Genomic DNA, 60,948 nt, shown 5'->3' with positions numbered 1-60,948 from the left:
TCCACAACAGGCACTTCATGAGGTAGATGGGGCTGAGAGAGTTCTGACAGAACTGTGACTGGCCTAAGGTCACCAGTAGGCTTCATATGGAGGAGTGGGGAATCAAACCTGATCACTCTTAACCACTACACCATGCTGGCTCTCAGTGCCTAGTTCCTTTTGGACAAAGCTTCACAAGGTAGACTTTGTGACAGATTAACAGCAAGCTTCTAATGAAGAGCACGTGCACCTCTTTCCCTTTTGCTGATTTGTTTTCTCTCTCTCTCGCTCTCTCTCCCTCACACACATTTGATTCTTTGATATTAGACCAATTCTGTATTAAACTGACTTTTCAGTTTGTAGCTCAAGTTTTTTACAAGAAGCCTCCATGGAGTAGGTAACAAATCCAATTCATATTCTCTCCCCTCTCTCCTCACCAACAATTCAAGGCAGTGCTCCAGTGTCTTCATGCCAGGCCTTTGGCTCCAGTGTCTTCATGCCAAGCCTTCTCACACTTGGAGGAAGTATCCCTATGGAACAATGCTCAAACATTTTCTCAATGCTCAGTGACCAGTGGAAGACAAACATGCCAGCGGCACAGAAGATTTATATGCAAGAAGAGACAATAACAAATGGGCCTTAAACCAGAAAGTCTGCAAGAGAAGGACAAGAATCAAGCAAAGAATGAAGGAAACTGTGTTAAAGTTTTCTTCCAGCCCTTGACAGCTCTCTGTTGTACACTGTGGTTCTACTCTGAGTGTCAGGTTATTCCCCTCTCCCGTTGCCTTTTTTTTGCATGTACTTAAGCACAGTAAAGAAGGAATGTAATACTGGGCAAATGTGCAAACACAATGTAGTGGTTGGTTAATTATTGCAAGAGTTTGTCCTGTCCTGTGTCTCAACTCTGCTAGTCTTCGTTCCTGGCAGGGCAGAAGCATATTTATTTCCCCTTTTATTGCAACACTGGGGGTCCCTTAGGTTTCTGGTTGACACTGACCATTTTGGTGTGCATATGGGATGTAATGAAGAGGTGAACAAGAAACGGTCGTGCATCAAATCACAGAGCAACATGCATGCTGGTTTCACCATGCATGCTGACCAAGTTCTGTCAGAACACAGAAAACAGGGGGCCGCACCAAATGGAAAAGTTCTGGCAGGAGCCACGGATGGCTCAGTAGCACTGCTGGCCGCTCTTCTTCCTTTGGGCTTTCCCTTGCTCCCTCATAAAACCTAGTGGTGCCAGCGGGAAATGACTCTGATATGTCAACAACAGGTCTTCTAGCTTGACAAGAACGTCCCCACCTCCCAGGCTGCTAGAATATTTCAAAGTAATGGGGCAAATACAAGAACAAAAAGCAGCTAGACAGTGACCTCAGTCTTGCTGTTGGTGGGAAAGGATCGTTGTTGCTGGCCGTAGTGAGTAGGTGTCTGGCCGAATACCTCGGGCAGCTTCTCAACGCTGAACTGACGCTTGGTGGTGTAGGCCTGTCGCCGATGGTCAGGATGGCTGTGCTCCCAGCCATTTGTGAAGGCTGGGCTGCCTGCGAGAGTGTGGGCATTGGTTTTCATCACTTTGGCCTTGTGCCCTGGTGTTGCCAAGCCAATCATCGCACAGCCGTCTTGGAGAGGCGGGATGTCTTTCTGTCGTAGTGTCAATGGAGGGAAGGACAGAGTGCCTGATGGTGACATGTCCACCATGGGGAAGTGCTTGTAGAATTCTTCAGGAGCACTTTCTAGAAGGAAATATGTGAAACAGCAGAAAATGAAGTCACAACAGGCTTTCTCTCTTTGGGTTCCTTCAACACTTGTCCCAATAGTACTGCTTAGCAGTGCTTTTTTAATAGAAAAAGCCCAGCAGGAGCTCATTTGCATATTAGGCCACACCGCCTGGCCTTGGGAGGACGTGGCTGCCTCATGATGGGTCAGGCCAGTTGGAGCTCTGGCCAGCCCAGGTGGAACTCCGCTCCTGTAGGCTCTGTCAGAAAAAAAGCCCTGCTGCTTAGCATTACTCTTTTGTAACCTGTTAGAAGCTGAATTATAACAATACTTTGACACCAGCCTCAGTATATCATCATGTTCCCATAACAATCCTGTTATGCTTCTCCCAATAGCAAAGGCTAGTAGAACTGCACCCTTAGTCAGATTCTAAGTACATTTATTCAGTAATTAGTCCCAAATTCTTTCAGAGGAGCTGACTCCTTTGAAAGTAGGGTTAGGCTGCAATTCTGTGTTCCAGACTTATCCTGTAAATTTCTTTCATACTCTTGTGCACTAACAAGAATGAATGAAATAATGATTGCCACCTTTTAGCTAAACTCTGGTCACTTAATATTTATTTATTTATTGTTATTTATTTATTTCTATTTATATCCTGCCCTCCCCACCAAAGCAGGCTCAGGGCGGCTGTTTACTATTTATTTAATAGTAAATAGGGGAAGGGTGTGCCCAGATGGTTAAGCCACACAGCTTCTCCCTGTCTGTGTCTAAAGTGAGGTGTCAGCTCCAGATAAAGGGTCTTTTTTTGTGAGGGTTAAAGGCTACTAACAAGTAGATACTTCATCCTGTGCACATAGGTAGCAGAAAGCTAATCTGATCAGAGGAGGGTATCATACAATTTAAATGCAAAAATACATACAAATAAAGCATGCTCGTTATTCACACCAGAAAAAAATGTGTAGAATTAGCTGCTACTGCTTTGAGCAAATTTCATCCTCATTTTAGCTGCTGCTACTATGCATAACGAAACTCAAGCAGTAATTCTTTCCATCCTACCTGCTAACTGGGCACTTAATTTTCTCAATTATGTCAAAGATGCCCAATAAAGGATGATTGCCAAAATTGCTTATATAATTGCTTTTATTGGGCCCTGCCTTCATTTTTTCCAGGGCACAACTTGCATGTTCTGAGCTCTTTCCATGTGGAGATGTATGTGAGTGGACCTCAATGTGGATGAGACACTGAATGCAAAGAGCTCAAGAGCAGTGAACAGGAAAGCAGGGCCAGCAGCGGCATCCCCACCCTTCATCTTCTGTGTACATATTTCTTTACACAGTGAATTATTAAAATGTGAAATTTGCTACCAGTGGATGTCGTGATGGCTGCAAGTATAAATGGTTTTAAGAGGGACTTAGGCAAATTCATGGAGGACAGTTCCATTAGTGGCTACTAGAAAGAATCTCCACATTCAGAGTCAATAAACCTCAATACCAGAGGCAATATCAGGGAAGGCCTCAGCCTCTATGCCGTGTTGCTAGTCATTAGACCCTGGGGTCTTGGCCAACTACCGCTCAGTTTCAAATTTATGTTTCTGGGTAAGGTAGTTGAGAAAGCGGTGGCGGAGCAGTTACAGGTTTTCCTGGATGAGACATCCGCCTTGGATCCATTCCAGTCTGGCTTTTTGCCTAGGCCATGGGACGTAGACTGTCCTAGTCGCTCTCACATTTGACCTAAGATGGCACTTGGATCAAGGTGGGTCAGCGCTGCTGATACTTCTTGATCTGTCAGCAGCAGATTACAACCTTATGACCCACTGCCTCACTGTCGCCAGAGTTCGGGGGGTGTCCTTACAATGGTTTTCCTCCTTTCTCTGGGGACGGGGACAAAGGGTGGTGCTTGGTGAGCAGACTTCCTTGCGGCATCCACTTGTATGTGGAGTGCCACAGGGAGCCATTCTCTCACCAATATTATTTAACATCTATATGCGCCCCCTTACCCAGATTGCCCGAGGTTTTGGGCTGGGTTGCCACCAGTATGCTGATGACACCCAGCTCTATCTGTTGATGAGTGGCTGGCCTGTCGCCACCCCTGACCAGTTGTCCGAGGCATTGGGAGCCATGGCTGGGTGGTTACAACAGAGCTGGCTGAAGCTGAATCCAGCTAAGATGGAGGTCCTGTATCTGAGTCGAGGTGGGGTGGGTATGGGCATCCAGCTCCCAGCTTTGGACGGTGCCACATTGGTGCCAGCCCAACAGGTGAAGAGCTTGGGAGTGACCTTGAATGCCTCCCTTTCCATGGAGGCCCAGATCACAATGGTTGCCAGGTTTGCCTTTTGTTATCTTCGGCAGAACAGGCAGCTAGCACCATATCTATCCCCCCAGGACCTGGCTACAGTGATCCATGCAATGGTTACTTCCAGACTAGACTACTGTAACTTGCTGTATGCTGGCTTACCCTTGAGACTGATCCGGAAACTGCAGCAGGTGCAGAATGAGGCGGCTCACTCGCTGACTGCACCACCTTTAGGGTGGGCATTTGGCCAGTGCTCCGCAGCCTGCACTGGCTGCCCATTGAGTACCGAATCTGCTTCAAGGTTTTGGTTCTAACATTTAAAGCCTTATGCAGCCGGGGACCAACATACCTGTGGGACCATCTCCTTCCATGTATGCCCAGGAGGCCATTACATTTGGCCTCCCATCATCTGTTGGCCTTCCCCAACCCAAGAGACGCCCGCCTTGCCTCAATTAGGGCCAGGACTTTTTTCGGTCCTGGCCCCAACCTGGTGGAATCAGCTCCCTACAGAGATCCAGGCCCTACCTGGCTTATTAGCCTTCTGTAGGGCCTGTAAAACAGAGCTGTTCCACCAGGCCTTTAGTTGAGGCTGCGGGCATCTATTCTTGATCTGGGTGCCCCCCCCTATCGGTAGTGTCATCTGTGTTACAGAATGGATTAACATCTGCCATCTCTATGAGATATCATTATGTGAGATGGCCAGGCTGGGCAATATGTGATACAATAAATTTCTCTGAGTGCTGTTGAGCTGGCTGTTTTTAAAATGTTTTTATTGTATTTTATTGTTTTGTCGTATGTTGTACTCCACCCTGAGACCTACGGGGAATAGGCGGAATAGAAATATACTAAAATAAATAAATAGTTGGCTAATGGCCACTGTGTGAGACAGGATGCTGGACTAGATGAGCCACTGGTGTGATCCAACAAGGGTCTCCTTGTGTTCTTTTGCTGATCTGCACAAGGCTGGGGTGGGGAAAACTATAATGAAAATATTGCCTTGTGACATAACAGAAAACCTTCACAGGTAGCAAAAAGATTTTTTAAAAACCTTTAAGGTTGCTTTAAATGTATACCCCTCTTGATGACCATTAGCCAGATATGGGCTTCTTTCCACAGACACCATAGCCAGCTGTGCTGGCAATCTGTGATTTAAGCAGGGCTTTTTTCAGCAGGAACACACAGGAATGCAATTCCAGCTGGCTTGGCATCAGCGGGTGAGACCTAATATACAAATGAGCTCCTGCTGGGCTTTTTCTACAAAAATCCTTGTGTGAAACAATGGTGACATCAGGGTGTGTGGCCTAATATGCAAATGAGTTCCTGCTGGGCTTTTTCTATGAAAAAAGCCCTGGATTTAAGAAGAAGAATTGGTTTTATACCCCACCCTTCACTACCCAGAGGAGTAGCTTACAATCACCTTTCTCTCCTCACAACAGACACCCTGTGAAGTAGGTGGGTAGGTGAGGCTGAAAGCGCTCTGGGAGAGCTGTGACTTACCCAAGGTCACTTAGCTGGCTTTATTTGGAGGACTGGAGAATGAAACCTAGTTATCCAGATTAGAGTCCACTGCTCTTAGCCATGACACCAAACTGTCTCTCAATTTAATTCTTTTACATTCAAAATGTAATTATCTTTGAAACAGCCATGGAAAAATTCACTCCCATAGTGTGTCAAAGGGTGATTAATATGTTTTAAAGGGCAACATCAATGCAAAAGTTATTTTTATAAACAGTTCTGTATTCAACACCCTGTGGGAAGAGAACTACAGTGCCCTCCGTCTGTGCCTTATTCCTTCCCAAACTGCTGCATGTGCAGCCCTTCTGGCTGGGTCCCCCCACCTTCCTATAATCAGTGCTATCCCATTTCCTACCCACCTCATCCTTACCCCAGTGGGATTCGTGAAATCATTATGCCTGCTGCTCAGCAAAGTGGGATGTTAGCAACAATGTGCCAGAATGGGGTGTGTGGGAGAGGATGGGGAGGGGAGCAGAGAATATGGAGGGAAGCAAGCCTTTGGAGCAGTCCAAGAGCACAGTCCTGTGGCACCTACCTACAGCCTTGAGAGTTGCGTATTTGGCATAGTCAGGTGCCTTGTGCGGCATGGTGCTGGCCATTTGCAACCAGTTGTTGTGTGGATGTGGCAGTCCAATCTGTGGGGCAGTGGCAGGATTAACCACAGCATTGTTCAGATGATTCTTGTCTGAAAGCATAAAGAGGATGCAGGAGATGTTTTAAGAAGGCATAGAAAGAAGGGGGAATTTTAAACTGGCAACCAATCCCACAAAGGAGAAAAAAAAGGTAAAGGAAACAAAAATATTGAAAGAAAAGCTACCTTGCTATTTAGAAACCAATAAGATCAAACCCAAATAAAATATGGCAAAATATCCCAAAAGAATCATAGCATCTGGAACACTCCTACAGTCAGTCAGAATGTGTTTCAACATCACTGCCTAACCAATATACCAAATGATCACAATGCAACTTTCTCTACTTTTGAAGAGATCTATGTTGAAACATGATTGATTTCATCCTATGATTGACAACAGAGATGTTTTGTCTTTTATGATTAGTTGGTTGTATTTATTAAGAGATATTCATTGGGTTTGGATCTTAGTGGTTTCTAAATAGGAGATATGTTTTTCTTCTAGAAAAAAAACATCAGCCACACTTCTTAGGCTCTCTGCAGTGGTTACTCTATCTTCAAGGCACCTGTGCTTCCCAGTGTGTGCCTGCAAGGAAGACTCTCAAGGAGCAACAGTTACAGGCAAGTTTTTTCTGACTAAAGCCTGGATCCATTAAAATATATGCCCCTTCCCTTGACAAATTTGGTTCAAGGGTTAGCTTAGAGCAGTGGTTCTATCTTGCACCCATATCTTGGTCACTGTCAAAGAAGCTGAGTCCCACCATGATAAAACCAGATCCAGGTGGGCAGCTGTGTTGGTCTGAAGCAGCAGAACAAAGTTTGAGTCCAGTGGCACTTTTAAGTTTTATTTAAGGTGATATCTGAGGAAGTATGCATGCACACAAAAGCTCATGCCTTGAAGAAAACTTTGTTGGTCTTAAAGGTGCCACTGGACTCAAACGTTGTTCTATATGATAAAAACAAGTAGTCTGCTTTCCCTAATAAGGACATATATATGTTTATTTATCATTTACCATCTATCATGGTAAGTTTTAAAACTGCAATATTACTGTTGGGAGTAGGGTCAGCAAGCAGTGCCACATTAAAAACAACTGGTGAGCAGAGGGAATGGAGGATGAGGAGAAACTCCCAAGTATCCAAGGTTACTGGTAGCATGCTGAAAGTCACAGAAGGATAAACTGTGGCAAGGTAGGGTTGGCAAGAGATGGAACATCACATATGCAGGTGGCACAGACATTTGGAGAGGACAAATTCTTTTTAATTGTTATGAAAACCCTGCATTCCACCTTAGACTACTACTGCTGGTGGCACAGAATACAAAATGGTTGAATCTGATTGAGTTCAGTAGCAAAAGCATGTCTTTAGGACCAGTTCCTGAAGCTGACCTTGCATCTGTCCTCTGTGAAGGGACAAACTGAGCACCAGGCTTGTGCTGTTGTGCTCAGTGTGTGAGGGAAGAGAGACTAGAGGCATTGCTGGCTGGGAAAGGCAGGCCCTTGAGCAACACTGTTCCTAGCACTGCATGATGGCTTGGATCATTGTGGTGTCCCTCCCAACAGAGAAGATACTGAGTTGTGTATGTGTGTAGGCTAAAGTGTGGTTTTGGCATGTGTTGATTAGGATCTCCACCAGTCTTTGCCACTTGCCTTCTCTTGCAAATCCTTATCCAAGCTCATCCCCAGCATTTCCATTCCTGTAATCCACCATTTCTTTATGTATGTGATGAAGCGTAAGCTCTTTCCTACAAAGACCATGCCCACAGTTAGCAATAAAATAAAAATTAGAATTTCAAAATGTATCATATGCTAAGTGAAATACCAAAGCCTAATTGTTCATACAGAGTGCTTTGAACTGGTCAGAATGGGACAACTGTAAGATAACAGTGGTTTATGGAAAGCCATTAATTACATCTATATCCCCCCTGCATCAGACCAGTACATGGCCATTGCATGGGATAATATGAGGGTGCTGCTGCCACCACCATCTTGGAACCAGACTGCTCAAAAGAAAAAGTGCCCCGACCCCCAATACTGAGCTGGTGGTTGCTGCCCTCTAACATGAGACTCATCCTGTGGGCTCTATAAACTTCATTTGTGACCCCTGTTCTTTTCAAGATCTACATGAAGCTGCTGGAAAAGAATATGTAAAGACTTAAGCTGCTTCCAGATGATGAGGATTCTTTGCACTGCTTTCATAGCTACTGCAAATGCAGAGTCATGCACATTGGCCATGAGCTTCCACACACAAAAGCTTTCTGCACACTTTCATCTTTTTCCTGACTTTTCCCTTCACACCTGCTCATCAGCAACTCTAGAGGTGTGGCTATATGGCTGCTGTGGCAGCTGCTTACACCTTTTTTATTCTTCAGACATGCAATATAGTGCTATAACAGTTCTATAAAGATTCAGAGGAGACATGGCAATAGATGGTTATAGTGCTATAGCAATTAGGGTTTTCTTAAGTCCTGAAAAAGTCCTTAATAAGCTCGTTGGTGGTATGGTAGGGGGGAAATGCTGGGAAAGTGGCACCTGTGAACCACTGATAGCAAGAAAATGGCACTGATATGGGCAGGATCTTCTCAGAAAATATATACCATTCCTTCCCAGTGGTGTATAAATGCACTTGAACAACATTCTTGCCAGAAAGATCAAAGTAGAGCAAGTTTGGAAAACAGTGTACTGAAGATGGGGAAAACCTGGAAATCAGCCAATTACATCATGATGTTTTGAAAGCCTTAAAAAAGGCACTCCAGTTTGGCAATCAAGGTGGAGAAAAAAATTGTGTGGAAGCAGCCTGAGACTATATGCTAGTTTCATGGGAATCAGCTGAGGCAGAAGTCCTTAGCTGGTACTTGAGGATAGTGATAGACAGTTGGGTAAAATAAAGCCTAATCTAGACAAGATGAAGCTGTTAATGATGGGTGACTCTTTAGCTTTATTGCTGTTCTTTTTATTTTTGTTTTGTGATCTGTCCTGAGCATCTGTGTGACCACATGGTGGGAAGGACAGACAGACGCATTTCGGTAGCCTATCCACATAGAAACTTCACATTGCAGTTATAAAAGAGGAGGAAAGCATGCCTAAGAAACTAGTGCCTTACCAAAGTTATGAAGCGCTGTTTTTGAAAACTTCTCTGGACCTGGATGTGGGTTTGCTCTTAATAGAACGCTGTAGTGTTCTGGCAGGGGAGGGAAATAAAGGATGTGTACCCAGATATGGAAATAGCAGCCAGCCTTACAAATGCAAGCAGCTGACTGTATTGGTTTGCTCACTTGTTTAGCTCTCCCCTGCCCCCTTCTGTCAATCTTGCAGTAGACGCTCTAGAGCCAAGGCTTGTGTCTTTGCAAAACGCACACAATAAGATCTCCCAGTCCCAATTAGGAGTTCAGGGTACTGCGTATTAGAAGTAAATAATAATAACAGCGGCACAAGCTGTCATGTGCTTACAGCTTGGATTTCATTTGCCAGGGCCAGGGGCAAGTGACACTCACCAGCTCTCACTTATGTGAAACAATATTTAAAGGTGATGGAGGGGAGGGAGAGAGGAGAGAGAATCTGTATGTAAAGTGGGACAAGTGGCTTTGTGGGCAAACAAGAGAGGAGGAGATAGCATGGACTCTCTCTGCCCAAGGCAGAACTGAGTCACAGCACAAAGGAAATGGGAGAAGCAGCTGCAGATCCCTCTCTGTCTCTCCCCCCCCCCCATCCCCATCCTGCAAAAGATGAACCAGAGCAGAGATGGCCCCTTGCCCACCCCCCTGTTGACTGGCAGGGTGGAAGTTTTGGACGTAAAAGGGTTGGAGTCAGATTCTGTGTATGTGGGTGTAATCTGCCCTTCCCACTGCTACGCTGATATTATGGTCACAGTCTGACCTTGCCAGAGGTCACTCATCAACATGACTTGCTGCATCTCTGCATGGAAGTCCCAGAACCTCCTGCTCAACTGCTGCAAAAATGGAAAAGATGTAGGAAAATATAGCAATTTAAATATGTTTTATTTTAAACATATTTAAAAATATTCCAATTTACCTGAAAAAGTACTCATTGACAAGAATGGCAAAAGAGGGAAAAGCTGCTTACTTGCTTCATTAGCATTTATTAATACCTCCCCCCACCCCTGTGCAATCTTCAGCATGTGCAGCATTTTTTCATCCCTTTCTTTGCTGCCAAGCCCTTGTCCAGGCCAGTACAAAGCTATTACAGCTGCAGGAGCTCTCTGTGAGTTGGGAGCTGGCATCACTGCTATTGACACCTCTCCGAAAATACCAGTCTGCCCCTAGCGGTTATTTCAGATGCTCTCATTTACTTGGGATGGGAACCTCAGCTGCGTCCGTACAGCCCACCCTCCAAATCAGCCATTTCCCCCCTCAGTTTTCTGGAGATCAATGATAACAGCAGGAGATCTTCAGTTGCCACCCAGAGGTTGGCAACCCTTAGAGAGTGGATGGTGGGCAGCCATTAAGTAGCCAAATAACATTACTCCAGTAAGTGAGTTATGAATTGCCTCCAAGACTGAGTCTATTGTCTGCAGCACAGAGGGAAGTGAGGCTCACCTTTGCTATTCCTGGGAGATCCCCGAGAAAGCCCATCACCAATCTGGACCTGCACACTGCCAATGTGGCCATCAGGCAAGAGATCAGATGCACCATGACTTGGCTGCTTCAGCAGATCGGTGAGTGTTCTAGAAAAAGATACGGAGGACAATTAAACAACACCTTGGCAAGGGATGACAGCTGTCTTCTATTAATGTGGTCACTTTCTTTACTGTATCTGCTTACATTTCTAGACATTCAGGTTAAAACACATGTGCAGATGCTGTTCATTTGTTATGTGGACTCGAGGAAGTGCTCAGATGACTTTCTTAGTACTCAGACAACAGTGTCTTGCTGCTAAGCAAATGGGATTTTTTCATGCTCATCAGAATCAATGGAATGGCATAGCAGGTTTTCCAGGGGCATTTATTGGATATGCCTGTGATAAACACTGAAGCCTTATGTTATAACTCCTTGTCTCACAGCCCATGCAGTTGTGACACTAACATTAACGTCTGGCAGGCAAAGACAGGATCTTCAGATTTTTGCCTTGAGCTGGATTTGTTTCTTGGGCAAAACTGGCAAATAGATTTTAACAGAACTTCAAGTGACAATTATATTTCTAGAGGGAGGGGGAAAGTTGGTCCACATTGACAGCGTGGGGACAGGATATCATGCCACTTCTTTTCAATTTACAACTTTTAGGACTATCCGACAAAGTTTAACATAGCAATGAAATGCTTAGATTTCTCATATGTTCCTATATGATAATCACATTCTGGTTTCAAGTGTGTTCTTGTTGGCCAGCTGGGCTGTGATACTACAGATGTGTGACACTGACGTAGTTTTCATCTGCCTTCTGGATTACTGCCATGTGTTGTGTGTGGGGCTGCTTTTTACAATACTGTGCAGCTCATTTACATTTTTTAGTCAGACATTCTTGGCTCAACAAGTCATAATGATGACCTAAATTGTCTAAGCCCAGGATACCTTTTGAACAGCAACTCCTTTGAACTGCCCAGTGGTTAAGAGGCTACCATCCCTTTTGTGAAGGCATCCTCAGGACGAATGTAGCAGAACACTAAGTAGGCAGCAGCTGCCTTGCGCTGAGCCAGTCAGTATTAGTACTGAATTCTGTGATCTGCAGAAGTGCACAATCTTTCAGGCAGAGGCCTTGGCCAGCCTGCTGCTTTAACTGGTGACACCAAAAACAAAGCAGTCGCTTTCTCTTTCTGTTAAAAATTAAAGAAAGGTTAGTTGCAGAATAGCCAAGTGTTAAAATGGGAATGTATAACATTGTGAAGATCATGGGGAATACTGCGCTGGCTGAGGGGGTGGGACAGAGTAAAGTGATCCAACCTAAGTCCAACCATTCTTGGATTTTCCTACCCGTCATCACAATTACTTTGATCCAATTAGCATAGAATGTCAAATATTTTCATGTAAGAAACATCTGGTCTGCATTTAAAGGGCAAAGAGCCCTCTCCATTCATAAGAGCTCCTTGGCCAAGACATTTGCTGCACCAACAGTGCTGTTCCAGGGTTTAGTTATAGCAGATAGCTTGGTCTTCGTATCAGTAAACACAGAAGCAAACTCAGGGAGTGCCAAATGAATGGTGTCAGCTTCTTGGAGTATGATTCCTGAGGGAAATGGACATTGCCAGCCTTGCATTGCTGCTTTCCCTAACACAAGTTGTTATGGTGAGTGAAACAGTCCTAAAAATCAGAACCTTCAATGATGTCTACTACTTTTTTTTTTTTAATGGCAGTGGGTTGAGCTTTCAACCATACTATTTGATGTTTGTTGACCCACAATTTCCTGCTCCTGTTAAAGGTCAATTTGGATGAAGCTGTACCTGTGGGGTCTTCCTAAGGAGGCATAAGCTTTTGCTCATATGAATGTATGGATTGCTCACTAAGCCTATGTGTGTGTTGATGGATTCAAGAGGTGGAATATTGGTTTGCTAGCTCTCAATAACTTGCACATGTTGGCTGAGGTAAGGAATCAACTGAGAGTCTCATCATCACTGTTTATGTCTTGCCTGCAGATCTGCAGTCTAGCAAGAGGACAACATCACACATAGGAAGATTCTACAGTTAGTTCTCAGTTCAGTGCTTAGGTGGAATCAGAAAATAAACACAGTCATAGCTATATTAGCTTCCAGACTATCCACCAACATGAACGGGCAGGCATGTGCACAGACTGGTATAAATCTACATTTCTATTTCTCCTGACCTATTGTGCGTGGAACTGTACATTAGGACACAAAAATGAGACTCTGCACCCTGAGTCCGCCTTATAATATGAATACCTGGGGCAGGGAGAGGGAGAAGTTCAAGGGATGAGAATCAAAGAGGTGGAAGATTGCTTAACTTTTCCCTTGCCCTCAAATTTTGCCCTAAGATGTTCTGGCCTGGTTGCTCAGTTATTCTCAGTGAGGCTTGGGTTGCTAATTCTCCTAGTTGGCTTTATTTCCGGGCAGGAGAAGGCTGTGTGACCCCCATCCCACTCTACATTTATACAGCTTGCTGGTGATTCCCAGCCCTAGAGAGGTCCAGATGTCCTTGATGAGGGCCAGGTCTTTTTTGCTCCTGGCCCTAACCTGATCGAACACTCTGCCAGATGACATCAGGGCCTTGGGGACCTTTTACAATTCCGCAGGCAGGGCCAGCGTATCCATTAAGTGACTGTGGGTGGTTGCCTGTTGTCCTTCCTGCTTGCTAATAAGGGCTCCGTCGATCACATTTTTAAAATTGCACAGGAGGCAGCAAAGGTGGAAGCAGAGGTGTGCATCCAGATCACAATGCCTGCCACCTGGTCGCACCACGCCACTCCGAGATGGGAGCTCCAGTGGCAGCTGATAAGGCAGCAAAGCTGGCTGGTTGCCTGGTGGGGATGGCTGGGGGCAGGAGGCGTACATTGCCAGGGGGCGGGGGTTGCCTTGGCTGGGGTGGTGGGCATGGCAGCGCATCCTAGTGCTGTCCCTGTCCACAGGGCCTGTAAGGCATAGATCAGGGGTGGGGAACCTCTGTCCTGAGGGCTGTATATGGCCCTTGAGGTCACTTGGTGTGGCCCTCAGGGATTGCTGGACCGAACCGAGCCATGTGGCAGCCTCCCTAGGGCCTGGCTGGCCAGCGAGGATCGTGGGGCACAGCTGCACTGTGCAGCAGCCTCCCCAGGGCCAGGCAGGGATCACAGGGCTCAGATGTACTATGTGGCAGCCTCCCTGGGGACTGGCTGGCCAGCCAGAATTGCTGCAGGGCCTGGAAAAGACTGTCACAGTTCAGTTTGCACTTGATTATCCCAGATGGTGTGGCTTAATATGCTAATGAGTGTGTGACCTAATATGCTAATATTAGGGGATGTGGTCTGATATACTACTGAGTTCCTGCTGGACTTTTTCTACAAAAAAGCCCTGGAACTATGCATTTGTCTCGGGCGGCAGGCCAGGTGTGTGTGTGTGCCAGATTAGGCTCTCCCCACATGACTTCAAATAGAAAAACAATTATTTGCATTACTTTTGCCGGCCTGAATCGTTCTTTGTCGGTGGAGCACTGTTTTTAAGTTGATAATTTTTTATGGCCAGTGAATGATGTTATAAATATCCATATGGCCCTTGGCAGAAAAAGGCTTCCCCACCCCTGGCATAGATGTTCCACCAGGCTTTTGATTAAGGACATCATCATCATGGCGAACATGTGTTTGGGAGCTCACATTTCATTGAAGTGACCTGTAACTTTGCCTTCAAAAAGCCCACAACTTGTGCATACAGAGAGAAGGAGAGGACATAACCCCCTCACTATCCCCTCCTGTCTCCTAATGTGAGAATGTTGTCTTTTAAATTGTCACCAACCTTCAAGTGCAGCCTGGAGATTTCTTGGAATTATAACTGATCTCCAGGTGACAGAGATCAGTTCCCCTGGAGAAAATGACAGCTTTCAAAGGTGGACTCTCTGGCATCATACCTTGCTGTGGTTCCTCTTTAAACCTCACTCTGGCCAAACTCTATCCTCAAATTTCCAGGAATTTCTCCAAGCCCCAACTGCGGTTGACATTTCTAACTCCAGTAGGGGTGCAAGCCTCCAGGTGAGTCCTGAACATCTCCTGATATTACAACTGATTTACAGGTGGCAGAGATCAGTCTTTCTGGAGAAAATGGCTGCTCTAGAAAGGTACCCTTCTGAGCTCACTCCCACATCTCCCAGGCTCCACCCCCAAATCTCCAGGAATTTCCCAGCCCAGAATTAGCAACCTTAAATATCAGCAGACTCTTGTTGTAAGGAGTCACCGTACACAGATCAAGCTACTTGTTATGAGCCCAGGACAAATCAACCAGTGAGTACAGGCAAAAGGCCAAACAATCGTCAGCTTCCCTCCAAAAGGAAACAGGTGTGTGCATCTTATGATTATCAAGCATGTGAAAGCAAGCCTGTACATGCATGGCTCAGTGCTCACACAGGGCCTTGAGGTAAAAAAACAAAAACAGCATGTCACAGCTCTGTATCCCCCACCCTCTCCAGGAATAAGCAAACAAAGGGACCTATGATGTTAGTCAGGAAGGTTTATAAGAGAATCCAAAGAGCCAAACTGAAAGCCTGTAATGCTACTACATTTTCAGAGAAGCTGATTTTTCCACATCAGTGTTGCCTCAGCGTAGAATTTTAAAGTGAGGCAGAGAAGTGTCTTTGCTCTGCCTGTGTACATGTTTTTCAAATGTACACAACAATAAGGGTTACCTGCTGACAAATAAAGCCTTTTCTCTGTCTCAGAGATTAATTCCATCACCAAAGCAGTTGGGGCAATTGTTCTTGCCTTCCCTCCAGAACTGAGGGGGAAGGAGAAAATGGAGACGTTCATAAACTAGTTTTTTTTTTATCATAGGGAGGGTATGACCAGTTTCAACAAAAACCTGCTCTAGTAAACTTTACTAGACTTCATTAATATCAATGGGGTGCTGGTTTCTATATTGTGTAGAACATGGGCCCCCAATTTCACTGAGCCTTGGAAATTTCTAGAGTTTTCAGAAAATGTAGTAGGTTTCACAAAATGCCTACTGGAGAGGGGGGCAGAAGAGTGCCAATCACAAAATGGCTGCTAATCACAAAATGGCTGCTGTTGGGATTGGAGATCAGTTGTAAAAGCAGAAGATCTCCAGACCCCACCTGGAGGCTGGCAGCCCTGCTGAGTTGTTTTCCCTCCCCATTATAGCCAAGACCCTCAAAGGTACAAGTAGTAAGTGGGTGCCAAGAAACAGTGGTGGGCATCATGGTGCCCATGAGTGCCATATTGGAGATAAATGTGAAGTGGGTGAGATTCTAAATAACCACTTCAAATGATGTGTGGGAAGGATCATTTTTCTTTTCTTTTCTTTTAGGAAAACAGTGGGGGTACAGAAATGAAAAGAGGTGGTAAATTTGTCAAAGATGATCATATAGTACATAATATATAGGACAGAGAATATTTTCCCATTTAATCTCCTTCATTATAATTTTAAAGGTATTATCTATAAATACAATAATTCTTATTTCTGTTGGGGTACAATTGTATTAATCATTTAAGTAAGTTTCAAACTTCATAACTAATCTATTTTGACTACAACACTGGCTGACTATAAATTTGATATCTTTTTCCCATAGTCATCCCATTGTTGCATAGATACCTATTCTTTAAGATTTTATCTACTTAACCATACATTTTTCACTTGTTCATCTTTTGTTTTGGGGAGGGACGGTGGCTCAGTGGTAGAGCATCTGCTTGGTAAGCAGAAGGTCCCAGGTTCAATCCCCGGCATCTCCAAAAAAGGGTCCAGGCAAATAGGTGTGAAAAACCTCAGCTTGAGACCCTGAAGAGCCGCTGCCAGTCTGAGAAGACAATACTGACTTTGATGGACCAAGGGTCTGATTCATTATAAGGCAGCTTCATATGTTCATATGTTTCTAGCTGGAGTAATATCTTATATATCCATCATAGTAAATACTCTTTTTGTTTTATAACCAGCTGCTCAAATTCAGCGACATCTCTTAGAACTCCACCTTCAATGCTCATGATCTCCTTTCTTGAGACTAATTGGTAATATATCAGACACTGAATGTTTACACTAGGCTTCCCAATCCCCCGCCCCAGGTGGGGACCCTCCAATTTGGAGCCTTCTTCCCTGCTTGCCAAAAATCCAAAAGGGGGAAAAAATGGCAGCCCTTCCCTTCCCACCCAGCCCCATTGCAGCAGCATCTCCTCGCCCCTTCCCTTCCCACCCAGCCCTGATCGCAGCAGCTTCTCCTCACCCTTTCCCTTCCCACCCAGCCCCATCGCAGCAGCTTCTCCTCACCCCTTCCCTTCCCACCCAGCCCCATCGCAGCAGCTTCTCTTTGCCCCTCCCCTTCCCCTTAGGCTTCCCAATCCCCAGGTCCCAGCAGGGGATTCCCGGTTTTACAGGCTTTCCCCAGCCAGCTGGCTGGCTAGATCTTGGGCAGGACCTGCAAATAGGTATAGTTTTAAAATGTGTGTGTGCCTTTAAATTGTAGCAGGAAGTACTTCATGGGGAAGGGTTAGCAACAGCAGACCTCCTGAGAGTGCAGCCCCTCAGTTTGTTTTGCTTTCCTTTCAGACGAGTGAGTGTGTGTGTGCAGAGGCGTCATTAGGGTTGGTTGCACCCTGGGGTGTAACTGATTCAAGTCACCCCCCCCATTGGGCATCACCCCTTTTGGAGGGCTGCGTCACCCCCTCCGCACACAACCCCGCCCACTTCACATGCTCCCTCATCCACCCTCTGGTCACATGACCAGCCCCCTCTGGTCACGTGACCAGCCCCCGTAATCCAACCCCGTTGGAGTTTTGGAAGTCCACCCCCCGCCCATGCACAGAAAGCAAGTAACTCAGCAACACGGCACTGGTTTGGGAAGCCCCTCCGCCCCCCCACCCCCCAGGCACACAGAAAACAGGCAGGACTCACTCAGCAGAGGCACCGTTGGAGTTTTGGAAGCCCAGCCCCCCCCCCCCCCGCATGCACAGAAAACAAGCAACTCGGCGGCAGCGTGAGCTGGGAAGCTCAGCCAGCCCGCCCACTCACCCCCGCTGAACAGAATGCTGATCCCCTTGTGGTAGAGGCAGCAGTGCGGCCCTGGTTTCAGAATCCTGGCCAGCCCACACAGCAGCAGCGTTCTAGTCCCAGGGCCAGCCCCTTCCTGTTGGGGGGGGGGTCATGGGTCAGTGCCTGGGGCCAATGAGAATGCTCTGGGGGAGGGCCGATGGCCCCCTTGGCCCCGCCCTAGTGACACCGCTGTGTGTGTGTAAATGTCTCCTGGCTCCACCCCCAAAGTCCCCAGATATTTCTTGAATTGGACTTGGCAACCCTAGTTTACACTTTCAAATGTAATATCTTGCCAAGACTTTTTTCAAGCATTTTTCACATGCTCCTCATATGTAAATAGCTTTCTGCATGTAATAATCTATATCCAGCACATGAGGTAGAGGAGCAATGCTAAATTTGTCTCTTAAGTGTGCATGTTTATGACACACCGAAGGGTTTTTTTTTTTTTAAAAATGATGGGGAGATAAGGGTGGTACATTCAGTCTCCCTTTATCACCATTTTATCTTTACAACAGTCCTTTGAGGGAGGTTGGACTAAGAACTAATTGGCAACTCAAGCTCTGTGGGTAAGCAGGGCCTGGAAGCCACATCTCCCTGGTTCAAGTCCCAGCCTGCTGCCCACTGTATCTGCTCTTACTGTAATCAAAATAAATAAAATCCCATCTGGGTAATCATTTTGATACCAGCGAGTACAAGCAAAATGCTCAAATAGCCAAATACTGGAGTAGCTAAAATACTAGATTTTGACGATACAGAGCCAGTTCCAAATCCCTTGATCAGCCTTAAAAGTAATTGTGGCTACATTTTGATATCATGACAAACAATGGTTTGTTGAATAAACCACAGATAGTACAGCAGATGGCTGGAACAAAACAGAGTCTTTTGGAAATTTCAAACACACTGTCAAACACACTGTCTAGTGCTTACCTTCCTTCCCTCTGCTAAGCCAAATCTCCACAGGTTATCCCAAATACCCTGGCATTGTTCTTCTCCTGGCAAAGTACTTTTGCATCAGCAGCCCACCCCCACAATTTGTGGGTGCAAAGGGGGCAATGAAACCTAGAGCAAGCTAAGAGGTTTTCAGGCTGCTCTTGACCAAGCCAATCATTAGTTCTCTCCTCCACCCAGCTTCCATTACAATGCATGAGAAGATTGAGTTTATAAGTTGCTTTGTTGGAAGCGTTTGTTATATTTTTGGGAGAAAAAAAGTGGATAGGGTGGGTAGGGAACTGGTTGATAATGATTGCTTTTATCTGTGAAGTTTATTTGGAAGTGATACCTGCAAGATTAACTTTCTCATGGTATGGGTGTAGTTTAGAGCTGCCAAGTCGCTACTGGGGGTGGGGGAATCCCCTGGTTTGGCAGGCCCCAATCCGCTGGCAGGGAGGAGGCTGCTGGAGTGGATCCCCACCCCCCAAAGAGCTCTGTCACTGCACAGTGTGTACAGTGCCTGGAAGTGACATATTGTGCTGGGCACGTCACATGGGGACACTTGGAATTTGCAGGAAACTCTATGGTTTCACATGGGGACACTGTATGGGGGAAAACTCCTGCAGGGAACTTGGCAACCCTAGTGTCGTTTGCCCCTAGTTCTGCCCCCTTTCCCCGGTGTTTTAAGTCTTCATATAGGGATCCACATGCCAAACAAAAAACTGAAGAGGACCCCACACAACAAAGGTGCATGTTTTCTTTTTACCCTATATGAGTTTGTGGAGTGAGTGCCTAGCTATCCCTCTAGTAATTAAGTTACCATCTAGATAGGTGAGGAGCTTTTCTGGCTGTGTGATGGGACTCGATGCATGTACCAATTTCTAAAGGCCACCACAAACTCAATGGCCACATGAACTTTCACTCACACAATCTCTCTGAAGTGGGGAGAAAATTCATCTTGTGAAGATGATGTTGGGTTGGATCCAGATTAATATTTCAGCATCTGGACTGTGATTTTCCTTCCCCCCACCCCAGAATGTTCCCTGAAATCCTGTTCCTGGTAGTCCCCTCTTCCCCAAGAACAGGATTTCAGGGGCCCTCACAGAAATGTCTAGTCTGAATCCAAGCTACCAGGTAGCCCTTTCACCATGAGTAATTCATCCTACTAATATACATACTTGTATACCTCCTCAAGCAGGTTTCCTGGACAGGAAGCATAAAAGTATTTTAGGCAGCATTAAATAATTTAAAATAAACACATATCTACAATATCCATATTTCTGGTCAACCCACTGAATTGGCCCCCATTCCTTTGTTTTTGCCTGTTTGCATCATTAGGGTGTGTACCGATTATGTACAGTGTACAGCATTTAGTGCAATCTGGCCTCTGTTCCTGGAGATTCTAAATACATAATGACATTATTCCCTAGCATGGTGCCTCTCCCACATGCTGTGAACTTCTTCTTAAGCTTGTTGGAGCTTCTCTAATCGACATCGCTCAACTGGCCAATCAGGCCCATTCCCTGGGGCAACTGTTCTGCTGACTTACTCACAACCTGCAATATTAGGACAGATATAAAGAGACAAGAAGGAAATTAACTTTCATTAATGTGATGGAGGCAGAGCACCACCTAGTTCTGTCTTGGTGAGTGCAGGTTCTTTCCTGAGATGGAGAGCTGTTGTCATTACTCACCTGTATGTCCACAGTATGTTTATTAAGGTGGCAGTTCTAACCTTACACAAACTAGTTCAATGGGATATTATTTCCATATAAATATACTTAGACCAATATATGAGTTAATGGGACTGTTGAAAGAATAATAATGGCCCAAGTATGTCCATTTACTTGGACATAAGTCAATCAAAATCAGTAGGGCTTGCTTCCAAGTAAACAGATTTAGGATGCAGGAGTTAAAGAGCTTTCAGGGAATTTTTTTTAAAAATGAAGGAGGTAGAACTAAAGTTTCTCCATCACTATTCTAAGTATTATTTATGTGCCTGGAAACACTGCATTAGGATTTTTGCAGTGATAGTCACAGCTTCTTCACAAGGAATGCTGGGAATTACCAAGCCAGAACCCAGTGGTTTCTAAGGGAAGTCATGAAATTTAAATAGATATTTAACTGGTTATATGAGACCTCATACAGTGACTGTACCACAAGAGTGAGATTTAAGTTCAGTAGCACTTTAGAGACCAACAAGATTTCTGGAGTACAAGTTTTCAAGAGTCAAAACTCCCTTCATCAGATACTAGTGCTGCTTTAAAGCTCATGCCCTGAAAATTTTGTTGATCTGTAAGGTGTTACTGGACTCATAACTAGCTCTTCTACTGTGAACCAACAAGGCTACCCTCTGAAATGGTACCAAAGACTAGCAGTAGACTGAATATCCGGAGCTAAATTGATATCACCTTCTGCTGTACTTTTCTGCCACGCTTCCTATGGGAATGTCTGACCATGTTCTGTAGTATGATTTCATTTTCAGATTTGCCGGTTATGTAGCCAGCCTCAGCCATGACTAGAAATGCCATCATATGTTGACTAAGTCACATGACTATTTTCTTGCACTGCTATGGATTTATTGGAACTCTTCTCATATTGTTATCCATATAGAATTTAGATCTAGTGAATGACTCCCATGCATGCCGGTCCTTTTGGCCACGCACCACAAGACAGCAAGCCTGATCTTTTTCTGAAGACTGATTCCTCACACAGCCCCATCCACAATGTGCTGTTGCCCACTGAACAGATATGCCACAATCTGCCTGAAAGCCCAGGCCATATGTTCAGGGACTGGTTACTCTCCCTGCCACCTTTTGCTGCTGGGCTTCTTGGCATTGCATGAGGAGGCCATCTGGTCTGGTCACAGCTCCCCTGCTCTTATGCAGGCATTGCTGCTAGCCACCCCCCACTTCTGCCTCTGAATACAAGACCCCAGCGCATTGCAAAGCAGGGGGTGCAACAGCTGCTCCCCGACAACAACATATGTAACAGCTTCTTTCCTCGTTCACTTCCGATCAAGGAATCTCAAGGCAGCATCCACTAGGCAGCGCTTAGGTTAATTTCTGAAATGAAAGGTGCATAAGACAAAACTTTTGGGGAAGTTGCTGGTCTAGAAAGGATGTTTTCTTTTTCCATTGCTGAGGGAAATACAGCTCTGAAGGTGCTTATAAGCTCTCCGTTTTGAATGTTTGGTTGAAGCACTGTAAGCTGGTTTTGGGGCTGAGCCCTGAGGCCTGAGTGTATGGAGTTCTATTGGAATCTACACTGGTTGGAATCCGAGCTCTTTACTGTGTGTCATATCAAGCATCCCTTATTTTATTAATCTTTTTTCTCACTACATGGTAGCTTCCTGGAAAATTTCTGAGCATGCTAGCTTTGTAACATTGTTTTCATTTAAAAAAAGGCAACTGCAACCCTAAACTAGCCTTCATACTTGCATCAATGTGACAATGCTGCAAGTATCTCCAGAGACTGTGCAGGTAAAGCACAATATTTGGAAGCCTTTGCATCATAAAAAAGTACTGAGGAGAGCTGTGAAGATTAAGGTGTTTCTAGATATATCTACATTACATCTTCCCTGGCCCCTGCAGAAGCAAGTGCCAAAATCAAGCTTGTGGTCTTCATACTTGAAGCACAGAATTATATCTTGAATGTGTAATGTCAGCTTTCATTATCTGATCGTGCTCTCTCATTGTATTTTCTACCCCCCTTTGGAAATTAATGTGGAAGCTGAGCTTGTGAGTATATTTGTACCTGAAATATACAACTGTTTCATGAACAAGCATGTCAGATTTCATTTTTGACATTTTGGTATTATATTCCAGTCACACAATCCAGTTAAATCAAAGCCTCGGTTCATTGATCGGCAAGGACTCTCACATTGATTTAGATGTTATAAAATCTGAAAACACAACCAACGGTTCAATAGGAGAGCCAGGCTAATGGATTTTGAATATTTGGTGCGAAGAACCCTGTGTTGATTGGAAATTTTCACCATAAATTGGAAGGGGTTTCTATAGCAGACATCTTGAGTAGGACACACATTTTTGTGAGCCAAGACTTCCTCTGCTGAGTCTGAAGTGTAAAGTGAGATCTCAACTAATTGATGATCCTCCTAATTAACTGCCACTTCTAGTCTCTCTCCAGAAATGTCATAAACATCAAAGAAAAATGTTATACATTCATTAGGGTTGATTTATATAAAATTGGCCTCCCCAGCATGTGGCCCTTTTTGCAAAATGAGATATTTGAATGTTTTCTTAAGCCTATCTTTTTTATTGCCGAACCCCCCTGCTCACAGGGTGTCTGTTGTGGGGGAGGAAGGTAAAGGAGATTGTGAACCGCTCTGAGACTCTTCGGAGTGGAGGGCGGGATATAAATCCAATATCTTCTTCTTCTTCTTCTTCTTCACGCTCCTCCTCCCTCTCACTTCCACCCCTCTGTGATCCAACCAAAACCCACTTTTCTAGTTGGGCATTAAGCTTGGTAAGACATTAGGCTTGGTAAAACCAAACTGAACAGGAGTCAAACCAAGCATAGTTAAGTGTAGCATTTTCTGAGGGAAATAAAAATAAAAAGTCTTCTACCTATCTCTGCACAGGCAAGAACATAAGTGCTTCAATCCATTGTTATGCTACCCAACAATCTCATAAGCAAATACATGTATAAGAGGAAAAGATCTTCCAAAGGGAATACTAATACTAATCATCAGAGGAAGAGGAGGAGATTGGATTTATATAAGAACATAAGAGAAGCCATGTTGGATCAGGCCAATGGCCCATCCAGTCCAACACTCTGTGTTACAGTGGCCAAAAAACCCAGGTGCCATTAAGAGGTCCATCAGTGGGGCCACGGCACTAGAAGCCCTCCCACTGTGCCCCCACAAGCACCAAGAATGCAGAGCATCACTGCCCCAGACAGAGAGTTCCAACAATAAGCTGTGGCTAATAGCTACTGATGGACCTCTGGTCCATATGCTTATTCAAACCCTCCCTCCATATCCCACCCTCCACTCTGAATCTCAGAGTCTCAGGGCATCTTATAATCTCCTTTACCTTCCTCCCCCACAACAGATACCCTGTGATGTGTGTGGGGCTGAGAGAGCTCTCACAGAAGCTGCCCTTTTCAAGGACAACTCTGCAAGAGCTATGGCTGACCCAGCAGCTGCAAGTGGAGGAGTGGGGAATCAAACCCGGATCTCCCGGATAAGAGTCCACACACTTAACCACTACACCAAACTGGCTAAATCAAACAAAGGATGAATAGAGATTCAACCGGAAAATAGGTAGGGATCTGTCCAAAGAAGACTGTGAAGATGGAATGGGGGTAGGGGGTGAGGAGCAGGAACATTAATAACCCAGTGCAAATGGTCATATTGGGGAATAGGGAGACACCTGTTTGGCTTTCATACAAGTGTAATTTCTATACAAGAGTCTGTGAGTTGACTCCAAGATTTATTGTCTTTGAATGGATGGACTGTACTTTGCAGATCATGAGTTTGCAGCCTACATAGGTGTGTAGGTCCCTGTCAAAAAGCCATAGTCAAAAAGCTATGAGTGAAACCAGCAGGCATGACTCATTTGACCTCTTCAGGTATACATTTCTATTTAGCTTGCTCATCTATACAAATTACTCTTCAAGAGCAGATTAAGAATACATGGAAAGAAACCTGCAAAAGTTATCAACTAGCTAACATGCATGTTTTTAGTTCAGATTGCTTGAAGCTCAAGATAACAGCTTTCTAATTCTGCTTTGATTGTGGGTTCTTATCATCATCCCCCAGGAACGAAAGTGCCCTTCCTGTCCTGACCTCTTCAGAGCTGAGGCAGAGAATCCAAAGATATTATAAAACAAGTTATTTTTTAATATTTTAACATATGTACATATGTGAGGACAAAAGAAGATTGAGGAAGAATCGCACTGCTACAGCACCAACCCTAAATCAGACTTTTCCCTGCAGCCGCTGTGGCCGGACCTGCCTGTCCCACATTGGTCTTGTCAGCCACCAGCGAGCCTGCAGCAGACGTGGACTATTGCACCCTTCTTAAATCTTCGTTTGCGAAGCCAAGACGAGAGAGAGAGAACATATGTACAATAAATAAAAATGTTGTGAAGCAGCAAATTTCAAAGTAGCACAGGACTCCTTGCCAGGTTGTCTGCTGAAGAATTCTGTCCATCTCTTCTGGTGTATCTGCCTGGATCCTTTTTAAAAAAATTTATTCATAATTTAGAAGTGGTATTTATCAAATTTTCACACAAATCCCTACCATGTTTATATAAGCATATTCTGTCACTGACCTGGCAGAAACATCCATTAATGTCTTTAGTGTCTCATGAAAGAAATGATATGGAAACCATTCCAGTGCTGAAATGGTCATGTGGTATAGCCAAGGTAGGGATTTACAAAGATCTGTAGGTGTACTTAGTGCTTAAGTTACATAAGACTGCACCAATATATCCAACCCAAACTGGGCCAGACACAAAGTCAGAAAATATTTTACTGATGATTCAGGATACTCATGCCTCTTTAGTTCACTGGCTAATGTATTCTGGACATATATGTCTTTGTTTAACTAGTACCTTAGCTGACTGCTAGAGATAAGCAATTGGGTAAGCAGGAAAAAGGATGGGAAGTGTTAGATGATGCCACATTTGTAACAGGTGTTTTTGCCAGTGTTCATAAATTCACTTATCCCAAGGTTATTGAGCCAAAAATTTTTGTTAGGAAACTTGTGGTGTAATTTACCAGCAGGCTGTAGTCAGTGGTGCAAGTGAACAGGCACAGAGTGCCAACAAAACCATATGGTGGCTTGATGAGACATGGCATCTGCATTCATCACAGAGCTCGACAGCAAGCCATGTGCATTTGAGTAAGCCCAAAACATACTTTTAATGCAGAGCTGTTCAAGATGTAATTAGGGCTGCTCCCCAAACATTCTATCTGCTCTGGGAAATCATTTATTGAGACTTTTATTATTCTGTTCAATGTATTCAGAATAATTCTCTCCCCCCATAAAGTACAGTCATGATAGTCCACAAACTAAAGCAGGCATTTTACTGATCAGAAACTAACAGAGGGAGGCTCACTTAGATTTCCAGATTTCCTTTCTTTCCATTCCAGCAGCTCTTTTTGCTTCTTTTAAGTCAAGAGTCCAGTATTTGCTAAATCACCAGGATTAGAGTTACTGCGTGTCGAAAGAACTGAAATTTGAGTAAACAAAGGATCAGGTTCTTTGTAGATATACAAGGCCTGACCAATCCAGTCTTCAGATTACCTGCCAATCATAGGAGGCGGTCAGGCCTGTAGCTACTGCAGGGCCTCTGGGGGCTTGGCCCCTGACTTCCTGCCAAGGTCCCACCTCAGCTCAGGGCCCCCAACCAGAGGAACAATCCATGGATTGACCCGTTGTCAGGCTGGGCCAGGAAGAGCCACTTGGCATGAATGGAATTGGGACACATCCAAACTGAGTCCCTCCTTCCTCCCACAGCCTGGCTTTGCAGCAGGGCCAAAGAAGGCACCACAGCTTGACTGGCAGCCACTGTTAAGACTCTGCCTTCATGGGGCAGAGCGCTGGAAAGCCAGCTGTGGGGGGGCAGCCAATGGCAATGAGGCTCAAGGGGCACCTTCCAACTGGTGAGGTGTGAGCGCTCCAGCAGCTTGCATCTAGCTGCATAAAGGTGGCTGGCTGACTAGGCAGCTGGCAGTTGGTGTAAATGGACAGTGCCCCATCCTGTCCATCATGTTGGCCACTGCCACCACCACCACCACCACCACCACCACCATTGCTGCTGCAGAGCCTGGGCAAGGGTTGGTGGATGTGGCAACGTGTGGATGTGTCCTGTTTCCTCTGTCGAGTGTTGGCTTTGCCTCACCTCCCTTCCTTCTGCATGCTCCTTTGTGGTGCTCGGCTTTCAGGGCATGTCAGTGTCCTGCCGCTCCTCTGCAGCTGGCCAGTCAAAGCCTGGTGTACCCTTCCATGCAGCCCCTTTTCCCAAAAGCAGATAGGCTGTGAGGTAGGGTAGTGGTGAGAAGCCTCCATGGAAGAAACAGCTTGGCTTCGCAAACAACACAATTAGTTCCTTTATTTTTCATTTTCATGTTATTTTATTGGAGAGGCCACACTTTTCCCAGTGTCCCCCCACACACTGATATCTTCCTAGCTATGGGCCTGGTGCGTCCTTCAATGCTCTGAGGCCTGAACACATGCAACTAGGAGTTTATAGGCCTGGTTCCAGTCATAGACCAGAGGCTCTTGGTTTATCCCTTAGAATCTCTGCTGCAGTTAAATGCTTGCAGGATGGTGATACTTGCCAATAAGAGATCTCCATAGAGAAAAGGGGGGGGCTTCCTGAGTTTAAGCAAGACTATAAATGAAAAAATGTCAGGGTGAAACTATACTATCAAACCACTCAGTCCTTACAAAGAATGAGCTAGAAGCAGGGGTAGGGAACGTTGGCTCTCCAGATGTTTTTTGCCTACAACTCCCATCAGCCCCAGCCAACATGGCCAATGGCTGGGGCTGATGGGAGTTGTAGGCAAAAAACATCTGGAGAGCCAACGTTCCCTACCCCTGAGAGCTTTGTGAGGAAGAGACAGGATTTTTGGGTTCCAATTAAAAGCCACTAGTCTTGAAAAAGGCAACAAAATGTTTGACACCGGCTAATGTGGACTGGCTTAATATGGATGAATTTATTATTTATCCTACATCTCACTGAAAAAAACAGTGGACTGAACAAGCAAGACTGTGAAGTGGGATAATTGGTTTCTTTAAGTTTCTGTGTACAATCTGGATGAAAAAATTCATTGCAGACTGTTCTCTTATGATTTTGGTTCATGAGTCTACAGCAGACTCTTAACCTTCTAGAAGTGCCTGCGTGCACTTTAAAAGTGCCTGTGATTTTTCTGCAGACTGTTTTGAATTCATTTTGGTGCAGACTGTTTGAGAACAGAGGTCATGTCTAAGTGCCTGCGTGCACTCATGTGTTTCATATTGCAGTCTGTTTAAGGTAGAAGCTTTGGATTATTAAAATGCCTTTTGTGCACATTTATATTGTTTATCTTAGATTACTTAGGAGCAGAGTCCACTCAGAAGTAGAGGCCAAAAGGGTTTTCCCTATTACATATATGTTTTGATAGTATAGTTTCACCCTGACATTTTTTCATTTATAATAAGAGATCTCCAGCACTGGAATTGCAAGGCTGTTGTGATGTTTAGAACGTTTTTGTCCTGCCCTGCCTCAAAGAAGCTCAAGGCCATGTTTTTAAAAAATTATAATTTATTTCCAGTAAAAATACAGCTGGATGCAAAGCTTTACAAATTCATCTGCAATCCTTTAAACAAATCATGTCGACATTCAGTTCACCATCTTAGTCAGAATAACCTTTCATTTATCATTCTTATCATTTTTACCATGCAAAATACAGGTTAATTTACTCAACTGTACATGTTCCTTTAGCTTCTCTTTTAGTTTATTTGGAGGTATGTTCCTTTCCCAGTATCCAACAAAGACTAATCTTGCAGAAGTTATAGTACTGCAAACAAATTCTTGAGTATCCTTGGGAAAGAAATCTAAATAATGTAACAAAAAACATTCTTGGGGGAAAGGTAGTGTAACTGTTCTGTGCTCCTCCATTTTATCTTTACAACAGGCTGAGCTAGGCTAGAGAGAATGATTGCAACAAAGTCACAAGCAATCTTCATGGCAGAGTAGAGATTTGAACCTGGGTTTGGTAGATCTGTGAATGAGAAGCTTGCATTGTGCCAGGTTCTGTATTTTCTGGCTCAGAAGGATTCATGAGCTCCTTGCTCATTATTCCATATCTTTGTTATTACAATAGTAAAAGAAGAGCATTAATTTCAGCAAGATAATCTGCAAAATCAGTGACACGTATCAATTGTGACCGAGGCTGCTATTTCTGCCCCTCCTCTCTTGCATTCTCCCCCCCCCCTACCAAGCCACCGCAAGCAGCTTCCAGATAGGCTTGGCAGGCCCATATCTAGGATTTTTTTTCCTGGAGGGGGCACTGGGGTATGCTAATTTAATTAGCGAAGCGTAAACAATAGGAGAGGAGGGGGGGTTAGGGACCAGAAGAGGCTGTGTCCAGCAGATTTGGAAGAGGGCACCACCCCCAAGCCCCCTGCCTAGTTACGGTTCTGGCTTGGTCCCTAATAGCAAATAAATCTTGGCTCTCCCTCTTTCACTTTTGGCTTGCCCAGCTCTGGCAACACACCTAGTCATGATCTACAGCCCAACCACTGTGCATTCCAACAGTCAGTTGGCTGGTTGCATGTTTTTCTCTAAGCTTAAACAAGCATGCATTTAACCCATTTTCTCTGACAGCAGAGGGGGTTGCAGGACCACTCCCCAGTCCATCACTTATCACAAGAGTAGGGCTGCAGCTTTTGTTTTTGCCATCAATTTGCAGCTGACGTATGGCAACCCCATAGAGTTTTCAAGGCAAGAGACATTCAGAGGTGATTTGCCATTGCCTGCACCTGCATAGCCATGCTGGACTTCCTTGGTGGTCTCCCATCCCTATACTGACTAAGGCCAACCTTTCTTAGCTTCCAAGGGCCAATGAGATTGTGAAGCCTGCAGCATAGTGTGGGATAACGAAAGTACCTGGGAAGAGTATGATTTGTCATTTCTGAAACCGTAATATTGGAAGTGTGAATCTTACCAGCGAGAGTGAATTTTAACTTTCTTGTGTTTGCTTGCATTTAAAAAGTGTAATAAACTATGATTCACACATCAAGCATTCCAGGATAATTCTTGTGTAGCTGACAGGATTACTCCAAAGTGAATTGTTTTAGGAATGCAGTAATTAACACCTGCATAAGGATTCCCTGACTGGACAGCCCAGGTTAGTCTGATCTTATCAGACCTTTGAAGCTAAGCAGGATCAGCCCTGGTCAGTATTTGGATGGGAAACCACCAAGGAAGTCAAGGACTGCAATGCAGAGGCTGGCAATGACAAACCACCTCTGAACATCTCTTGCCTTGAGAACCCTAGGGGGTCACTATGAGTCTGTTGTGACTTGATGGCACTTTGCACTACCACCAAAGATTAACAGGGGTTTTTTTGGGGGGGGGGCAGTCCAGATTGAGCCTTTGTAGATAGTTTAAATTGGGTTTGCCTGGTTCTAACTGGAAAAAATAACTAGTAAGTACAAGCTGGTCACCTACAAAGAATTCTGGGGGAAGGGGGGATTTAGAAATACTATTCTACCTCTCAGAATCCTTCCCTCCAGCATTCTCTTAGCACTCAGGGCTTGAGTGTGCACATTTCTCCTCCTCACTTTTTTCTTTTAGAGGCACTTAACTAATTATTATTATTTATTTGATTTATTAACCACCCTGTCTCAGCTTATGCCAGGCTCTGGGCAATGTACAAGGGCATAATGCCATAAGAGCAATACATAATTTTGAAAACTGGAGAGGGAAGGTGGCATGGTATAGCCTGATTTCCTCAGAACTTGGAAGCTAACCAGGGCTGGTACTTGGAAGGGAGACCAATCAAGGAAGACTCTGCAGAGGAAGGCAGAGCCAACCACCTCTGCTTCTCGCTTGCCTTGAAAGCTCCTTGCTGGGGCTGAATTTTATCATTTTAACTGTATTTTCAATTGTTTAAATGTTTAAATGTTTTTATGTTCACTGCCTTGTGAATCCTAATTCAGTGGAAAGGTGTGATAACATGTTATAAATGAATAAATGCAACAAAGGTCACAACTTTTGTATCTTTAAAGACTGTGAGTTGTGGGAGTTTGAGTAGGTGTATCTTGTCCTACCTTTGCCTGACAAATCACACTTACCAAATGCCCTCTTTTACCCAACTGCTAAAGATTAAGGAGATCCATCTTCTCCTGCATCCAGTTAACTTAGACAAACAGAAAAACAATACAAAAGAAATGTAAGCAGAACAAGCATGCAGGTTGCTCCATCTAAATTATGCTGTGAAGAAACTATCAGCTGAACAAGCAGAAATTGGGTGGCAGTGTCTGCTCGGTAAAGATCCCAATTTTCAGCTATATGTTTATGCATTTAGAGCATAGAAACTTAATTAAAAATTATTATTATTTATTTAAGATCAAGGGGACAGTGAAAAAATTCCAACAATGTGCAATATTTCTACCATATATATAAATGTTGGGTGTTCATATCAGCATATATAATGAAATGTAAATTACAGCCACTGACACCAAGCCTTATGCAAATTGGTCATACACTGCACAATTCTGGATAAAGCTGGCCTGGTCATAGGTTATACAATCTGTGTGCTTACTTTAAAAAATGCCAGATCTGGTTGGAATATGCTGATGGTGTGTTGTATAATCTATATATGACATTTACATTTTAACACTGCATGGGTTCATTGTGCTCCCACTCCAAGCCTGTTATAACCCCTGTGTTTTTGCTGCATTTCATAGCTGCAGATTTCAATATACTTTCTTGAAGGGCTGTCATATAGAGGATGGTACAGAGTTGTTTTCTGTTGTCCCAGAAGGTCGGACCAGAACCAATGACTTGAAATTAAATCAAAAAGAGTTTTTGACTGAACATAAGGAAGAACTTTATGACAGAGCAGTTCCTCATTGGAACAGGCTTCTTTGGGAGGTGGTGGGCTCTCCTTCCTTGGAGGTTTTTAAACAGAGGCTAGATGGCCATCTGACAGCAATGCTGATTCTGTGAACATAGGTAGACTATAAGAGGATGGGCAGGAAGGGTTGCATCAGTGCTTAGTTCTCATGGCCCTTTTTTACACACCCAGGGAATTGCTGTTCATCACTTTGGGGTGAGGAAGCAATTTTTCTCCAGGCCATTTAGCCAGGGATCCTGGAGGGTGGGGTTTTTTTGTGTGCCATCATTTGAGTATGGAGCAGGGGTCACTGGTGTGTGTTTGTGTGTGTGTGGGGGGAGGTATTTGTGATTTTCCTGCATAGTGCAGCGGGTTGGACTAGATGACCCTGAAGATCCCTTCAAACTCTATGATTCTGTGACTTGCTCCTGTAAGAGTCTATGCTGTCAAGTACCTGTATGGGAGTGGTTGGAAGGGCTGCCATGCTGGCCTGAGATCACAGTTTGTGGCATCATATTAGAGTGGCAAATTGTTTTCAGACATTCCCTTTGTACAGCAAGTGGAATCATGCTATTGTGGCCAGGAACACCCAGCATTCTCTCATGTAGCATACCGATAATGTGCAAAGCTATCACAGAACATAAAAACGGAAGCTGGATATGGCAGTAGTGGGGTGGAAGAAGACTGAGGAGACAATGCACCTGTCATCTGGAAGGCATGTTGGGCAACATGGAACCAACTCTGCAGGCAAAATGCTGCCTACCAACTGAAATGAGACATGATGGTCTTTTAGTTGGTAGGCAGCATATGCTGTCCTACTGTAGCTTGTCACTCCATTATTAGAGACAGGGGCATTAACAGCATGATTTTAAATGTACATGCCCTATATGTCTGCACACATGTGCATGAAGACACACTTAGCTACAATTTTAACATGTTGGGATAAAGTGGGATTTTTTTTTTTAAGCAGTTTTTATAGTTCTTATTTTTATAATTACAAAATACTTCACATGATGTCATACAATATTTTCAATGCTTAAACAGCTTTACATAATTTCAGTCTTGTTTAGCTCTTCAGACATCTGCATATTCAAAGATGATATGAGGCAGAGAAGGATTTCTTGGTCCTTTTTGATATGTCAAGTTATTTATAGTTGCAAACTGCATCTCTAACAGGAAATGCCTAAAAGCTTACCCCCCTCTTTGCCCAGGTTCCTCTCAAGAAACGAAGGGTTTGCCTATGAAAAATATGTCAGGGGAAATTGCTGTCTATCAAGCTACCAGTGGAGATGCAAGTAATTGTATCCCAACTTAGTAGCTCTTGCACAGTAACACCAATGCCAAGCTGGCGGAAAAGTTAGAGGGTTTTTTTCCAGGCTCCCCCGCCCTCCCCCCGCTGCCCTTCATGAGTCCATTGTTCTCTTTGCTTCCTATTGTGTATTAGCAGCAAAACCACCATCCTTTATTTAAGTGCCCTAGATGGGTATGATGCTGCAAGCTAAAAGTCACCCAGCCACTCTGAAATTAAGAGAAGAGACTGCAGGTCAGGCCAGAAGGACCCAGTACCAAGTAAGACAGGGGTTCTAAGCACTACCCAGAGAATGTGCCTTCCTCAAACACCTTTGCAAGGGCAACTCCTTCTTCTGGAAAGTATTATAACCTGGTTGTAGAAAGTTGGTGGCATTTTAGAAAATTCTGTCACAGCCCGAATGAGAAAGGTGGAATGGATGAAACCCTCTCTGAAAGGGTTAGGTAAATCTCCTTAGGCAAGGGGTTCTGTGACAGATGCTAAAGTATACTTTGTGGAGAGGACTGGTGTAGAAATGTAATTATGTGTATGTGCATCATAATCCAAGCCATTGAGATTAGCTTGATTGACACAACCAACTGAAGAAATGACAATATATTTTCCTTAAGGCAACCATGAATTTACCTGGTGAGATACACCACCAGGTATAAATATAAAACATATTGAAGTAATGCACGTGGCATTAGCACTGATAGGTTGGGGTGTATGTTTGGGTATAGAGTAGGGATGGTTGACATTTCTAAACCTACAAGCAACACACTGAAATCTTTACGTGGCCAAGATGAACAAGAAGACATAAATCACCCATTGATACCACCCTAACTCTTTAATTTTCCAAAATAATTACCACACAGCTGAAGGGATCTCATGATCCCTGCACTGGTGTCTGATAGAATCTTTGCTGTTACTGATTCTTGCTTCTGACTGATATCTGTTTCTCCTTCTTTGCCTTCCAATGTCCTTCAGGCATAATATGTGACCAGAAGTGAGGAAGGGAAGACTTCACCAGCTAGTCAGTGCATATGCATTTTTTTGTTTTAAATCCTAATTCTATTTTTTACATTCTGGCTCAGGCAAATTATTACAGTTGAGGCAAGACCGAGTCATATTGTAGCTAGATTGTGTTGCTGACTAGAAGGTGAAGGAGCCAGCCCGTTCTGGATAGGGTCACCCACCCTCCCAAAGGAGCAGGTTTGTGGCTTCAGGCTCCTGTTAGATCCATGCCTATTGCTGGAGGCAAATATCTCTTCTGGAGCATAGAAATATCTGTTCTGGAGCATCCTTTGCCCAGATTCAGCTGGTGTGCTAACTGCAGTCATTGTTGGATCAGCATGTTCTGTCTATAGGTCCCCAGGTTCTGATTATAGCTAGACAGGACTAAATGGGGCTGTTTTTGAAGACTCTCTGGAAGCTTCAGTTCTTGTAAGAGGCATGAACTATTAACATAAATTATTGGGAGGACATCTTTGGCACAGTTTAAAATGCTGATTAATTACCTCTTGCAACATAAATGGTCAGAAGTCCAGAAAACCTGCTCTTGTATGTGCATGCCCAGCAATTTAGAGTGATTTGATTTTTATCCCACCCTTCCCGCAAACAGAAGAAGTGAAGTGATTGACTATCAAAGAAATGGACCTTTTCTTCAAAGGCTCCTTGTTTTCAGATTGCCTTTTCCTTGACTGGCACCTTAGTTTCTCGGGTGCTGGGTTAAATCATTCCTATTGACACTGGTGACTGGACAACTGTGTAGACTGCTTTAATCTGTTTTGCCTTCTTCCTTTCTCCCTATTGTATCATAGGTACATAGATTTTGGTACAGATGTTATGGTTGTCAATCCACAATGTCATGAATTGAAACTGATTTAACTGAAAGTATTGATATAAATGGTTTCTTTTATATTGTTGTTTGTTGCTGTGGAGAGCTTGAGAGGTGGTCTGTCTCTCTGTGTGAAGTATCATCAATTTGCAGGCATCTTATGGCCCCAGCAAGTAACTTTCAAGGCAAGTGAAAAGCAGAGGTAGTTTAGTAGCGCCTTTCACTGCAGAATCTTCCTTGATAGTCTTCCAGCTTAGCTTCTGAGATCTGACAAGACTGGGCTATACCATGTTGCTTTCCCTGCCTGCCAGGTGATGTATATAAATAAGTAAAGTAACTTTAGGAGGGCGGGGCGACTTGGAGTATGGCAGATGCTTAAGGAACTTGCTCCCGACGACCAGTTCCTTTACTGCGATCCTGTTCCCTTCATGAACAATCTTTACACCTGGGCATGGGCAAGAAAAGCACTGGGGGACCAAAAGCAGCTGCTAGAGCCTCCTTAAAAGATCAAAGGACCCTTACCTTCCCGTTGGTAAGTCCGGACGCGTCGGACGCTTCCTCCCGACCTGCAACGCCACAGATAATGGCGTCGGAGGCTTCCCCCAACTCTGCTGAAAGCCCTCTTCTAACTACCCAAACGTTCCACGAAGTGATGGCTCGTTTGGAAGAGACCCTGGGCGATAAGATCTCTAAAGCCATTGCCCGCATTCAGTCTGAACTAAAAAAATTAAACGAAACCATTTTGGCGGTCTCTCAAACGGCTGACTCCGCATTTGAAATGGCGTCTAAGGCACAAGAGGCTGTAGAGGACCTGCAGCACTCTGATCTATGGCTTCATGAGAAAGTTCTATATCTTGATAACAAATTAAGAGCCTCTAATTTGAAATTAAGAGGGGTGCCTGAACAAGCTGAAGAAAACAAAGAACTGAGAATTTTTATTGCTAATTGGCTTTCCTCTGCCCTCAACCTCCAAGATGGCGTCGCTTCGCTTATTGACACAGCCTATCGTCTGGGCACCCTGCAATCTAACTCTAAAGGCTTCCCTCGTGATTGTGGTCCCAGACTCCAGAACCAGAACCTCAATTTACCGAAAAGCCTGTTCTGAGGAAAGCCTGCTCTTCAAAGGAAAAAAGATTTTGGTCCTGGCTGACTTGTCTCCAGAAACTTTGGAGCACAGAAAAGAAATGAAGCCCATCTTAAACCTACTCGCAGATCACAAGATCCGCTTTTGTTGGTCTTCCCTTACACAAATTTCCTTGGTTCATCAAGGTCTATGTTTGTCTGCTTCGGACTTTGGTTCAGGATGTGATCTCCTCAAGGATCTTAAAATCAACACTCCCCAAGCCTCTGACCTGAATCAGGCCAATCCATCTCGACCACCTAACTTACCTTTTTCTTCCAGGTCAAGAAAACGACATTAAGCAAAATGTATGTTCAATCTTTGCCTCATGCCCTGTTTGCTTCACCGTCCTATATTACTGGTTGTTCACACTTGTCATCATTTAATCTTACTATAAAGGGTTCGGTTTAGTTTAATCCTTAGTTTTATTCCACTAGGGAGAGTTGGGAGATCCCTTCCTTTTCGCTCTCCACTTCATGTTTAATTCAAATTTCTACGCTGAGTTCCATTGTTTCTATTTAGAGACAATGAACGGCTTTGTTGTGTTTGTGTTGTTCTGGCTATTATTGTTATCCTTTTTTTGTTTTAGGGAAAAAGACCACCAATCGTTCGTGCCTATGATAAGGTTGCTTCAATTTGTCTTTGCTAATCTCATTTGTTGTAATTATATTGTCTGTACTACTGGTTTACTCACCAGTCCATTCTTTCTCCTAACTTTTTGGTTTCTAATTTTCCATCACGTTCGGTGGAATGGCTTGTATCATTTTATTGTTAGACTGTTAAATCTGATTCATTCCCAGATTTTGGTCTTTTACATTTGTACCTCATATTCATCAGGTATCCTAATAGTCACCACCATGTTTTTTTGCAGCTCTGTATTTTTGGCCTTTGACCTCACAATAATAGTTTTGGGAGGTGTCAACCTTAATGAAAATTTTTTTCACCTTTATGAGTTGGAATTGGGTAGTACATCATTAAGATCCACACCTCATAGGTTGTATTTTGCATTTACCACTATTTATTAAGCCACTGTTTTGGCAGAACTTAAATTAATTTCTCTTAACTGTAGAGGCCTCAACAATGTTATCAAAGCCATAAAGCTCTCCTCAGCCCTGTCCAAATTACACCCAGACCTCCTTTTCTTGCAGGAGTCCCATATTAAGTCAGCAAACACTACTATCTTCCATTCTAAATGGTTCCATTCACAATACGTTGCAGCTGAGATGTCTAAATTACGAGGTGTGGCTATTCTACTCTCTAAACGTATCCGGTTTGTGCTTTCGGCTCAAGAAATTGACCCCCAAGGCAGATACATATTTATAAAAGGTAAAGTAACTTTAAAATCCTGATTCTCTTCCCAGCTTTCTTGACTTTCCAGAGGGACCTCCCCATGGCTCACCAACCACAATTTAGGTATCTCTGATGGGTTGGGTTTATCACTCCATGATTCTCAGGTGCATCAGCTCCATTTCCCTGCTTGACCAGGGTTTTGGTGGGGGAGGCATCTCTAGGCAATTTGTGTTCACAATGGGTTTCCTCAGAACATATTGCTTCTTAATTAATATGGGGTGATAACAATCTATTTTAGCTTCCAGACACAAGTTTGCTGGTGAAAATAGAAAAAAATCCCAGCCCACAGATTGGAAATATTGTGTCACGGTAAATGTACACTTACGGAATTCACTATTACAAGACATAGTGATAGCTGTTAGCTTAAATGACTTTAGAACAATTTGACAAATATATGGAGGATATGCTTGCACATGCAGATCCATTTCTGGATTTTGGGGATCTCGCACAGAGAGGACCCAAGACCCCCCTATGCCTAGTACCAGACTCCCTTTTTGTCTCCAACTGCATATTCCCACCTACCTGTGGAACCTTCCCTTGACTGCTCTCAAAGCCTTCCACCTCCTGCAGTCACATCCACCCATGCAACCTGTACTCCCTTTCCCCAACTATGGTACTGGGTGGTTCCTGTGGCTGGGAGTGCTGTTGCCATGACCACTAGGAGCACTGTGGAAGAGTGCCACACACAAGCCCTTATCTGGCATAGGAAGGTAGGTGGTAGAGCATTTTCAAGTAGGCAAAGGAAGGGTATGAAAATAGGCATCAAGAAAAATGTACGGTATGGGGTTGGCAGCAGCGGACCCTGATGGGATCCCTGGACTCTGGCAACTGCTACACCTCTAGATATGCTGCTGCTGCTGGTGTGTGAGTGACTGCTAGCTGTGATAGCTGTGTCACTAGCTCTGTGTTCAGAGGCACACCTGAGTACCAGGTGCTTGATAAGACGAAGAAGAAGATATTGGATTTATATCCCGCCCTCCACTCCGAAGAGTCTCAGAGCGGCTCACAACCTCCTTTACCTTCCTCCCCCACAACAGACACCCTGTGAGGTGGGTGGGGCTGGAGAGGGCTCTCACAGCAGCTGCCCTTTCAAGGACAACCTCTGCCAGAGCTATGGCTGATCCAAAGCCATTCCAGCAGGTGCAAGTGGAGGAGTGGGGAATCAAACCTGGTTCTCCCAGATAAGAGTCCGCACACTTAACCACTACACCAAACTGGCTCTCCTGATGCAGGACTAATGCATTCACAGCCTGCTTGTATGGGCTTTCCAAAAGCATCTCCCTGGCAGGATATAAAATGCTAGACTAGATGAACCCTTGCATCTAACAGGTCTCTCTCTCTCTTTTACATTCTTATATTAATGGTGTAATTAAAACACTTCATTATAATGCACAGCCAGCATTACTGGGAGATGCAAACAGAAACCTGAGAAAATCTTGCTTGGAGTTTTGGCAAACTAGAATTAGGGACCTCTCATCTAATATGAAACTCAGAGGCCAGTTTCACAATATACTTGATCCCATCTTTCTAGAATTAGACCTTTTGACCAGCTGCAGTAATGTGAGGGATGTTATATCCAAAGGCACACATGCTTTGTTAGAAAAACAGTTTACAGCACAAGGGTACATGCTAAACAGGCAGAATGGCCCATTAGACTAATTTTCTCAATGTGTCTCTAGTGGGCACTTTGGTGCCCTTGGTGGAGACCTTTTCTACGGGTGGAATGCTGAATAGGCCATTGTCACTGCAGTTTCTGAGATGCAGAGGGTGAGACCCTGTGTAACAGCCTTGGGTCTGGTGTTATAACCTAGCTGGAGCTCTTCAGCTGCCTTCTGCTTGCTTGCTGCTCCGTAGGAGTCAGTGGAGCAGCTGGTCAGAGGATTCAGGCTGAGTGAGATGTCCCAGGGCCATCTGCACTGGATGCTTTGGCAGTCTTCTTCAGCCCATCAGTGAGTGACACACTGTCACCTCAACACCTTTGTAGATGCCAAAGGACGAGCAGAGACTCTTCGACCTAGCCAAGCAACCCTGTAGGCTGTGCCACGTTTTCTTCTCTATTGTTGCCACAAAACATCAGGTGAGTCTCCCGTGCCCTGAGCCTGGCACAGAACCAGAAGAAGCACGAGCATTACAAAGAGGTGGCTGGCATATTTCCCTCCCTGCTTCCTCCAGCTCTCCCTCCCAACTCTTGCATACTCCATTTAATCACACTTGAGCCCCCACATTCCCTTCCCACAACAACTGATGAAACTATTGAGCATGTTGCTAAGCATGTTGTGGGAGCCATTGATCGTGACCTACAAGAGCTATGTAGCCTTGAGTGGCACAACTTTGCCTTTGATGGAAAGGCTTAATCCTTCTCTTATTGCCGCAGGAGGAGATGTAGCCCCATGGCAAAAAGAGCTGAAAGCAAAGCCATGGAATGGGGGTACAAAGCCATGGAATGGGGGTAGGGGAGAAGACCATGGTGTTTATAATGCCATAGAAAAAAATGCAGAGAGTGGCACGGAAAAACTGAAAAGGCAAGGGGGATAGCAATATAATGGAAAACGTAGAATGCAAGTGCACCAAAAAGATACACAGATGGGAATTACAGGACAGCCTACAATTAGCTGGCAAGTTAACTCAACAGAGCTTGTTGTACTTCAGACAAAGTGAACCCAGAGAAGATACAATTCCAAAGGTTCTCCACCTGTGCTTCTGGCTTCCATCCTCACTCACTCCTCCTTCCACACCTTGATAAGTGCCTTCACTATCCAGGACTGCCACTCCTTGAGTGTGACAAAGCTGGGGAGAAAAGGCATCCTTTCTGAACTTCTCTGCGTGGGGGTGATTTTTACAGTGCTTTTTAGCCTGCCTGGTTTAGCAACCTCCTGACTGGCAAGAGGGTGTGATGGCACTTGTGAAATGCAAAGGTGTTCAAACACACAAGTCTTTATGTATACATGTGCCCAACCTCTCACTGACACACAGAACCAGGTAAAAATCTCCATGAAGTTTCTTAAGCCTGCTTGGAAAAACAGGATGTTGGAAGAAAGAAAATAAACATACCTGCTGAACTATAAAACACACCTATTGTGTATATTTTATCTGTGAACATCTAGTTAATTTGCCAACCTTACTTTCAGGAATGGCATTTGTGCCTGATGTGGTTACACCCTAGGACTGATTGATTCAGGCTTCTTTCATCCATTGTAACTACATTTTATAGAAAACTGAGCATTCCAAAGACTGATGTCTAACCATCCTCACTAGCAAGAAGAATTCATTGCTAAGCTTCATCTCCTTTAACTCCCACTTCCATTCACTCACTGAATTCTTTTAATCACAACTCCTAATTTTTAAAAATCACCACTCGGTTGCCTTGTCTTTCTGAGACCAGAAGGCAAGGAATGTGTTGCCAACCTTTGAGTGGGGAGAAAGATGCAGGCTTACTTTATTGACTTTGGTCTGGAAGGAAAAATTGATCCACAAAAGGCAGTTAAGACAAACCAGTTATCCATTGCAGAAAAAAGGAGAAGAGTTGGGGAGAGGCAGAAGAAGTAAAGAATGAGAGATGGAGATAAAATATTGATGCTTTACCTGGATATGGTCATCTCTGCTTGAGGGCTCTGTGACTTCTCCAGCCCCAACCTGGTGAAGATGCCCACCAGTACCATGATGGCCACCACACCACATATAATGTATACAATCATGTTGGTCTTGTCCCTGGTAGGATTCTCAGGCGTCTCATCCACTCGATGTGGTGGCTGGTCTATGCTGATCCATTGTGGTGTGCCATAATTGGAACAGCCACTTTGGTCCAGTCGCCCAGTTGTGAACTGGCAGCAGAAACGGTACCCACAGGTCCCACAGCAGAACTTGTAGATCCCTGAATTGCAATTAAATGGAGGATCCCACTGACCCATAACATCATAGTAACCACGGCAGTGATCGCCCCCAGGAATGGCCTCAGTGGGATTCATAGCAGCATCCTCCGAGGTAGGAACTGAGCTGGTATTGCCATTCATCTGCATTTCCAACCCAGGTCTCTGGGTCTTGGGGGCTCCAGTCCAAACCTGTCCTGGATCCAACAGAACCAGGCAACAGAATCCAAAAATATAACCTCGTTCCATCCGTATTCGACCCTGGCTCACCATTGAAACTGTCTTCTGTTCCAGAGATTAACTTCCACAACAGAGAAAAATCTCGTTTTGTCCAGCAATGCAACAAAAAAGTGATTCAAAAATTCCCAGTTAAAAGCTAGGACTCACAACACATCTCCATCTGCCACTTCCCGTGGAGAAGACAGAGTTCAGCTCCTCCTCACTAAACTGTTTTCTCCAGAGTAAATCTCACAATTAAAGCAAGCCCTCTAGCCAAGGAAAAGATGTGGGATGGGGGTGGAGATGGGAGTTATTAGTTAAAAAAGAAAAAATCCAAAATCCAAAAAATGTGCAGCACCATCTAAGTCCAAAGACCGTCTCTGAATTTCCTGTGTGATTCCAGGAGGCTGAAGACACACAATCCCTTTTTAAAGAAGTAATTCTAATTTCATTTGAAAAGCTGAGCTGAAAATACCATGGACTACATTTCCATCTTGGCTCGAAAATAATCCTGGAGGCAGCCAGTCTCCTTCTCTCTCTTTCTCTCCCCCTTCCTCAGAGACACTGTGCTTTCTGGAAAAAAAATCCTTTGCACCAGTGAGAAAGGGAGGGATCATCAAGAGGGAAAGAAAGAAAAAAGGAGGGGAGGGAGAGAGAGAGAGAATAGGAGGAGTGAATCAGCCCTTACTCCTCCTGAAAGCCAGCCCCACAATTGCCTGACAGTTCCCAAAAGCAGACTGGAATGAAACCTTTGCCAACTCTGCTAGTACACTCCGTGTCCTCTGTACAGAGTTCTGGCTAACAGCCAAGGTTGTCGTCGGGCCAGGGTAGATGCAAGGGGACACCAACCGCTCCTTAGCGACTGCTCCCACAGGCACAAGTGGCCTATGTGAGGCCGTAAACAGAGGTGGGGCACTTCTTGGATGAGGAGGGACAGGCAGACATGATACTGGAGGTCCCAAGGATCCCTTCTATTTCATGTTCATGTGGCCATCCTTTTTGAAGGGGAACAGTTGCTTGTCAGTAAAATCAAATGATAACCTTAGCCTGGCAGTATCAGTACTGCAGCATTGTGTTTGAGAGGTTTACAGTAAAGCCATGGGATCTGAAGCCCTCCCTTATAGTCACCTATCTATATATCTCTTTTCTAAGTTGTGTCCATCTTTAGATTACATTTTTAGGACACATGCTATGGCCCTAAAGAGACTGCTGAAATACCAACACAAAACAGAGAATATATGCAAGAAAAAATAGTGACTTTACTGACATATCACCTTAATCATACTTATTTGACGAAAGAGAAGAAAAGCATCAGTCTCTGAAATCTACATGACAATTGGTGGTAAAAGTGCTAACTTCAATTCTTGAAAACAGCCCCCCCATTAGCCCAGCTGCCAAGGAGCCATTTAACAGTTATGAAGTTTACAGTTGCTTGTGTTTGACAAACTATCCCCACCCAAGGCCTAGGGAGGGACAGATGGAGTTGAATGCTGCCTGTGGGAAGGAATTTAGCATAGATCAGAGTAGGCAACATTACTGATATGTTAGTCAATTGTTAGACTGTACATGAACAGTGCTTGTTTCTGAGAGCTGCGCTGAATGCTGTCAGGGAAAGAGTGTGCCCATGTCAACAGGAAAGTATGTGAGAGAGTGAAAAGGGAATGGAGGCATTGCATCAATCCCACCCCCCCATCTGTGACTTTATTTATTTTAGTTTTATTATTTATAGTCTGCCTTTCTTACTGAGGCTCAAGGTGGATCACACAGTGTACAACCAACCACTTAATACCTATTGCTTTAAGACTGAAAAGAAGGAAAAGAGAGAGGTGCCCTCGTATCATAATGCTACAATGACACAGAAGATTATGTCTACTCAATTCTTCCTTGTCATTTATTTATTTACAAGCCATTTTCCTAACATTCAGAGTGGTATACAAGCAGCTAATAAAGCTATATTAAATAAAGCTATAATAAAGCTATCTCCTTCAGGCTTGGAGATAACACCAACATCATTTTTTTTCAGTTGTGCAGAAATTTCAAAGGTACTGAAGCTGTGAAACACAAACAGATGATTTCATTATATTACAGGAAGGAGTATTCACACTCATTCTGTATCAGTCATGTTTTGTATCCTACCTCCACCCAAGGAGCACAAGGCAACACACATGGCCCTCTCCTCCTCTGTTTTATCCTCACATCAACTCTGTATGATAGGCTAGGCTGAGAGAGACTGACTGATCAAAGATCACCCAGTGAACTTCAACAGGAAGGTTTGAACTCAAGTGTCTCCTGTCCTAGGATGACATTCTAGTCACTGCATCACTCTGGCTCTCTTCTTGAGACGTTTTATCAGGATACCACCCCCCCCCCCCCCGCAAAAAAAATTAACAAGTCTGAGGAGAAATATCCTTTGTACTGTCATACTCATTCTGGTAAGACTATGTATTTATTTCAGGAGGGAAGCTTGACCTTAATACAAAATGAAGGACAAATTATATTCAGGAGCAAGGCTCAGAGCAAACAAGAAGAAAGCACAACAAATAATTAAGTTGCAAAATTAATTGCAACAAGATGTTATGATGGCTTTAGGAAAGGAGTGTAGGAACATCAGGAGGGAAGTTCAATTACACTTCTGGCCTGTCATGCTGACAAGCCCTTAACTAGTATTAAAATATGCTGCTAGAAATAATCCCACTTGTTTTTGTTGGTAGGAAACTTAACTGTGAAAATGGCCGCAAAACTATCAATTTCTCAGGGAAGAGAAAAACAAGGGATAGAACAACTTGCTTGCAAAAGACCCAGTGAGGGGATAATACCACATGTGGAGCTCAAAAAGATTTGATCAAGACACCACCCCTTACTGAGAGCAAAAGACTTGTCCCTCCAGTGAATAATGGAAATCAGTGAATAATGGAAACACGAGCCTGAACTGAAGTGACAGGGTGAGCAAATGTCTACGCCTGGAGAGCACATCTGGCAGGGACATTTCCGGAAGTGGCTCTCAGGTGGCCCATGGCAGGGTACAGAAAGATCCATAAGTTATATGTATTCTGACAGTTTATTGCATACAATCAGCTTACAAACTGTAATTCACCCAGTGGCCATGACCTGCAATGCAATATAAGTTGTGTAACAGTCACACAAACCTAAGACATTGATTGTTTTCCCAAGCAAGGGAGCTGTCCAGCTTGGAGCTGTCCATCTGCTACATTTTAGACCTAGAGCTCTACAGAATCCATACAGCCTGAAGATCCCATCCTCCTTGGTCCTGTGGTCACCACCACTTGCTTTCTGTTGGAGGGAATATTTTATAAGCCTTTCTGGTAGGGTGGCTGAATTACTAACAGGTCTCCTGGGAATGACTAGTATGAACTTTCTCCATGTTTCTGATGTGCAGCCACACTTTCCAGAAGGACTATTGGAAAGAGGAATGTGCCTAGCCTCTGAATGAGCTCTCCAACTAGGATGCACCCAGGAAAACAGAGAGGGAGGTTCACTCAGTGTAAAGTGATGCACTGTACTGACTCACAGGCTTCTGGTCTCAGATTGCAGCATCTGTTCCCCAAAGGTGTCAGGCAAGAGGGTTTTCCAAAGACAAAATTGTTCAGTCCACAGGTCAGGGTTCCAGAAGTCAGGCTAGGTAGATTCAGGCATGGCAGAATTGGTGGTTTAGCATCTATCATACCTGTTGCTTCCACACCTAAAAGCCTCACTTGGCTGTTTTTTTAAAATAGTCACATACCTAAAGGTCATGCTTACAGCCACATGCCTGGGACTAGTCCTGCAACAACACATCTATGATATTAGCAAGTAGCTGGCATTGGGCCAGGAGGCAGGCACTTTTCCTTCTGTCTTGTAGCTCTGTTCTTTGCCTGTGGCTCTCTAAGGGTTTGGGTGATACTGGAGGGCTGGGAATGACCAACTGAGTTTCACCTGCTGAATCAGGGCTGGAGGGTGTGGGTGGCCTTACTCCAGCTGTTGGCTGTGAATTCTGATATGTCTGCGACTCATCTTCCTGCTTGCCAACTTCTACTAACTCAGAGCTGACTGCCCAAGGCTCTCCTTCTCCTGAGAACTCCTCACCATTGCTGAACCCTGGCTGAATTACAACATGCACAAGACTGCCCCCCCCCCCAAAAAAAGAATCCTAAATTCACATTGAATCCTAACTTCATATTGGTACCAATGGTGTCCAAATTGGCCATGGCTGATCAAGAATGACATCTTGGAGTTAGTCTAATTAGCTTGATCAAGAATGACATCTTGGAGTTAGTCTAATTAGCTTGGCTTAAAGAGACACACTTTGACTTAAAGAGAGCCAGTTTGGTGTAGTGGTTGAGTGCGCAGACTCTAATCTGGGAGAACTGGGTTTGATTCCCCATTCCCCCACTTGCAACTGCTAGAATGACTTTGGGTCAGCCATAGCTCTCATAGGAGTTGTCCTTGAAAGGGCAGCTTCTGGGAGAGCTCTCTCAGCCCCACCTACCTCACAGGGTGTGTGTTGTTGAGGGGTGGTGGTGGTAAAGGAGATTGTGATAGCTCTGAGACGCTGAGATTCTGAGTGAAGGGCAGGGTATAAACCCAATATCTTCTTCTTCTATGGCAAAGGAATGTTGGCATTCCCATGTGAGTACTAGGAGGTGGTCTTCTACTACCTCTGCCAACTTGGAAGAGGCAACTCTTCTGAGCTGAGGGAAGTGGTCAGGGGTGTGTGTGGGAGAGCAGTAGGTCTGAGCCTGGGATAAAGGGAATACAAAGTGATCTGGCAGTTGGCTGAAGCACCTTAGGATGCAGGATTTCTCTTTCTGATGGTCAGATGTGTAGTTATGGATCTGCTGCCCTGTAAAAGTGCCTCTTTGGCTCTACCTGTTCTCCACTTGCCCATTTGCAAGTAAAGCAAATGCATCATAAACATCTCACATCTCCAGTGCTCTTTCTGCCCTGGGAGAACCAGCCCAACGAGGGCTGGCCCTAGAACTTCTCACCACTTGGAGAAATATAAGGCGTGTTCTACTAGCATAAAAAGAGAAAGGGTGCACAAAAGGATAACCAAAATGATCACAGGATTGAGGCACTTTTTATACAAAGAAAAGCTGCACACTTTGGAACGTTGTAGTTTAGCTGAGGAGAGCACCGTGGCGCAGAGTGGTAAAGCTGTAGTACTGCAGTCTGAGCTCTGCTCATGACCCGAGTTTGATCCCAGTGGAAGCTGGGTTCAGGTAGCCAGCTCAAGGTTGACTTGGCCTTCCATCCTTCCGAGGTTGGTAAAATGAGTACCCAGTTTGCTGGGGGGAAAGTGTAGATGACGGGGGGAGGCAATGGCAAACCACCCTGTAAAAAGTCTGCCATGAAAATGTTGTGATGCGATGTCACCCCAGAGTCAGAAACGATTGGTGCTTGCACAGGGGACTAACTTAACCTTTTTTTAGTTTAGGTGAGGGAATGTGTGTAAAGAGGGACAGAGTAAAGGTTTATAAAACTATGCATAGAGGGAAGTATATGAATGGAGAAAACATTTCCCCCCCTTCCTGTTCTCATGATGATACAATTTGGGATCATCCAGTGAAATTGATTAGCATTACAAAATAAAGACTTCCATCACAAAACATATACTTCACAGAATTCTTCATTGCCACAAAATATGGCTCAATATAGGTGGGTTTTTTGTATTTGTGTGTGAATGTGTGCCCACCTGGAAGTCATGGTGACCTCTAGTGACTGTCCCCTAAGAATATAGAGGATATTCAGAGGAAGAGAAAGAGGAGGAAGAAGAGGAGGAGGAGGAAGAAGAGGAAGAAGAAGATATTGGATGTAGCCCCACCTTTCACTACCTGAAGGAGTCTCAGAGCAGCTTAAAATCGCCTTTCCCTCTCCACAACAGACACCCTGTGAGGTAGGTGGAGCTGAGAGAGCTTTTCAAGAACTGTTCTTGAGAGAACAACTCTGAGAGAACTGTGGCTTGTCCAAGGTCATATGGAGGAGTGGGGAATCAAGCCCGGTCCTCCCAGATTAGCTCCCAAACTGGCTCTCAGATAGATGGCTGAATAAAGCCCATCCCTGCCTCTGGCTGTTATTCCAAGGAGATCTCCCATCCACGTACTTGCCAGAGTCCATCCTGCTTAACTTCCAAGATCTGACAAGATCAGCCTTGCCTGAGTTATCTAGGTCAGGACACTCAATACAGTTTTTGACAAATTCATGGGGAATAGGTAGTTGAACAGTCATATGCTGTGATGGCTAAATGGAACATCCATATTCAGAGGGAATCTATCTCTGTATGCCAGTGTACCTCCACCTCCCCCCAGCAAGTTATGATTTTTTTTAAAAATCAAACTTTTATTAGTTGAGGCGGACAAAGAGTGTAAGAAAGCAGAAATATCTGCAGAGATCCATGTTCCCTGTTTCCTCAAACTGTGAAAAGTTCCAGAAGCTATGCCTGTTAGGTTTTGCTTCCTTTTGATGACAGAGCACCAGAGGCTTATGTCACCTTTGTATTTGCAAAATGTAAGAAGAGATAAACAGCCACTCCTAAAGCAGAAAATTCCCCAGAGAGCAACTGGGGCAGTCCCTCAAGGTTGCAAATCCCCCCCCCCCCCGCGTTTCAGGTAACTCCATCCAGAAACTCTTAGCTCTCTTCCTCTCTGTTTACTCATTTCAACCATAAACCACTGTTTCTCACACACAATCTGCAAAGTTCTCATCTCAGACCAATTCCTCTTGCAAGTGAATTGGCAGCTCTCCTCTTTGCATACAGAAGTTTAGCAGGTTATGGAGAAAGCTTTGGCCACATCTTTTTGACATTCTGTTTTCCTTTGTGCAGGGAGGGGTTTAGATGAGCATACAAATGAACATTCCCACCACAGCTTGTAGCCTGAAGTCATACAGTCCTGGGAAAGCCTTATCACTTGCTCTTAATGATTTATGAACTGGTCACTTATCCACACTGGAGCTGCAGCAGAACAAAAGAATTTTAGCCAAAGATAGAGAGGTTCACCCCCTCATTCTGTACAGGGAGTGGACAAAATAGCAGCCACCTTCCAGGGTAAATGCTTAGTGACCAGGTAGTGTGTAATTTAAATGCTATCTGTATGTGTAGTTAAAATGGGGTGCACTTTGTTCAGTGGAAAATCCCATTTTAATTTATTGCAAGGATTATGACTTTAAAGAGTTAGAAGTCAGGAAGTGCTCTTTTGGGGAATAATTAAGATCTGAGTTACTTTTGTGCAGCATTAGAACAACTCCAATAGCATCCTGAAATTTACTCTGGATTTATAGCACTATGTATCAGATTAGAATTTTGCATCAGCAGCTACTGAAACTAATGCTGGAAACATAGCACCCCCCTCTCGCCTGCAGATACATCTCTGCAGCTCCACAGCTGGAATTTATTGTGCTGATTGCAGGTGGCAGAATGTGACTTGCTGCACATTGGACTTAATGTTTAGTGGTGCAATCTGGAATCTGCAATATTCCAAAGGTGCCACGTGCATGGCAAGACACGACCAGGGTTGCTCCAGAATTAATTGGAAAGCTCTTGAAGGTGGGAAGCCTCTGGAAGGCAGTTTTACAATTCAGAAATTGCCAAAGTGTCATGTAAACCCCTTCTAGTCACTCGAGGTAAATCAGAGTCAGCATGGACTGGAAAGAGAGCGAGAGGAATGCAAATAGGTTCATAAGTTTGAGCATTGACCTTTATGCTTGTGCTGCGGAGGCACACCGGCACCTAAGGCTGGATTGCAGGGATGTATCTTTTTCTCTCCCCATGTCTCCCAGAATATCTTCATGCTTTAAAGCAAGCAAAATAAAAAGGACCCCATCCCCCTTAATACTTTTGGGTCCTATCTATTGCAATGATTATCTTAAGAAAGAGCACCAACAGCATTTTCTTCTTGTGTTCAAAACCATCATGCTCTATTAAATAGAGGCCAACAGTGTTTGGTGTCCTGGTGAGAGAAAACTGCTGTTGGATCCTCACCCCAAAAGAAAGCAATCTGCTTGTTGTCTATTCACCCCCTGTTGACTTTTGCATGCACACCCATCTCATTTTAGGTGGAGAGGACTTGTACTTTCAATTAAATAACAAAAAATGTCAATCAAAGGCTCTTAGCTTTCTGCTTCCAGAGCACGGTGGGGAGGGGCACAAAGAAATATCCCACAATGAATTAGATAGCTGGACTTGAAACATGATCACATTCAACCCAATTCCACAAAGATGTCTCCTGCCCGACAAGCAGGAAAATAATTGGCTGAACTAGGATCTGAGCCAGACAATGAAAATCAAGAGCTAACTCTTCTTCAAGTGGGTAGAGTCCTTTCATATTAGCACCAGTGGAGAAGAAGCCCCTTGTCTATGTCCTTATGTTACTCCCCCTGGTTCAGTAAAAAGATATCCAGCTCCCAGATGGGCTGGATCTTATTGTACTGTACAGGTGGCAGAAGGCATTTCCTGTCACATCTAGCTGAACGGGTGAATGGATTTTGCTCAGACTTTCTAGAAAAATAAATCACTTTGGAAACAGGGGGAAAGCCATGGGAAAAGGTTTATTTTTTTTTTGAGGATTTGACAATTGAGGAGGTTTGGGGGTGGGGGGTGAAACAGAATGACACTGCTAGAGATGGAAACAGTGAATTGTAACTACACCTAGTTAATGGAACCCATTTCTGTTCAAAGGAGTGAGAATACTGCAGAACTGCTAGCTCAAGTATTCGAAATACCAACATATTCATGGACTGTTATGAAGGGTGTTTTATGCCACATTCCTTATTTTCACAATTTTATTTTTATTGGCTGAAAAATATCTTTGGTAAGAGATGTACAAGTTAAGGATGATGGGGGTACAGTGGGAGGATAGAAAGATAGAGAGGGTTTTCAATAAGGAATATATCATATTATATATTCAGTAAGGAATATATCCCATTGCTATCCCCTTAGCAAAACTATGAAAGGCCTCAAAGAGCTGATTACAAAAGCTGGTGTTTCACCTTCTCCTGAGGATGCTGCAGATATCAGCCTCCATTCTTTATGTGTAAAATGGGAACATTCATAACTAATACCACAGAGATTTTGAAAGGCTAGTAAAGACCTATATATAGAAGAAGAAGAAGAAGAAGATATTGGATTTCTATCCCGCCCTCCACTCCAAAGAGTCTCAGAGCGGCTCACAATCTCCTTTACCTTCCTCCCCCACAACAGACACCCTGTGAGGTGGGTGGGGCTGGAGAGGGCTCTCACAGCAGCTGCCCTTTCAAGGACAACCTCTGCCAGAGCTATGGCGGACCCAAGGCCATGCTAGCAGGTGCAAGTGGAGGAGTGAGGAATCAAACCCGGTTCTCCCAGATAAGAGTCCGCACACTTAACCACTACACCAAACTGGCTCTCCACATAGCCAGACTAGCCTGATCTCATCAGATCTTAGAAGCTAAGGAGGGTTAGCCCTAGCTAGTATTTGGATAGGAGACCTCCAAAGAATACCAGCGTCATGGAGGGCAGGCAATGGCAAACTATCTCTAAATGTCTCTTGCCTTGAAAACCTTATGGTACTTGATGGCACTTTTCACCACCAAAGATATAACTGTATAAATGGAACTACCATGCTAGTGTCTGTGGGCAGCTCCAATCAATTACAATTTCCCTGGAACTGAATTATGCCATTGCTAAGGATCTGATTGTATTCTTTCTTTTCAGTATTGTTTTCTGGATTTTGGACCATGGTCTCAGTGGTTCTTTTAATTTGCAGAGAAGCACAAATTGAGACTTCTGTTCCTTCATCCTTTATGTACAATGTGAGGATGACTGTGATGATGGGGTGGTGCTAATTGCCACTCATCAATGTCATTTCCCTCTGGAGTTGGCTCCCCAGCCAGGAAATAGGGATGTAGGAGAATCAATTGGTTTGTTTCCTGCAATACAAACAAAGGTGAGAAGTCTCAAGAAGGTTCAGAGTTCCTTCCCAGAGTCTAGCCATGTGGTCTGCATCTGTTTTGTTTTAAGGTCCTCCATCTTGAAGGTGGCCTTAAAGCAATAATCCCAGCATGCTACATTTACTGCAATGTCTTGAACAGCTGATCTTCATTTGGCTCTAGGTGGAATCCAAATGACTTTTATCACCGTGTGGTGGCTGCCTGAAGTTTGCTGTGGGACGTGTGCAGCCACAGGAGGAATCAGATGGTAATCTGGAGCTCTCTGCTGGGTTCAAAGGCAAATTGTATCCACCTGAGCATGCTTTCTTACTTGTGAGACAATAGCAAGGAGGAGGAACTTCCCTTCAGTGTGAGTACAATGTATGCCACTGTTTTCTACATAACGTGCTAAAACACTGCTGAGAATTTCAACAGCTAGTGCTGTTGAGAAACACTCAGAAATGTATAGCAAGTGAATTCAATATAGGACTGGAAGAAAGGGAGAAATGATTTCTTACCTCACATCTCAGAAGAGCCAAGGAAGTGAGTGACTGCTATGCCTGGGAGGTTCAGGCCAATGCTGAGGTAGGGCCTCTCTGCAATTCATTATATGTCAGCCTGAGGCAGCAGTTGCTTTTCAGAGACTTTGAAATTCTGCAATTGTTTAGTACCAACTTGAGGGGGCATACCCATCCTAAAATTGAAGTCACACATGACATTAGAATCTTCTTGAGTTGCAGTGAGTGCAGAATGCCACCATTCAGAAAAGTTATATTCTTCCTACTTTATGGCCGTTTTCGCATTAGCGTTTACTCTGGGGTGGCATCCCATTTACCTCCCGACCTTATATGTCAGCCAGTTCATATTTTCTCTAGCTCCCAAGCCTTTTTGGAATTCTCACACGGTGGTGGGAGAAGCTATAAAATGGCTGCCACAGGAGGTGAAGCTGTGCACATGGAGGAAGCCCCAGTGCAGGTGAGGAGAGGTAATTTTTAAAAATAGACTGCAAAAGAGAAGAAGATATTAGATTTATATCCCACCCTATACTCTGAATCTCAGAGGCCGTTTTCCCACTTAGCGTTTGCTCCCCTTATTCCCCGGCGCAATTATCTCCGGATCATTTTTTTTGTTTTCCCACTAGTGACTCTTTGCGGAGTCGCCTTCCCTGAAGCCCCGGCTCAAATCGTTTTCCCACTGGCATCGGCTTGAGTTCGATGCCCTGTCAATCATTTTTTTTTTAAGCGCAAGTCTGGTTGCATAATGACGTACTAACGTACTAACGTACTAACGTAACATCGAGCTGTTCCCTCCCCTTCATTTCGTGGACAAACCGCATCACGTGTGCTGCTGCTGCTCATGGATTGGCTGCAGCTGTAGAGTCCTCCACAGTCCTTTATGTATTAACAGAAGCATTCCTAGCACTATATCCCCCCCCCAAATTCTGAATTTGCGAAATATCGCAATAACGAAGAGAGAGAAATCGAGGGGTTTGTGTGTGTGTGTGTGTGGCAGCTTCTTCCCTTCGCTCCCTCCCGGGTGGCGAAGCTGGGATTTCCTCCGCTCTCTTTCTTTCCCCTCCCCGGCTGGCGCTTGCAACGGGGGACCTGACTGATTCCTGCTGCCAGAGCTCCCCCCCCCCGCCCCATTCTCTCCTTCCCCTTCTGTGGCGGGTGTGAAGAGCGAGCTCCGTCTATTTTCTAACCGAGCGGAATGTAGCCAGGGAGAAGAATGCAGGACTCCAACTTCCCATTTTATACATGGCGATTTTGTGCAGGTCCAGAAATCCTGGTGGCACAGCTGAGGGAGGCATTCCGTTTTTAACACACACACATGAACGCTTTGGCCCGCACCGGCACTAGATTCCCCCCCCCCAACAATGGAGAAGCGCCGCCGCCGCCAAATGTCTCTGGGCGGCTGGGCTCCCTTTGCCAAGGCGGCGGCGGCAGCGGGAAGCCGGCGGGGTCAAGCGGGGCGCAAATGGAAGTGAAGTGGGGGGGTTTGAGCTGGGGAGAGTCGAAGCTGCCGGGGCCCCTCCGCCGGCCCGCTGAAACCGCCTCCTTCCCGCTCGCCCTCCCCAAACTAGACCCGAAACGAACTGGCTGGAAAAGGCCTGCTGGGGGGGCTGCCGCGGTCCCCCCACCGGGGCCCCTAAAGGGAGAAGAGGCGGGGGATAACGCAACAGCGAAATAACGCAACTATTCCAGGAGGGTTTTTTTTTTTCCCTTTGTTAATTTCGAAATATCGCTATTACGCAAAACTGTGAAGTTTAAAAAAAAAAATGGCCGCGCCGGCACTTCGGGGAAGCGCCGCGAAAGGCTGATGATTGGCCAAGGGGGTGGATGGGGTGGGAGGACGGAAAGGGAGAGGGTGCCGCCCACAAAGCAGTCGATCCGGCGTGGATGGATTTCCCACAGCAAACTCCGCTGAGTGGATCCGGAGTGGATCCGGAGGTTTTCGGAAACTCCGGCAAAATGCTGAAAAACATACTCCGGCGTAAAATCCCTGTAGCGCCGGAGCAAACCGCAGCGCCGGAGCAAGATGTGCGAAATCCAAGAGAAGATCCGGAGGTAAATGGGGCGCTACGACGGAGCAAACGCTAGTGCGAAAACGGCCAGAGTTTCAGAGCAGTTACAACCTCCTCTACCTCCCCCCCTCCACAACAGACACCCTGTGAGGTAGGTGGGGCTGAGAGAACTTTTTACAGCAGCTGCTCTTTCAAGGACAACTCCTGTGAAAGCTATGGCTGACCCAAGGCCATTCCAGCAGGTGCAAGTGGAGGATTGGGGAACCAAACCCGGTTCTCCCAGATAAGAGTCTGCGCACTTAACCACTACACCAAACTGAGGAGTGACAATCAAAAGCCCTGCTGGACAGGTACCTCACCTGGCTCCACCCATTTTCTAAAACAGTTGGTGGGCACCAAGAAACATGCTAAGAGAGAGAAGAGAAGAGATTGGATTTATACCCCTCCCTTCACTCAGAGGGGCTGACATTCTCCTTCCCTTCCTCTCCTCACAACAGACACCCTGTGAGGTTGGTGGGGCTGAGAAAGCTCTTTTGAGTACTGCTCTTGAGAGAGCAGCTCTTTCAAGAATTGTGACTGATCCAAGGGGGAGGGATGGTAGCTCAGTGGTAGAGCATCTGCTTGGTAAGCAGAAGGTCCCAGGTTCAATCCCTGGCATCTCCAAAAAAGGGTCCAGGCAAATTGGTGTGAAAAATCTCAGCTTGAGACCCTGGAGAGTCGCTGCCAGTCTGAGTAGAAAATACTGACTTTGATGGACCAAGGGTCTGATTCAGTATAAGGCAGCTTCATATGTTCATATGTTCAAGGTCATTCCAGCAGCTGCATGTGGAGGAGTGGGGAATCAAACCTGGTTCTCCCAGATTAGAATCCACACTCTTAACCACTACACCAAACTGGCTGCTAGTGGGTGCCATAGCTCACACGGGCACTATGTTTGAGACCCTGGCTCTGGCTTCTGCAGAAATAGACATACCCGGAATGGCTTCACCTTGGTGCAAGCTCCTCCTGCCTAGTAGGTACACTTGGATGCCAACCTAAAGGGTATCCTTTCATTCCCTCCTCACAAACTAACAAGATGAAGAGGAAGCAGTGCAAATTCTTTCAAATGCTTTTTTTCCTTTCTTCTTTTTAAAAATAAGTATTTCTAGTATTTACATAAGTCTTTTGAAGGAACAAAAATCTTTTCCTCTCCTCTAGAGCAGCAGCAGCAGAGACTGGATTTATACCCCACCCTTCACTACCTGAAAGAGTCTCAGAGCGGCATATAATCTCCTCCTCCTCCCCCTTCCTGAGAGAGTTATGACTGACCCAATGTCACTCCAGCAGTTGCTAGTGGAGGAGTGGGGAACCAAACCTGGTTCTCCCAGATAATAGTCCCTGCACTTAACCACTACATCAGACTGGTTCTCAAGTTGCAAGAGAGGCAGGAGAAAGGAGTGGGGGAATAATTTTCCAACTTCAGTGATCCAAGAAGAATTTTCAAAGCTATCCTTTTTAACAGAAAGCCAGAGGCAGCTTTCTCTTTGCCTCTTTCACCAGAGAATGGAGAAGGTGGATGGTATACTAAATCTGCATGGGTGAAACCCACAAGGTTCGTCCCCACACACTTTCAAAAGGGAGGGAGGCATGAGGTTAAAATGTGAAGAAGTCATTTCCAAGGAAGGACAACACTAGAATAAATGGTGGGTGAAGAACTTAAAATATGCTTCAGATTGAGCAGATCTGTTCATAGATGATACAAAAAGCACAGAATGTGAACACTAAGATGTGATCACTAATCTGTCTTCCTATAGAGCCATCAGTTGATTTAACAGTTTGATACAACAACATTTTTAAATAGCTCTGCTGACTCTCGAATGTGCAGACCAGCAGTAGCAGAAAGAATCATAAGCACTTCAAATAGTATATGTGAAACACAGATACATACAATAGAGTTACGGAATTAATTTTCTATACTTTTGCTTTTTTCAAATGAAAAACTTATTTCATCTGTTTTCCATTCATTATACACTGTTATACCTTGTATAGTTTCATGTTAACTGTTTGAATTCCTTCACTTTTCCTTGGCATAGCAATAAACCTCAGTGAGGGAGCCCAAATTCCTCTTGAATCGGTTTCTCCAGCAGAATTTTAAACATGTTGGTCATTTCTTTATCAAGGCAATAACCTTTCATTATTAACTAGTAATCTATTTGGGCTGTTAATATACCAAAGTAGGAGTGTGTTTCCTGCTCCAAAGCTAGAAATATACATGTCAGTTCCCTATGGCCTTGCTAAAATTCAGTTGGACCATTAAACATAGGTTCTGATGCAGTCCCATGGATCAATGGTCCATTAGTTTTGTTACCCTGTCTCTCTCCCTGTTAGGTCCTGAAGTTTCAGTGGAAGAAGCAGACCCTTCACTGTATGATACTATACCACAGGGGCACATTTCTTTCTGATTCCAGCTGGCAATCAGTTTATACCCCAAAGCGTGGGGATTAATAGCTCTTGTTTCATTACATTCTGCTGACCAAACATTCCCCAGCCAGATTTGAGGAAGAGATGTCATTCTTCACTACCCTTTGCTAGGAATGCTATTGTGTGGCATTTATGGTGCAATACAGAATAGAGGTTGATGAATAATTTTACTAATCTTTATCTTGTGCCAAGATCAGCTCAGATTTGTCAGTTTAGTGATCTGTTTGTTTTTTCAAGCATACTCCCAACCCTGCATCTTGCTGAAGGCTTGCTGAATATTCATCTAACTGCCTCTGAATATCTTCTCTTTGTCTTCCTGATCCAGAAGTTACTTCAGTCTTTTCCCCTTCAGTTGTATCATATTTTGGTGGTGTTAGATTGCCTCGCCAAGCTTCAGTGTCTTCGGGTTAAAATACTGTGAATACGTGGGCTTATTTTTATCTCCCCACCCCACCCCCAATTTTTAAACAGAAGGTTTTCTCACCACACAGTATGGTTTTGTTGAAATCAAACCTCTGCCAGTTCTAACAAAAGCAATTTGTTTTCCTTGTAGGGCAATTTTAACAGTGACAACAGTGATTTTTGTAGTATTTTGATTGGTTAACTCTCTCTATTAAATGAGACAGAACAGCATGTATTGCCGCCCTTGAAACTGGTATCAAAGTAATTTATGTCAGCATAAACAAACAGGAGTCTTGTGGCACCTTAAAGATGAACATTTTATTCCAGCGTAAGCTTTGGACTACAGCCCATGCCTTCAATTGTCAGAGTGTTTTGCAATTCTTAAACAAGAACATTGCCTGTTCATCAATCTCAGTGGGTAATATTTTGATATTTTGCTCCACTTGTAACAAAAATTAAAACCAAAAATCTTGGCAGGTCCTATGAAATGAATATGTTGTCCAAACAACAACACTGAGAAGGGCTGCACACTTCAGTTGGCTTAATTGGCAGCTTCAGCCAATTCTAGTACTTCTACCTGATTAATCTAAAGAAGCCTATGTTGAAAAGAGAGGTGCAGCTGAAAGCTACCAGCACGCTTGTTAATTGTCTGAGACCAATTTGGTTGTGGTGTATTGCTGTAACAGCAAGGAATGAAAAATAAAATATTAAAGGTGAACTTTCCCTGAGACAGAACAGTTGTGTGACAGCCTTTGGTTTATGGCACTGTTTATTTGAAGAGTGATACCTTGGTATTTAATCATGAATTTCCAATTGGGCTTATGAACAAGGCTAGATTTATAAAGAGGTGACCTGAGGCAGCAGATTTGGGGCAGCAACCTGCCATCCTGTCTGCAGCCAATCAGCTTTTCATTGCCAGCCAGGAAGATGCCAGCTGCCCACAACGTACCTGCCTGCTTCCCCCACCTATGCACCCGAGGAGGTCATTGTCTTTATGTTCCTCCAGGCCTCTTTAAAAACAGCACAGCAAGTCATGCCTACCAGTTCCTGAACTCTCACAAGGTTCCCTTTTCTCACAAGAGTTCAGTCATCATTTCTGGTTGTCTGTAACCTGGGCAACAAAAATGTGGCCAAACGCTTACAAGAAGAACTAGTATCATGAGAGGATTCAGGCCTATGTGGCCTGCTGGGCTGTTTTTAAAAAGAGTTGGTAAGGCAAAAGTGTAAGGAGTATCTCCTCCAGCTTCTAGATAGGGGGAAGGGGCAGCAACAGCAGTGAGGCAGTGTGGGGAGGAGACAATGATGGCATCTACTGTCATCGTTGCCTCAAGTGCACAGCACATACAACCCACTACTAAAGACAGCAAAACCTCCTTCAAAAACTGCTCAGCAACCCTCAGGCCTCTGGCTGATAGAGATCAGAGTGTTCTTCCCGAGGCAGCTTGTAGTTAGAGCAGGTTGGAAAGGAGAGAGCAAGTTCTCTGCAGCAACTAACTCTCTGGCCAGGGCCAGGCTAGTTTTCCCTTGATGTGGTCTTCTTCTTAGAAGTTAGAGAGTGCAGCCTCCTTGGGTTCCTTCGACCTCTGGCCAGCAGCAAAGTGTCCTCCCACTCACAGCAATGATTTCAGGATACCTGGCAGTTATCTCATTTTCAGCATCATTAAAAGTCATCTATCCTGTGTCAGAAGTCTGGTAGTATGCAAGTGTGATTAGATTTAATCAATTAATCTGATTAAAAGCTAGATGATAAATCAACTTAAAAAAACTTTAAACCATTAAAAAGATAATAACCTACTCTGAAGGGGAGAGAGGAAGAGGGTCACAACTTGGCAACCTATGCCAGTCTTTGGTACTGGCAATAGCTGCCCTCAAGCTGAAATGTGTGTTATTTAGATATTTCTTTGCCAGCTTTTGTCTGTCTGAATAGGCTGTTAAGTAAAGGCCATATGGCTTGGGTCAGGATGGGGTGTGCCTGCTCTGTGGCAGACCGGTAGCAGTGAGCAAAGCTTCTCTTCAGGTGATAAAGCTGTGCCAAGCTCATTTGGTTTCAGCGTGTTCATGGCCACATTGGCATGGAAGAAGAGAAGAAGAGATTGGACCTTGCCCTTCACTCGGAGTCTTAGAGTGGTTTACAATCTCTTTTCCCTTCCCCTCCGCACAACAGACACCCTGTGAGGTAGGAGGGGCTGAGAGAGCTATGAGAGAACTGGTATTGAGAAGACAGCTCTGAGAGAACTGAGACTGACCTAAGGTCACCCAGCTGGGCAACCTGGGCGAGGGAGCGCATGTAGATGTTAAATAACATCAGAGAAAGAACCACTCCCTGCGGCACACCACATATAAGTGGGTGTCGTCAGGATAGTTCGTCTCCTAGCGCCACCCTTTGTCCCCTCTGGAGGAAGGAGGAAAGCCAGTTCAAGGCCAACCCCTGAATCCCAGCGTCGGCAAGGCGACAGGTCAGTAGCTGATGGTCGACCGTGTCGAACACTGCTGACAGGTCTAACAGCACCAGCATTGCTGAGCCACCTCTGTCCAGGTGCCTTTGGAGGTCATCTGTGAGGGCGATCAGAATCGTCTCCATCCTGTAACCCGGACGAAAGCCGGATTAATGAGGATTAAGCACGGAAGCATCATCCAGAAAACTCTGAAGCATGTTCATGGACCAAGGTGGGTTTGTAATAGCACTCAACATACATGCAAGCAGAGAGGTACAAGAGGTAAAATGAGATTATCTCTTTTGTTAGGTTAGCCCTGCCCTGTGGGTGGACTTCAATAAAATGGAGAACAGAGAAACATCGCTGCTTCTCCTCTAGATAAAGAAAGGTTACTTAGTGCTAACTGTTTAATGCAGCTAGTTACAAACTGGATGCCGGTAGTGTGACTTGCAAGAATCACCTGTATGCCATGAGAAATCAATTAAGGCTCTGGGTGTGCTCTGTGAGACTCTGATTGGAAGGAGGTGGGGGATTATGCTGAGTCTCTGGGTGGGATCACGCTGGGAATTGGGTATGGCAGTATCCTGGCTTTGAAAAAAAACAGTTTCTCTGACGCAAGCTGCAGCAAGCACACAGCCCCTGGCCTGCTTCTGGGAGAGGCACAGGCCCCCCCCCCCACACATACATGAGGACTGCTCCCATGCATGCGGGGCACTTGCATCACGTGCCCTGGCTCTTCAGACAACTGGGAAATGCACCCGGCCTGTATTTTAGAGGTTTACTGTCGGGAAGATTTACTATCGGGAAGTTTGTGGTATGTACTTAATCTAGTTCTAGTCCCAGTCCTAAAATGATGTAAGTATGGGCAGAACTCTGAGGGCAGATGTGTGCATGTGATCGTGTACATTAAATCCGGACAGGAGGCATGGCCAGGTCCACCTTTAGTTCCATTTTTGTCTTTCTGTTTTTTAAAATGGTAGAGGATATACACATGAGTGCACATGCGCATTCAAGAAATGTTTTTTTAAAAAAGGTCAAAGTTGGGGAGGGGGGGTTACAAAAAAAATAAGACCAGACCATGTGTTCCATGGTTGACATACAGCTTTACTCTGAAGGGTCAACCACAGAAGAAGCGTGTGGTGCAGCCAGATCAGGGTGGAAGTCTGCTAGAAAATCTCAGTCACAAAATCTCAGAATTTAGTGCTGCCTCCAAAGTGCCTCAAGCTGACAGTCTGACTGCTGTCCAGGAGGGGATAATCTTTGATTTGCCAACCATCTTTAGAAATTATGCAGCAAGCTGTGCATGCGCATGGCTGGTATATCTTCCTAAACACTTGCACGATGGTATCCTCTTGAAAGAGCTCAACTAGCACTTGGGTCACCCAGCCTATGGGCAACCAGAAATGGTGGCTGACCTCATATGAGAGTATCTTCCCAAAGTCTAAGAGCTGGTTTGCATATCTTGACTTGCTATTTTTAAGAGACCTGGGAAACAAGAATGCTGTCATCTAGCAGTTGGATGGTTATAGGCAAGGAGTAGGCAGGTAGGCAAGAGGAGGCTGGCAGTGGGCAGGACAGGAGGATGCCACCTTTCAAAATCTGCTGACTGAGGCTGCCACATCAACATGCCTCCTTATACAGCTGGGTCTGCTTGGCAGAAGTCTGATATTTACACCAGGTATAGTAATCTTCCACAGCTAATCATATACACAAATATTGGATCTATGTCAAAAAGATGGAATGTATAATAAAGCTTTGGAGTTGAGCTTTGGATTCCTCACCTCTGAAGCTGGAGCACAGCAGGTCACCAGTAAAGGAAAGCAGGGATGAAGGATGCCCATATGAGCTGATACAGTAATTTAATGAACATTTTTCTGCTCTGTGCCCATGAAGGGCAATTTTCAGTCTAAAGTTCTCATTGTTCTCTCCTGAATTCTTTTCATAAAGCTGGGTGCGTTAATCTGACTTGTTAATTAGTGCTGCTGTCTAGTTCTGGGGGGAAAATATTCCTTATCCTTCAACACTACTTAGATGGCAGGAATATTCAATACGATAATTGTTATAACTGAGAAAGAGATTTAAATATGTGCTTTGAAGTGAAAACCATTTCTAAAATTAGTGAGTAGTGCAAGAATCTCACAGAGGAAGATTTTTTTTCCTCCCTACATTTTGCTGAGTTCTTTTGCCACTTCTGAAACTGTGAACAGCAACTCTCGTGCCAGAAAGGGTTGAAACAAAATGTGTGTACATGGATTTGAATTTGAAAGCCCATTCTTTTGGGCCCAAGCC

The 60,948-nt window shown here is 44.6% G+C and overlaps 1 protein-coding gene across 1 annotated transcript; it reads right to left on the bottom strand.

The window, feature by feature from the left end:
- Positions 1–427: 427 nt before the first annotated feature.
- On the bottom strand, positions 428–41,734 carry SHISA8 (shisa family member 8). Its single transcript, XM_060245356.1, has 4 exons — positions 40,436–41,734; positions 10,683–10,810; positions 6,038–6,187; positions 428–1,712 (listed from the first exon to the last, which is right to left on the bottom strand). The coding sequence occupies exons 1-4, from the start codon at positions 40,990–40,992 to the stop codon at positions 1,339–1,341; spliced, it is 1,209 nt and encodes a 402-aa protein (XP_060101339.1). The 5' UTR covers positions 40,993–41,734; the 3' UTR covers positions 428–1,338.
- Positions 41,735–60,948: the final 19,214 nt, after the last annotated feature.

This window comes from Heteronotia binoei, chromosome 8 (assembly GCF_032191835.1).
Source record: "Heteronotia binoei isolate CCM8104 ecotype False Entrance Well chromosome 8, APGP_CSIRO_Hbin_v1, whole genome shotgun sequence".
Classification (NCBI taxonomy): Eukaryota; Metazoa; Chordata; class Lepidosauria; order Squamata; family Gekkonidae; genus Heteronotia; species Heteronotia binoei.
This window is presented reverse-complemented; position numbering and strand designations above follow the sequence as displayed.

Excerpts from the sequence above, each read along its gene's own strand:
- SHISA8 (XM_060245356.1), bottom strand. The coding sequence starts at position 40,992 with ATGGTGAGCCAGGGTCGAATACGGATGGAACGAGGTTATATTTTTGGA. Across the intron at positions 6,188-10,682 it reads ATCTCCCAGGAATAGCAAAG|ACAAGAATCATCTGAACAAT; the intron begins GTGAGCCTCACT and ends TTATGCTTTCAG. Across the intron at positions 1,713-6,037 it reads CGCAACTCTCAAGGCTGTAG|AAAGTGCTCCTGAAGAATTC; the intron begins GTAGGTGCCACA and ends ATTTCCTTCTAG.